Source organism: Ostrea edulis, chromosome 8 (assembly GCF_947568905.1).
Source record: "Ostrea edulis chromosome 8, xbOstEdul1.1, whole genome shotgun sequence".
In the NCBI taxonomy this organism is placed as follows: Eukaryota; Metazoa; Mollusca; class Bivalvia; order Ostreida; family Ostreidae; genus Ostrea; species Ostrea edulis.
The window spans coordinates 21,359,375-21,431,463 of NC_079171.1; the positions used below are offsets into that span (position 1 = coordinate 21,359,375).

At 35.5% G+C, this 72,089-nt stretch overlaps 1 protein-coding gene across 1 annotated transcript; it reads left to right on the top strand.

Annotated features, from left to right (window-relative positions):
* Positions 1-4,023: 4,023 nt before the first annotated feature.
* LOC130049624 (uncharacterized) lies at positions 4,024-41,317 on the top strand. The gene is made up of 11 exons (XM_056147487.1): positions 4,024-5,310; positions 19,297-19,417; positions 22,533-22,745; positions 23,035-23,298; positions 26,855-26,935; positions 27,182-27,568; positions 27,772-28,092; positions 31,301-31,438; positions 33,008-33,113; positions 33,843-33,913; positions 37,853-41,317. The coding sequence occupies exons 1-11, from the start codon at positions 4,024-4,026 to the stop codon at positions 38,161-38,163; spliced, it is 3,300 nt and encodes a 1,099-aa protein (XP_056003462.1). The 3' UTR covers positions 38,164-41,317.
* Positions 41,318-72,089: the final 30,772 nt, after the last annotated feature.

A 72,089-nucleotide genomic window follows, 5' to 3' on the forward strand; every position in this document is an offset into this window, starting at 1 on the left:
TAAAACTAGATCAAATGGCTTCCTGGACTTTTGTTCAACATAAATAGATATTGCACCAACATTTTGGCACAACCTCACTCTCAGTGAAAATTTAATTTTACATAATCAGTTCACATGTCAGATGGATTGGTACACCATGACCCACTTGAAGGCTTTTCTATTCAGAATGTGTGTTGTATCAATTCAGAATGCACAATGTGCTTCCAAGTTCAATTTCACTGTCCGACGGGTGTATATTGTACTGTTTGCGGTACTCTTGTTTATAGTATTCCCCCCTAACGTTAGTTATTAAACAATATCAAATAAGATCAAGTATAGTAGATGGTCACCATTAAAACCATCCTTTATTTGTCTGTTATTTTAAATTAATTTCTGACTCATCATCTTTGTATAAATAACTCTAAAGATTTCCAAACGTAAAGTTAGAAAAGCGTGCTTGCCAATCAGAACACCCAGGATAATACTAAAATGGGGTGACCCTGGGTTCTACTTGAGGGTACGAATTATCGTTCTGCCCCGTGGTATAAAACGGACAAATCGAGCTGTAGACCCACCTTTTGTTACAGTTTTCGGACATAAGAGGTAATGAATACAGTTATGCCATACATATGTAATTCTATTTGTAAAACCCACCTTCTTTTATTACAGGCAGCTCTATTTCAATATTTCATTATGTGTTGTAGGGGATCAGATTGCACAATCATACCTATGTGATACGTATGTTCTTGTATTTTTGTTTTCGATTCATTCTGACCCCCACTAGCTTATTATGTTATATAACTTCGTCATTTTCAAAATAAATGACATTTTATTTCAATTCACATCACTGTCCTGTTTTCACTGCCTTTATCAAGTAACAAGCAAAGGCTACCTGGCAAGTCATTAACTAAGGAACATAAATGGTTTTTTCAGATGAATTATCATACAAAAGGACGGTAGTAAATGCATTTGAATCGTTTATTCCCTGAACGCAATACTACATACACGAAAGTACTATGACGTCACAGTAAGTATTATAGAAAAGTAACGTCCAAGTTGATATTGCGCGAAAAACATTTGAAAAAGGTAAGAGTCTAATAATCCTAAAATATGAATATGCTACATAATACTGTTATTAGCACCCCGGTGCTAATAATATGTGACTTTTTTTTACGTAACGTCAGAAGAGTTTAACGTTGTAAATATATCAATATTTGATGATTCGTAATGAAATTTCTGTTTAAAATAAAATCCAGAGAAAATTCAAAATTTTATTTTTTATTCCTATTTGAAATAAATAATCATATCATACTAAAATGGCACGTTTTGGAATGTGCAAAACTAATTCGCAACGCGGTGCTAATAACAGGAGTATATATAGAGAGGACGAGAGAAAATCCTGAGGCACTTTAGGTTTAGATCAGTAACTACTAAAGAATTACGATAAGAAAACAAAAATGTCCACACTATTATCATCGACTAGGAATCAACCACCTACTGGACAAGCATAATCGAAAGTACCTTGACATGCTGCGGTACCAAGTATTCAGAAGCACAGTCTCTTTTCTCTGGAGCCATATTGAATAGGCCTAATAAATCTCAACAGCTTTGGGTAGCCGAGAGGTTAGAGCATTCGCCCCGCATGCGGAAGGCCGGTGTTCGAATCCCGATCGCAACAGACCTAAGTCGTTAAAACAAGTAGTGATAGTTCCATCGCCAAACGCTCGGCATAAGGTGTGAATGTCACGGGTCCTCAGTGATGACCTTAAAAACGGATGACCCGTGTCACAGTAGATGTGGCACGCTAAAGAACGCTCACTGCTCATAAGCCCGCATTTGAAGCCCTTCACCGGTCTTGGTGACGTCTCAATATGAGTGAAAATTCTCGAGCGAGACGTTAAGCAAGATACAATCAATCAATCAATCTTTACTTACTAGGCCTAAAGTACCTCAGTATAGACCTATCCAGTATTACGGCCGCCATATTTTTTGTAAGAGCTGCCTTTCCTATTCGGTTAAAAGGCACTTCCGGTTTCGTTTTCAAGCCATTTTATTATACGATAATTTTTCATGTTTTCCACTTACGTTGCTTACGCGAAGCAAATAAAAAATTGACACTGATACTTGTTGTAATGATGTCATGACAAGAACTTACTGACTTGCTTCTAGACACCTGAAAAGGTATTTTTCACTAGTTTTTACCCACACAATTTCTCGTATAAAATCCCCCTTTGAAGTCCTTGATCAGCTGATTAGTAGGCCTATTTAATTGTATTGTTACTGTACGAAGTCATAGTTGTTGTCAAACGCATAGACCATGATCAGACTGGGAGCAACTTCTGATTTTATAAAGACATAATACACAAATCATTAATCTATCGCTTGAATTTAAAAGAATTGATTCTGTTACAAATTAAAGCTTTTCTCAGTGTTTCTAGCTTTTAATTATATGAAATATTCTAAAAGGAAACCTTGCAACTGAATCGTATAAGGGATTAATAGGAGTTCATTCAATATAGCTGTCAGAGTAATAAAAAAGATTGCAGGGTTGGTTCTGTGCATTTTGTAACAAAAAATATGGTGAAACGGTCATGAGACTCCCCCCCCCCCTTCCCTTATGTAATTACAATAGTGCTATGAAACTGCTTCAACATTTATTCGTGAATAACAGTTATCTTATTCAATAAAGATATAATTATTTAGCAACTGGTCAAGAATAATGAACTTATTTATAAAAGTATCATTTGAATAAGGTAGATTATAGATATAAATTGAACTCACTGTTTACAATCAAATAATAGGTATAAATTGATTCATCACATTACATGTAATGAATAAGTTTAAGGAGAGTGTATTCAATATAGGTCATGTCTTTTACATTATCATATTTAGTTATATACAGAATAAAAAAATATTCAAACAATTACATGTAATAAGTTATGCAGTCACACTTACGTGAACATTTATTTAAATTTTACCTATTAAAGAAATAACACTGTTACATAAATTAAAATATTAATATTGAGCATCTTTTTTGCTTTTTAATCTGCAATATTTGAACCCTGTCATTCTCAACATTATGCGCTTTATCCTACCTAACCATCCCACACATAAATTACTATGTGATTTGATACAAACTGTCTGCATGCTGCTTATATATATCCTATCATATTCATTGCTTTACTACATGTAACAGTTGCCTTGAAGTAACAATTAGTTTAATTTAATTGCCATCCATAAACTCATAATCTGCAGTTAAGCTTACTTGTTTCCTCATCATAGTAACAATTATATACTAAAGATTCTTTTGATAACTATAAAGATGTAAATGTAGCTTATGTTTCAGTAGAATTTGTTTTAGCTGATATAATATTTTTCATCTATACTTTATGTGTCTGCACTCAATACCAGTATGCTTTATCATAAAGTGTCAGCTTCATCTAACATTATTCACAATTTGTTGCACAGTATAGTACTATATAAATATGAAATTGACCATTGTATATATATATATATATATATATATATATATATATATATATATATATTGGGATAAATCTCCGATATAATCTTCTAGAGTGCTCGACGTGGCCTCACGGAGCTACATAAATTGACGATCAGATGGAGTTCAATCACATAACATTTATTTCTCTACAGGCTGTTTCGTGAGGGGATGGTTTCCCCTCACTCGTCGGGAGAAAAATGACATCTAACGAAAAACATCCGCGTGGCTGAGAATATGTTACACAGAAACATACTGGATAGTTGCTAAGCATGATTACACACAGGATTGAGTAAATAGAAATTTATGGGAATGACGGCAAGTGCTGACAAGTTCTGAACGCTTATTCAATGAAGATTTTTCGGGATGACATATTATAAAGAATTTCTCTAGAATACAGAGGTTGCACTTTTTTGAAATGTTTGAGTATGATGATGTTTTTCCTAAAATTTCCCACTTGATTTTGTAGTCAATATTTTTGTCTTTCAATGTCCATATGAATTTGCTGAGCTCGGTGGTATTCTTTTTCGTGGAATTACGGAATGAATGAGTGTGGTTGGCGTATCTTAATTATAAAGAACGTCGAATTTGAAAACAAGACAAACGAGTTCCAGCGTAAATTGAATGAAGACAAGCGCAGGATCAAAGAGAACCCCAAACTAATTATTAAAGCCGACAAAACATCTAATTACTACGAGCTCACGAATGAAGAATACTCAACCCTCCGTGACAAAAACGTACATAAAACGTACAAGAAATCTACCGGTGGGAAAATAAACGAGATCAACTCTGAAGGGAAGCACATAGCTGAGCAGCTAGGTATCAGCGACAGAACCGAACGTATAGCCGAAAGAGAATGCTTTATAACACTGAAAGATCACAAAGAGAACTTTGAAAACGACCCGAAATGCCGTCTCATCAACCCGACGAAGTCCGAACTCGGAAAAATCAGTAAATCAAATCTACAACGTATTATACAAACAGTAGCGGCAGCCACTAGACACAAATTATGGCGAAAAACTTTATCCGTAGTGGAATGGTTCGACAGTATACCTGACAAGAGTTCATCTTCATTCATCTGTTTTGATATCGTGGACTTTTATCCCAGCATATCTGAGCAATTACTCCACAATGCTCTCAGTTACGCATCGAAGTTCCATCATATTTCCGATGCGGATAGTCACATCATTATGCACACAAAGAAGTCGTTATTACTATGTCAAAACGAACCGTGGGTCAAGAAAGAAGCCAAAGAAAATCTATTCGATATTACCATGGGCTCATACGATGGCGCTGAGTGTTGTGAATTAGTCGGCATCTACCTGCTGTCAGTGATCAAAGCCGAGTTCGGTAGTCTATTAAACGTAGGACTATACAGAGACGACGGACTAGGCGTTACGAAATGCAGCGCACGAGTCACAGAGAAGATAAAACAACGTCTGTGCAAGATATTTGAGGATCATGGTCTCCGTATCACTATAGATGCCAACAAGAAGGTGGTCAACTATTTGGACGTAACGTTGAACTTACATACAAGTAAACATTCCCCGTATTTGAAACCCGGCAACATTCCGCGTTACGTACACTCCGGCAGTAACCACCCGCCTTCCATACTTAAAGCTATACCATCAGGCATCAATCACCGATTGTCATCAATTTCATCGGACAAAGAGGAATTCGTCAAAGCCGCCGGCATATACCAAAAAGCACTTGATGAAAGCGGCTATAAATACAAGCTAACATACGACGAATCAGCCAAAACTAAACAGAACAGCAGAAGAAATCGTTCCCGTAACATCACATGGTTTAACCCCCCATATGATAGTAACGTAAAAACAAACTTGGGTAAACAGTTTCTCAAAATTATAGATGAGTGTTTCCCGATAGGCCACGTTCTACGCCCGATTATCAACAGAAACACTATTAAAATATCATACAGTTGTATGCCATCCATGCAAAATGTAATTGACTCGCATAACGCTTCAATTAAACAAGTGCGCCAGACCGGAGATACATGTAACAGGTGTAATTGCCGAAACAAAGACCAATGCCCGCTCAACGGTGAATGTCGCGCTCACGGAATTGTGTATTTAGCTAGAGTCAGAGCCGATAATGGACAAGAAGAGAGCTACGTGGGACTAGCAGACACCGAGTTCAAATTAAGATACGCCAACCACACTCATTCATTCCGTAATTCCACGAAAAAGAATACCACCGAGCTCAGCAAATTCATATGGACATTGAAAGACAAAAATATTGACTACAAAATCAAGTGGGAAATTTTAGGAAAAACATCATCATACTCAAACATTTCAAAAAAGTGCAACCTCTGTATTCTAGAGAAATTCTTTATAATATGTCATCCCGAAAAATCTTCATTGAATAAGCGTTCAGAACTTGTCAGCACTTGCCGTCATTCCCATAAATTTCTATTTACTCAATCCTGTGTGTAATCATGCTTAGCAACTATCCAGTATGTTTCTGTGTAACATATTCTCAGCCACGCGGATGTTTTTCGTTAGATGTCATTTTTCTCCCGACGAGTGAGGGGAAACCATCCCCTCACGAAACAGCCTGTAGAGAAATAAATGTTATGTGATTGAACTCCATCTGATCGTCAATTTATATATATATATATATATATATATATATATATATATATATATATATTTAAAAAATCTAATATAAAAAGAAATTCAGTATAATCTGGGTTGTTTGGGAAAATATCTTTGATTAATGTCTTTCCACTCTTTACATGATTACTGTCAACCTTGAGATCACATGATAATTATACTATGTGTGTGAATGTATATAATGAATGTTATTATCAGATACTAAAACCTGCAAATAAAAAACAAACAATATATATAATATACAGCTGTAGTCTGTATTTATGTTTACACTCAATTCGTGTATTTTCTTATAATTTTTTGTACTTGATAACAAATGGACAGTAGTGTTTAATATAATATGCTATGTAAGTAGTGGGTGTAAATTGAGAATTTGAAGAGTAAGATATGTGCTCTAACTGTTTTTTACAATCCGAATCCTCTACATTTGCCCTGCCATCAAGATTATTTACGTTTTCATCTGAGGATAATGCAATGGAACAACAGTGTTACTGGGTGAAAGCAGTCAATCATAAAAATCCAAATGATTCAATAAAATTCTGAACTCTGAAATCTGATTCAAGAATATGCTCAAGTTACATTTCATATATAACAAACTTACCAATAACAATCATTATTCCATTTTGCATTTTAGTCGCATTCATTCAGTGACATATCTCAAAGCAAATCCTTAAAAGAAAGGTAAATGATTCATCTCCCTACTCCCAGAAAAAAGTTAAAAATTAAACTTCCATAGAAATCCTATCTTTCCAGTTTCCAAACTGAAACTCATATAGTAATGCATTTATCACAACATACATGAAATTTTGCCCCCTCTTGTACAAAGCAAAATGGCTTAAAATAGTTTCACTAGCCTACATGTGTAAAAATGTTGTTACAGGTGATATGATCCCTTGTGTTCACTTCCCCTACAGAAATAATTACAGAAAGCCTGCCCTCTCTCGAGAAATTCCCCCATATATTGCTAGCTGTTAGCCATATTTTTTATTGCACTAAGATTTTTCTTGAAATTCTGCCATTTGAAACAGATACAAATGTAAATATCTATTGGCACAAACACAAAGACCCAACATATCAAGAATGTACATCAGCTTACTCAGTAATAATAATAATAATAATAATAAGACCTTTATTTAACCAGGATTACATATTTAGCGATAACGCTAGTTTTCAATATGGTCCTGCATATAACATACATACAGACAGATATTAGTAAAATAAACACAGATTAAAAGAAGTAGAATACATATAAACTTAAGAAATAATTATGAATGTAAGATAAATAGAATACAAAATGAAGCTTAAAAAGTATGGTGATAATCTCTAAGATAATTTCTCTTAAAACACGCAACACTCGTTGAGTTTCTTATGTTTTGACTCAAGGCATTCCACACTGTGCTCCCTGAAATGCTGAAAGATCTTCTATAATATTCTGTTTTTGCCCTGGGTATATACAAAATATTTGAATAAGAATTTCTAGTTTGCCTCTGACTGACTTCTGATACATATTTAAAAACATTTAAATAATCTGGCATTAAACCATGTAAAACTTTATACACTAAAATGACTTTTCTATAGACAAAGTAATCTGATAGAGGCAACCAGTTAAGTTCTGTAAACATGACATTAGATGGTGTTTCAAAATTTCTGATGTTAAGAATTACCCTTGCAGCTCGTTTTTGCAATATAAAAAGCTTATTCACATTTTCAGCATTTCTTGGATTGCTCCATATAGTACAACAATATGTAAAATGTGGAAAAATCATAGTATTAAAAATCTTCAGCAGCACATCGTTTGACATAAAATATCTTATTCTTCTTAAAATGCCAATTCTCTTGGAAATCTTGTTCATAAGTGATTCTATATGACTTTTCCAGGACAAAGTTTCATCAATAATAATACCAAGTAATTTTGACTCCTGAACACATTCTATGACATGGTTATTTATCACTAAATTTAATTTTCGATACTTTGATAATTTTTGTGCCGATCCAATAAGTATACATTGAGTTTTAGACAGGTTTAAGCTTAATTTATTTTCCTTAATCCACATTATACTGCGCTGAAGATCTTCATACATCTTTGACTCAATATTTTCCACTGACTTATCTGTTACATCTTGTGAAGTATCATCTGCATACATATTTACATGAGAATGTTTCAGTGCTTGTGGATAGTCATTAATATACAGGATAAAAAACAATGGGCCTAAAATAGAGCCTTGCGGAACTCCAATGGTTACATTTCTTTCCTCCGATAAATTGCCTTTCCAAATAACTCTCTGTGTACGATTTGTTAGATATGATTTAAACCATTCAAAAGTATCATTGCATATGCCAAATGACTTGAGTTTGTGTAATAAAACCTTGTGATTTATAGTGTCAAATGCTTTCCGTAAGTCTATAAAAATTACACCAGTAAGTTTACCTTCATCAATATTTTTAAGCCATCTATCTACTAGAGAAATAAGAGTACTTTCACATGAGTGTTTTGGCCTAAAACCAGACTGACAATCTGTAATTAGAGAATTTACTGACAAATACTCATAAAATGAATTAAAAACATGCCTTTCTAAAATTTTGCTCACACAAGGTAAAATGGATACAGGCCGATAATTATTAACTAGACATTCATCCCCTGATTTAAAAAGTGGTACAACTCGTGCCTTTTTCCAGTCATCTGCACAAGTACATGAAGATATAGAATAGTTGAAAATATATGCAAGAATATCACATACACTGTTTGATGAAAGTTTTAGAAGTTTGACAGAGATACCATCCAAACCTGTTGCCTTTGATGCAGACATACATTTTATCTCATTTTCAATAAATTCTGCAGTTATACCTGGTATTGTATAAGAATTTTTAGGCATTTGTTCTTCAACTGTAGGTAAAGTGTCATCAAAATGTTTTCCTAGCTCATGACCAATGTTACAAAAGTAATTATTAAAACATTCGGCAATATCCTTTGTATCTTTAAAAATTACGTTATTGTCCTTAAGAAATGTACAGTTTGTATTCGTTTTCTTAGATGGTAAGAATTGCCTAAGTTTGTCCCACATGTCCTTGGGCTTGTTTTCTGCCTGGGAAATTGCTTCCTCAACAAATGCATGTTTTGCCTCCCTGATCTTTTTCGTCACCCTGTTTCTTGATGCTCTGTATAGGTTCCACGCGTGATCATCATTACTCTGTGTCGCCTTTTTAAAGAGGTGTTCACGACAGTGCATTTCTGTAAGTATGTCATCGTTTATCCATTCTTCTGAACGTGAGTTAATTCTTCTTTCTTTTAGAGGAATGTGTTTATCCACCACTTCAAAAAATTTAGAATAAAAGAATTGCCACATAGTATCAATATCCACCATTTCATATATGGGACTCCAGTCAATAGTGTTTAGTTCTTCTTGAAAACTGCTCTCATTTAAGTTTTTAAAATTTCTATATTTAATATGAACGTGACTGTTTGCACCGGCTCTAATTTTACCATTTACAGCTTACAGTAATATGAATCACTGTAAAAAGTAATTAACAAGTATGGTTATATATAAAATGCATTAACATACACTTACATATGTATATTCTAAATATATTTTTGCATATCATTTCTAGTTAAAATGCATTTGTTGATGAATGAGTATGTTATCTTTTTCTCCCCCCAGTAATTTAATTGGGGATTTACTTTTAAAACAGGGCTCGACTTTTTGAATATTAGACAGAACTGATCTTTGAGAAAAAATTAACAAATGTCTTTTAAAAAATTCTCTATGGTGGTTGTATTTTTACATTTGAATAGAAACTGAAATTACTCTTTAATTGCTCCAGTGTTACATATATTACAAAATCATTCATGTGTTGGTATAGACATGTATGACAAGGTTGTGTGCGCTTAATCTTATTCTGCTAATAACTGACCTTTCTGCTTTTTTAATGAGTTATTATCATTATGCACAGCGTTTAGCGTTATCAAAAATAACATGATGAAATTTTAGTTTTTATGAAATATTTCAAATATTTGCAGATTCTTCTCGTAAACATTGATCTGTTATCCTTTGTTTTATACATACTTCCCAGAAATGGTTTTATTGAACTTTATTTTTAAATTATAAATAAAAATCCTAAATTGTTAATAATGGAGAGAAAAAAAAAATGTCCAAGAATTTGTGTGGACTGATACATATGGTTGCTAGTCTGAGAGTGATTACAAAAAACACTAAGGCTGAAAAGTACCTCGTTAGTATCACTCTTTTAGGAATGACAGATTTTGTGTCCAAAGTATGGGAATGGAAATGCAAAATTGAATGTTGGGAAAGTTTTTAATTTATTTGGTTTGATTTGGTGAGTTGTAAGGATTTGTAGTTCATATTTCAATATGATTTGTGCTTTTTAAAAAATTTAAACAATTGTAAAGTAATCTTTCTTTCCGGTTCATCTCTCTTTTTGAAAAACGAAGTGCATAAACTTTCTAAATTCGAAGAAAAAAATCCGATATTGACGAAATGGGGACATCGATGTCCACAAATTAAATACGAAAAAAATGTTATATGATAACGTACATCGGTACAGAAGTGTTGTAAATAGAATTCAAAAGTATACAAAGGGAACACCACACAAAAAGAGCCTCGAAAAGTACATCACTCTTAAGATATGGAGCGGAAAGCGAGGTCGTACAGTGTGTTTCCTACGACGCCCTGTCTATACCGGAAGTTATGTTTAACCGTGGTGCGTCGATCGTAACGCACGGGAGATCACTCGACAAGATAATACTGGATAGGTCTATTTTCTCTCGTCCTCAGATCCAAAGAAACCATGTAAATAAAATCCAAATGCACCAACACTTCTAATAACAATGCAATAAAATATTACTGCCATTGATCCTTGTTACATATGTTTATTTCAAAAAGACGATGACATCAAACTTTCATCAGAAGGTCGGGCCTATATTGTACGTCAAAAAATAAATACTCGGTCAATTGTTGTTACTTTGTTAAAACCATTATTAATCATAAACTGTAATCACTTCTAAAACAATTTTTCTCCATCGTTTCTTTTATAGAAATGCCTTTTGTACTGTATATGAATGGATTATAAGCGCACTATTTTTTTCCCACGTAAAGAAGACTGATGAACACGACGTCTGAGACACGGATTCAAAACAAATTCAATCAGCTGTTTCTACCATACCGTGGATCATCTCAAAATCAAGCGAAAAGAAGGCGTATGAGATAAATAGAACATCTGTATTGCGTATTTTGATATTTTGGTTTATCTAACTCGTTGATATGGTATATTTATTCGCTCGGTAAGCCTCGCGAATAAATACACCATATCAACTCGTTGGATAAACCAAATATAAAAACACGCAATATAGATATCTTCTATACATACAAGTCCAAAATATATATATTCAGTTAATCCAGAATTTCAGTTAGGGGGTGGGGCGTGGACAAATCTGAGACCTTTAGGTCCCCAGTTGTCCAGTACGAAGTCCCCAGAAGCTCGTGTGTTTTACTGTATTTTGATAATGAAATCTGGCGTATCTAAAAGAAAAATGAAAATAATAGTATTTTTAACACACATGCTGCAATCTAATTTGGGAACGAACAATAAGATTTTTTTTTAGCTTCATTCAATCATGTTTAATACTGCTGCAGATTACTATATATCAATTTTGCATGAATATACCCCCACCCCCACCCCCGATTTAGGATTATGTTTCAGAAAAGTACTACATATATAAAAGTATATTTCTTCTTCTCCCACTGCACCCCCCCTAACCCCTTGAAAACGATGTTGCATGCCACAATTTATAAAATATCGGGTATTGTCACATTTTTTAAAATAATCTCGCCTTAGCTTGTGTTCGCTAATACTTGAGAATGCGGTTACTGGAGTTCCGAAAGGGTATACTTCCTTTCCGATACACCACACGCACCCTGTCGTTATAATGAGGCATTAAAGATTGCAAGATATCGTAGGTAAACCATCAACAATATTGTGCTGAAAAAAGTTTTGCATGTCATTTAAATATATTTTAATTCCAGATGCAGAAATGAACGTGACAAATATATAAATTACAAAACTTTAATGAAAAACTAGAATATTACATTTTTGTGGCGATTATTTGTCACAATCCACTTATATAATGTATAAGTTCCTCAGGCGGAAACCGGAGAATCACCAAATTCCTCCGTCAACTGGCAAAAGGCGCACCCACGGGTGACCGTGATGAGCGAGACCTCGTGGTACCATAACAAGAGATAATACCACATGTGAATAGGAAATCAAGTTCTGGATCAGGTCCTTACTCTATCCCGCCTCCCCTGGTACCATATACAGGGAAAAGCCCAAAACTTGCCCTTGGTACCACAAGGGTCAAGCCGGCCCCTAAGGTAAACAAAGGTGACCCCCACATTCCCTTCAGTAATGAGGATGGAATACACAGAGTTTAGAGCCAGAAATTTAAGCGAGATCCTGATTCGTGGTAATCCCCGAGTTCTGCCAAATGGACTTGTCTACATACCAGTTCATTTAGTTTATTATCTTTATATAACTTTACCCAAAGAATAGATTCATGTTGTACCTTTTCCAACGATAAAAAAAATCATGTAACTCCTTTTTATAGATGAAAGTTAAACCTCCATCCTTACAAGATTTCCTTGGGAAACACTAGTAAAAATATTTTTCTCTGATTACACAATCATCGATATCAACAAGAAAACGATATCATATGAATTAAATAGTGAAACAAATGATGGAACATTTATTGTTTGATGGATTTGTCTATTAATGTTCCAGGAACATATTTTGAGAATATCCCCAGCGTTTTCCTATACTGAAGGCTGGTCACTCGCACTCGGTCGGTAAAGACGGTTGTTGATGTACAGCTTGTTGTAAACAAGTCTTACTTCGTTACCCTCATCGCGTTTTTTCTTCATTATCCTGGTGAGATCCTTGCGTTCGGCCACGATTTCTGGAGCGTTTGTTCGTTGATATAGAAGTTTGTTCCACGAAGGTTCTTAGCCACTCCCTTCACTAGTTGTCTCTGCTGGAACTTGTTCAATTTTGCGACTATAACTCGTGGTGCAAGTGACCCCTCGATTCTATGTACGCGATCAAACCTCAGACTTCCCACTTGCGCTGCATCCATTTTTAGGTTCAATCTCAAGAAATGTCGAAGAACACGCTCAGTTTCAACTGGAGTTTCATTCCGCCTTTCCGGGATGTTCGAAAATAGCAAATTATCTCATATCGATCTGGATTTTAAGTCCACTTTGTCATCCTTTAATCTTTTGTTCTCCAACTCCATGGCCCTCAACGACCCATCAAGTTTCCCCATGCCGAACTCTAAACCATCAATTTTGTCTTGGAGACAGCTGATTAACTTGTTCGTTTCCTCAAACTCCCTCCTCAAAATATGTGTAATTTCACCAATTGTTTTTTTCAAAAGTTGCGATTTTTTTCTCAACTAAATCTAGTTTCATCACTTGTTCTCTCACTAGAGATATGTTTTTGTCCAAGTAAGAGTTACGGGGCTGTCGGATATGACCTTAAAAACGGAGGTCCCATGCCACTGCAGGCTTTGGCACGTTAACGAACTCTCACTGCTACTGCCCTAAGTGTTACTCATAGATCAAAACATGTGACACTGCAAGTGGTGATGTCTCAACAAGAGTGAAGGATCACGAATGAACGTAAAAGAAACAAACATCCAATTGGCATATAAACCACGAATTTAAAAACATAAGACCACAAATCATTGAAATATCGAGAAAGAAATACAAAATTTATGCCATGCTTATAAGTACTGGTATATTATTTTAAGTCACTTGAATCACTCATCCGTTTTTTCCGTCTTGTAAACTTTTCACTTTTTCAACTTCTGCACCAAACTTGCCACAAAACATCCTTGGGTAAATGAAATTCAAGTTTATTGTCCCTTCTCTGTTAAGGGGTGATAATAAAAGAAAAATAATGTGGCGCCTTGAAAATAATTTCTTACAAAGAGGGATCGCAGCCATCTTGTTTGGCCACTTTCCCACTTATGATAATGTCAGCGTCTGATATAAGTATATACAATATTTTAGTAGAGCATTTAAAAAATCGCCTAAAGAGCTGACCCACAATGTACGAAGTAGTAATACGGTAATAGACTAAATTAATAAAATATCATTTGGAACAAGTTGACTATATTACTATATAAAAATTAAAAATTATGACTGAAAAAAAACCCAACCCCAAAACATAGAATCACGGAATCTAATACATGGGTTTAACACATAAGCAATTGGTTATGTCAGATAAAGGTCATATAGTTGAAAAGAACGATTATGCAAACACAGAATTGAAAAAAAGAACCAAATGTTAAAAAAGGTCATAGTACTACTGTTAGAGACATGATGAGACAGATAGGCCTAGATGAAGCTCATAATCTAGGAAGGGTTACATGTAAGCCCGTATTCATCCTGGCGAAGTCAGTAGGTTTGTTGATACCATGCAGTTCGAATGACTTCAACCTGTGCATCCAGAATTTTTCCTTCTGCTTTCTTTCGGTATCTGACCAACTTGGGTCATGATCAATAAACACTACTGTCATGTCCTCCCATCGGTGATTATTGCCATTGAAATGTGAGGCTACTGGTAAACCTTTCTCTGACAAAGGACCGATGGTTGTTGACCCGTCTGCGAAGGTCTGTTATTTCTCCTACATGTACGTACTGCTTTTGACAGACATAGCAACAGATGAGATAGTTGCAGTTATTAGTTTTGCAGGGATATTTTATAACTGCGACTTGTGACAGGATTGCTGAAACTCCCCGTATCTGAGCTATATTTGCATAATTGACATCTGAGGTCTGAGCATGTTTTCCTTTGAAAGGGTGGGGTGGATGACAACTAAATGAGAGTCGGTGCGTTTAGCGTGGCGATTACACTTAATTTCCCCGTTCATAAATATGGCTGTGGTATCCAAAAATGTGTTATTGAAGGTAGAAATGTCCACATTAAACTTGATGGAATTATGGTAAGAGTTTACCATCTGGTGGATGAATATTATATATATATCCAAATTGTGTTTTTAAAAAATTACAGTGTCCGATATAAAATATTAAAAGAAACAGAATGAACAGTACACAAAGTAAAAATTTTAACGCAAGTGCTTTCATTTTATAATCCTCAGACGTTAGAAAACTATTTTAAAATATAACGCCTGAAGATTATAAAATGAAAGCCCTTGCGTTAAAATTTTAACTTTGTGTACTATTTATTCTATTTCTTTTAATATATATATATATATATATATATATATATATATATATATATATATATATATATAAATTTTCAGTACCTAGTTGTGATTATTTAATGCTTTATATATTAATTAATTGATTATCACATGTATCGTTTAGATCCTAGGGGTAAACGTAAAGTTGGGTGTTATAATTGTTTGTTTGTGCTTTATATTAAATATTCTATACAATTGCATCGAGAGATCCACTCTCCTTATAAAATAGCTTAAACACTGAATGACACAGCGACTGTGTGAGATTGCATCAGTGTGTATAAGTAGCGCTTTAGGAGCATAACAAAACTTCCTTTATTAGGGGAAGGCGTTGTGGCCGAGTGGACTTACGCACTGGTTTGACAGTCTTGCTAGGCGGTGGGTGCCATTGGTCGCCGGTTCGACCTCTGGCTGGGGTGAACATTTTCAGTACCTAGTTGTGATTATTTAGTACTTTATATATTAATTAATTGATTATCACATGTATCGTTTAGATCCATGGGGTAAACGTAAGGTTGGGTGTTATAATTGTTTGTTTGTGCTTTATATTAAATATTATATACAATTGCATCGAGAGATCCACTCTCCTTATAAAATATCTTAAACACTGAATGCCACAGCGACTGTTTGAGATTGCATCGGGCTGGGGTGAAAATTCAGTACCTAGTTGTGATTATTTAGTGCTTTATATATATATATATATATATATATATATATGGAGATGGGCACTTGATACTCAGTTACCGTTAAGGCATGTGGGCCTACTGTTATTGACATGGTTACCTATTGCACAGAATATGTCTAGCACAATATATGTAAGATAAAAACAAGAAACATTGGTGCAAGCACCAAATTTATGCCGCAAAGACTATGGGAAATTTAAGAAATATTTTAAGAAAAGGTGTTCTAAAGCAGTCCTTAGTTTAAAAGCGCTTGAAAAATGGAACGCGAAGGCTGGGAAAATTGAGAGAAATTTCAAATCAACTAAGTGAAAGAATAGTTAATTATACGAAGTAACTATTTATTGATAGCTCAATAATGCAACTTATATCAATTTTTTTTTACTTAATTCGCAATACCAAAGTCAAAAGCAGACTATTCACAATTTGTGCTTGTCCAAGTGATTACAAAAATACGTTTGTCCGATCAATCGATATACTTTGCCTCGACTGAATATATTTTTCTTTTATGATCCTTAGCTCAAAAGCACTTGCCAAGTGGACTGAACTTGTTTTTTGTTGTTGCTCAAAACAGACAAATTAAAACAAGTTTGAGCATAGAAAATGTCATTTATTTAGTAAATGACGAAAAGTATATACATTACAAGGGGTCATTAAAACCAAGTATACACAAAATAAAAACATCAGATAGGGAGTCGTCTAACAAGAAGAAAGTTATATCGTATGGTTGACCTCCTATTGTATACACATATGTAAAAAGACTAGCATATAAATATGCCTGCCCACAAAAAAGGGTGGGTTGCAACAACAAATCAAGGTCATGAATCCTCACAAAAATAACGTTTGTCCGATCAATCGATTTACTTTGCCTCGATTAAATTTATTTTTCTTTCGCTGTGACGTTGCACGTGCAAATTTCTTATCTTTGCAGTTTCCGTAAAGTCACGTGGTAAAAATTCTTATACATTTATTTGAAAGTCTTCTAAATGGGAAATATTTTTCACAATGCAGCGCGAGTTAATTCCCCTTGAATACAAAGGCACACAACACATTGCGGTCCTCAATTCATAACGTCAATATAAGGATTTACTTTATCTTATTGTAATTAAGTGCCATTTAATTAAGGGATTTTTCTGTAATTAATGAAAATAAAATGACGCCAAAAAAAATTTAGCCCCTGATTTTATTTATGTGTCCATTGTGATTTTTTCCGCATGCAATGCGGGCTCGTGATTTAATATGTAAATATTAGTCCTTTACTCATTCAGATCAGGATCAAGATATCTTGAGCAGATCATCAATTCTTCATTATCAACTTTAATCAACATTTTGGACGTTCAAAAGACAATTAGATAGCAGAAATGATATGCGCAACCAACACCATGTACATTTTACTTTGACAGAATAAGGGGTACAGGCGTTGTAACAGACGTACATAACTTTGGTTTTAAAAAAGAGTGCAAGAGGAAGCTAGAGGGAAATGTATATCAGAATATAATATTTATGTTTTCCGGGAACATCGTTACTATATGGATTGCCGGATAAAAAAAAAGGGGGGGGGGCTCTGTAAGTTTATGTCATCCGTTATAAAAACCTTCGATTTACGGCGCACAAAAAGCTGCGCACGGTTGAGGCCTTATATCGTTGTATTCCTGAGTTGCTGTTTAATATCAAAAGATTCTTAACATATTTTCCTACTATACTTGTGTCCAAACATACCTTCAAATATTCAAATGGTATTCATTTGTCTGCACGCATCACTATTTTAGTACACTAACTTTGTAATCAGTCTAACTTCTTTGTTGTTCATTGAAATGGTTTGATTTTCATATCATAGGTAGGTATTAAGAACCCTTAACTGTTCTGTATGGTCAAAATTAACAATCTACACGTGCATGCACGTTGCGGATGTGACTGCAAAAACCGAGGTCCCGTGCCACGGCTGGTGTCCCTCCCTGTTCAATAGCTATAAGCGCCGAGCATAGACCTAAATTTTGCAGCCATTCACCTGCAGTGGTGACGTCTCCATATGAGTGAATTATTCTCAAGAGGGACGTAAAACAATATTCAATCAATCAATCATGTGTATCAAAGACAAAAAGACAGGAAATGTGAATATATTCTTATGAACATCCTTAACATAATGTGCGTCGCCTCTTTAAGTAACAACAATTATGTAGATAAGAGAAATGCCGGGTTCTCCTAAAACAATTGCTGTAGATTCCTAATTTTACGCGAGTACTTATTATCGCGAATTGATTCATGGCCGTCAAATCGCGAGAACTTAAATTCACGAGTGCTCTTTTGATCAAGAGTTTTTGCATGTAATTTGGCAATATAAAATTAAAAGCGAGTAGTTTAATTTCGCGAATGATGTTTCTCGCGAATTTACGCGATAATAAATTCCTTGCGTATATTTAGGAGTTTACAGTTTCTATTCTGATTTTATCAAATACATTTGCATTGCGATTTAACGCTACAGAAGATAAATGTATATCATTATTGAGACTGAGACCGCATAAAAATTAATTGCTTTCTGATTATGAATATGATTATATTTAGAGATGATAATCACGGGTTCCACGTTGCGACAGGCGTTGACAAGTTAAAGAACCCTCGCTGCTACCTGAGTGCTAAATTTGAACAATTATGAGTGGATTATTCTAGGCGAGATATAAAACAAACAACTATCTTTGAGTTGATGCTTCAATTGGAAATGAATAAATATATATAACAAATATCTTATGCGATCACATTCATGCTTGGAACAAATAAAACTTTACACACTTTAAATTTGATTCGCTCGCTACATGTACTTTATCATTATCCATGCATACCACTTCTTCGACTCATTGTATATCAATGGAAGATTGTACGATATTCAAGATGAAAAAAACCAAAACTACTTCTAGTTTATGTGCTTTGGAATAGTGACTCGTATATCTGTACATGCGTGGTTCCGCGGCTAAAAGTCACCCTCACTTACGAATACATGTATCTGTTTTGGAGATTTCATGAAATCATTTTTATTTCTAACGGATTGATCAGTTTATCATCCTTGTTTGCTTTTTGTCAAGTAATATATGAATAGGTTTATTAAAAATTTTGTCTGGTATTTACATGGAAGTTAAAACTTTGCTTACAGTCTACTTCAATCCGTGACAATTTTCCGGCATTTAAATCTTTATAACCGTGGATGTATTTTTAAATACATTGCCTGTTGGTAGTTAGTTAAAGGTTATATCAGATTCCATGTTCCCTATGCAGCCTGTATTTTACTTCCGTGTTCTAGCGATGGCTTCTATACAATGGACGTACATCCTGCTATTAACTGGACTGGGTCATTGCTATGGTATGTATACTATTGGTTACAATCTTGCTTCATATACTTCAGGTCTTTAACGTTATCTCTCTCATATAACAAAACAATCTGTTTTGGTACATGTAGCACTTTATGATTTTTATATCCTGTATATTAGATAGTAACTGATGTCGTGGCTATATTAATTGTATACATGTCCAAGATTTAATCCGATTTTGCTAACGTCGATATCGACAATACCAAATTGATATCTGATATCAAGTCGATATCGTCGTGCCTACTTACGATGTCGATATCGACATTAACCATTTTTGGGACAAGGTGAACAGAAATTATAAATTCCAGGACTCCTGCACCCCTGGGGGTCTCAGGGGTGGGGCAAACAATGCAAAAAATGTACCCTGAAAAATACATGTACATACACTGATGAAAAACTTAAGTTTACATAATATGATGTGTTTTAACATTAAACGTTATGATTAATTTGGACTCATCCTAGAGTCAAAATCCCAAGGTTGCAATATTCAGCATTTTTTTTGTGTGTGTATATCCTTTTCTGTTATTCCTAAATATACATTTCCATTTTATACGGTATCATCAAACTTAAAGAAGTCTTCAAATTCTGAAACTAAACCTCTGCCCACTAGGATCATGAAATTTACAATTTTGTAAAAGACTACTTACTCCTTCTAGATATCCATTTAGTTTCAATTTATTATCAATGACATTAAAGCAGATATAATTTAGATGTTTTGCACGTATGCAATATATATACCAAGTTTGACCCCACCCCGCAGTCAGAACGTTTACCCTATGGATCCTCAAAGTTACTATTTTGGCAGAGGCCTTCCTGTTCTATATCACTTTGTATTTAATTTTCTTAAAGTTTTCAAGTCATATACCCATATATAGAACTGTTTCTGAACATGAATCGAATATGAAGATGAACACGAATATGAAACGAATGCATCCCGATTCCGATGCTTAAAACACAAAAAATGTTTCATCCCTTAACATTGTAAATAAATGAATGAAATTCCAATTCTTAATTTAGCGATCTGCTTTTTAAATTTTGTTAGCTAATAGAGTAGTATGTACGTTACTGATATATCTTATAAATGTTCGTTATCCTAAAGTGGCGCTTTACATTGTATGTTAAGTACAGTTTATATATATTGTTCTTCGAACTGCCAAACAGGAACAAAGTCAAGACTGGATTAGACAGGGTCAGGATTTTCAGGCGACCTTGACCTAAAGCTACGTGGGACGGATGCGCTTGAAAAGTCTCTTTATGACCCGTATTTCTTCAAGGCATCGTGTGAAAATATTTAGAATCACCAAAAGACGATTTAAAAAGGACTCGAAAAAATATGTGTGTGGTGAGAGAGAGAGAGAGAGAGAGAGAGAGAGAGAGAGAGAGAGAGAGAGAGAGAGAGAATGAATACGTGCGTGGTGTATGTTTTGTGTGAGAGAGGATACACTGTATATGCGTGGTGTGTTAACGAGAGGATGTGTCCGTGGTGTTTGAGAGAGGGTGTGCAGGGGCGGGTCCAGGAATTGTGGTTACGGGGGGCACCACTTTATGAGGCAGGGGGTTTGGGGGCCGCCTTGAGGTCCCCAGTGGGTCCAGGGCGAAGTCCTGGTGGGGGCCGAGGTTACAGATTTCATTGGGCTTGAAATATGTCTCCTATCTAAGTCATTTGTACTATTTTCTATCATTTTTAATAAGGTAAACTTAGTAAAATGACGCAAATTTTAAGGGGTTTTGGAAAAAACAATAAGTTTTCCAATAAAGTAATTCAAGAAATCAAAAGATTTTGTCATTCATTTCTCCAGGAGTGGAAGAAATGATTGCTTCTTTTATCGTTTAGTGCATTTTTCTAAACAAGATACCACGATTTACCTTAGATTTGAAAATTTTAGGGGGAGGGGGCGACGGCTGCTCCCCCCTTCAATCCGCCACTGGTGTGTGTGAGAAAGGATGTCTGCGTGATGTGTGTTACTCCAGCATGCTATAGAGGTTCACGGCGAGATACTTTTGACTTGGCGCCGAGGTATATAAGGGGCGTGGGGACGTTAACCGAGGCTTTTACTTGTAGGAGTACTTGGTGTGTGTCTGAGAGAGGATGACTGCGTGCAGAGAGAGAGAGAGAGAGAGAGAGAGAGAGAGAGAGATAGAGAGAGAGAATGTCTGCTTGGTGTGTGTGAGAGGGGATGTCTGCGTGGTGTGTGAACGAGAGATGATGTCTGCGTGGTGTGTGAACGAAAAATGATGGCTGTGTGTGAGAGAGAGACAGAGGAGTGTGTGTGTGTGTGTGTGTGTGTGTGTGTGTGTGTGTGTGTGTGTGTGTGTGTGTGTGTGTGTGTGTGTGTGTGAGAGAGAGAGAGAGAGAGAGAGAAAGAGAGAGAGAGAGAGAGAGCGAGAGCGAGAGAGAGAAAGAGAGAGATGTCTGCGTGGTGTGTGAAAGTTCAATTTTATTGGATCTCATCACCATTGTGCAATGGTATACAGAGATATAAAGATAAAAAGTTATTATATATACATTTGGTAAATAATACATGTGTGTAATAAAGTATATTATCAATTTAGAAAATAAAACCGTGTTATTATTAATGTGAAGTATGGGCATTCTAAGTAGGGGAGCACATCTTATTTATTTTCTTAATGGCATACATGTAATTCTCTCTGAATGCTGATTACTTGGTTTATCCGCTGCATCAGAAACTTGTAATCCCACCCCGGTCCCGCGTTTAAACAAACGTTTACATGCACGCCACGGGATATGAATCGGACGTATTGTATTGTGTCACAATAAAATGCGTTTACCTTGATAAAGAAGTTAATGGAAAATGCAAGAGGCTTCCGAAAGGATGGGGTATGATTAGAAAATATGATGTTTTCGGGAAAATATGAAGTTGTAATATCCCATGCACGTACATTTGTATCTGTATAGACTGATCAGATACATGTGACATATTGTAAAGAATTAACCTATGCTATTATTGTTTATCAATGGTCGTACTTCTGCTATATGTTTGTACATTTTGTCCATATTTTACTTTAATGATGATAATGACACATGTATACTTTTCTATAATACTCATTTACTGAATATGATTTTGAATCTACTGATTATCTTCTCAGTAAGCCTAAGCAGAAAACAAGGAACAGTAGCTTCTCAAAGCTCCACACACGAGGGGGGATTTGAAGCGAGTTACGCCATTGACGGAGATAGAACCCAGACAGACTATCGAATCTGCTCACATACAGCTCTAGGACACAACATATCTTGGTTCCAAGTGGACCTTGGTAGCGAGTACAGTTTGGAATCTGTGAAAATATACTACAGAAATGATAGTAAGGCGGTCTAGATAGATTACTATGATGCAGTGTATTTTACATGTAAATTTTCACAATTCTTCTATTTCTACGATCTCGTACGTTGTTATATATGTTAAGTTAATACAACAGTGTAACTAATAATCAATTGAATGTTTATGTGTCTAGGTGGCTTAAAGAAATATCTGGTATTTGGGGATTTCTTTTAGAAAAAATATACAGGAACGATCGCGACTTGGACATGATTAACTAATGACTGTTTACTACATGATAAACATGAGATACAAAATATTTTTTTCTTACACAGCTAATTGGACTCCATACCGATTTCGCCAGTTCTACTTAGATGTATCAAACAGATCGGCGGACTCCACTACAACCTTAACGTCACAGAGAAAACGCTGTTACAAGGACAACACAACCGCCCCGGCCACGCCTCCAGCCGTGATTGACATTCCTTGTAAAGAGACGGCGAGATACGTCATCGTGGAGACCACGTATGATGCCCCCGAAGATAATATCTTGATAGAGACTGGAGCTGTGCTGGAGATTTGTGAGATAGAAATGTATGGTAATGTGAACTCTAAAAAAATTCAAATTGACATATATAGTTTAATAACACAGGCTCTCGACGTTTTAAACCTGTGCAATAAAAAATATCTTCCTGTAAAGAAACTATTCACAAGGTATACCACGCCGCCATCTTGGTTTTCTTTTCTACCTGCTGTGCACATCGCTTGCAAATTTCGATATTATATGATAATTAGGACACTACCGTTTAGAGCTCTCATCGTCATGGTGAATTGGAAATTATTATAAAGTCCATTCATCGGTTATAATTATCCGTTAAACATCGTTTACTTCTTCTCAAATGCGAAAAATCTGTAAAGGGAGGACGGAGGTCGACAATATCATGCAAATGAGACTTCCCTTGCTGATGTACCCTCAGAGCGGGGATTGCAAGATAGTGTTGCAGCCCTGCAAACAATAAAATTCGGGCACATTTGTGTGGTTTTGGTGCAGACTGGCACGGGGAAAGAAGAACGCACGTAACTCTGGATACCGCTATATTTTAACTCGTAACTCGTATATTAAAAAAAAAACTCTACAGTTATGCTAATGAGATTTTTTCAGTGCAAAGTAGACATTAAGAATTCATTAGTAATCGATTGTTAATTTTAATACTAGTGTTAATTGATTAATTGCCCCTAAATTACAACTCCTTCTGATTCGGGGTAGAAAATATGTTCTTTGAAATCAGGCTTTAAAACATCATATATTTTAAAACGCTTATTGATATAAATATATGACCATTTAATTCGTCAAATTATTGTACAATATTGAGTAAAAAAATATTAATCTTCATTTTTCATACCTTAACCTCATTTGCAATTGATCAAAGAATGAACATTTTCGCCGTGTTTTGATCTGTAAACACATGCTCTCACCGTGAAACAGCAAAGATTTTGGTGTAAATTTACTACATGACAATTTATAATAAGGAATTTGTGTTTCACGGGGGGGGGGGGGGAGGTATATTCCGTACAATACTTTTGTTCGAATTTCATTCGTAAATCCATGGTAATGCAAATGCTCATGACCCTTACCCCCTCCCCCATTTTGTCATTCTTTGCTACTACACTGAAAATTCACATAAGCAGGACATGCTATTTGGATGTATAAATGCCACTGTGAACGTTTGAGAGTATGGCACTGCGTACATTTGTGTGGGTGTCAATTGTGAACTTTTCTTATTTCGTGTGGCATTTTCTTTGAACTAATTTCAATAAAACAAATGCATGAATAAGTGAAGTTATCATGTTTAACGTTGTAAAAAATGAATAAAGTTTATACCAATATAATTCTTCAAGATCCATTACCTTGCTGTTCTATTCAAAATGCATTGCTTACTATAATATCTACTCTCTTTTTTTAACTTCGTCGACCATGAAACCCGTAAAATCTACAATAAGAAACAAATAAACATCAGAGTGTTATACACAAATCTAAACAGCAGTTGTTTTGTTAAACGAACCCCATAATAAATCACCTAAACCGATAATGATGACACAATGTTTACTCATACGATTAATACTGATTATAACATACTGTAGGGGCCGTAAAATATAACGGTCACGAAAAAGTATGACTGACAAACGAGAGTTGGCGCTAAAATGCCAGAATACGGAAACACATGAAATAAAAGACATAAATTTTGTAACCCGGATAAAAACGGGTCTGATAATAATGGAAGGTGTTCCTTCACAAGTGTCAGATTTGAAATAGTTTCTTTCAGTAAAAGTCCGACTCGATGTATATTTTGGCGCTAAAATTGATCCTCTCTGTCCGCATTCGGTGCACAGCCTCTATATCGTAATTACATGTAACTTCCGGTCTGATTCTGGGCACAGTATGTCCGACTTCCCACCAAGAAATCTCTTCAGATTTTCACCCCCGGTAAATCTCAGTATGTTTGTTATTCGATACAATTTCTATGCTGTTGTGATTCCGCTTTCATATACATATACATATGTTATTTTATGACCATGCTTTCATCCGGAAAGTCTCGTGGGGATCCGGTTAGAATAGGTCCTCAGTACCCCTTGCTTGTCGTACGAGGCGACTAAATGGGGCGGTCCTTCGGATGAGACCGTAAAACCCGAGGTCCTGTGTCACAGCAGGTGTGGCACGATAAAGATACCTCCCTGCTCAAAAGCCGTAACCGCCAAACACAGGCCTATATTATGCAGCCCTTCACCGGCAATGGTGACGTCTCCGTATGAGTGAAAGATTCTCGAGAGGGACGTTAAACAATATCTGATCAATCATCCAGAAATATGGTGTGTGTAGAAGGCTTCATCACGTGAAATCATATAGTGAAAGAGGGGGATCACTTTATAATATGTTCCCGTATTGGTACATGTGATAATTAGAAAATTATTTATTTTCAAAAATAATCAAATTTGAAAAGCATTCAGAAAAATCCGGATATTTTGCACAATGTTGCATTTATTAACATATTATCAAAATATTACTCCATAGATGTATTGTATCGAGTCACCAAAACGTGATATCTCCACTGTGATTTCATTAGGTGAATGTACGAAAAGATCTAGCTTTTAATTTTGATTGGACAATATCAACATGCAAGGTATAATTAGGTCAAGATGCGAAAGTGAAGATAATGAACAGCAATCAATCTCATAAATCCTCTAGACATATAAAAGGAGGGCAAACATCAGGGGCGGATCCAGGAATTGCGGTTACGAGTTCGCTACTTTATAAGGCGACCCCCAGTGGGTCCAGGGCGAAGCCCTGGTGGGGGTGGGGGGGGGGGGGCAGGTGGCGAAGCCACGGAAGCTCCTGTATTTAACATATTTTATAGGACTTAAAATATGTCTCCTATTTAGTCATTTGTACTATTTTCTATCATTTTTGATAAGGTGAAATTAATAAAATGATGCAAATTTTGAGGGTTTTTGAAAAAAAGTTCTTCCAATAAAGTAATTCTAGAAATCAACAGATTTTGTCATTTCCTTCTCCAGGAGTGGAAGAAATTATTGCTTTTATGATCGTTTAGAACATTTTTCTAAACAAGATACCACGATTTACTTTAGATTTGAGAATCTTATGGGGGGGGGGGGGCTTAAATCCGCCACTGAACATGGACCCTTGGGCATAACAGAGGTGGGATCGGAAGCCTAGGAGGATGTAATATATCTGCTGACCGGCCACAACTACCGTGAGCCTGTTATACTCATTAAGCAAACCAAGTAATACGCAGTTAAAATCATTAGTTAAAGGGACATGGGTACGATTTGAGCAGAACATTTTCAAATTTTATAAGTGAGATACAGCACTCACAATTCTTTGTTATATAAACAAGGCTCGTGCCATATGTTTTGTCCCCCACCGCTAAATGGAATTTGTTTATATTTTGTAGGATTGTTAGTCACCATGTAAAAATATAAACATTTCGAATCACTTATGAGAATAGTTCGGAAGCGTCCTTTTCCTCTTACACCAGCATATATATATATATTTTACAACATGCTAGTTATGCAATACGATATGAAGTTTCATTTTTAGAGTATTGGCAATATGATGAATTTCATTGTATTGTTTAGGCTGCAGTGTAGGGAGATATGGAGAATCATGTTTACCTTGTCAGGGTTGTTCAACATGTGACATCATTAGTGGGGCGTGTCGTAAGTATCTGAAATTTACATCATTTGTACTTGACCACTACACACAATGCATGACATTGAAGTAGATGTGCTAGTGCATCACTATAGACGGACAGAACGATTAACAAAAAAAACAAGATACAAGAAATGTAATATATCTAAACTCAACACAAATCAATAAATATAATGGTAGTAATATACATAGCACTCAAAGATAGATAAAGTAACAATTAATTCTTAATATGCATGACATTGGAATTTTGACAGCTTGTGATACCTGTGTAAATGCTGCATGCGATCCATTTAATGAATACTGCACCAATGGCTGTATCACGGGGTACTGGGGAAACACGTGCAAGTCACAGTGTAGCCAACACTGCTTAGGAAACACGTGTGAACAAGGAAACGGAACATGTACCACGGGGTGTGCTGACTTTCGTTATGGATACACATGTGAACACCAGTGTGGCCCACAGTGTAGTCCCCGGACTTGTGACATGGTCACTGGAGCGTGTAGTGACTGTAATGCTGGGTATCACGGTCTATTCTGTAACAGAGCATGTAGTCCTTACTGTAAGTCAGGAACATGTGATGCACACAACGGACACTGCACTGGGGGCTGTAAAACAAACTGGACAGGGGGTATATGTGACAGTAAGTAAACTTGTGAACATTCAAATAAACGTTGCCTATTTACATTATGTTGTAATTGACCTCCTTGCAGGTATTTAAGAAGGTGTATATATATATATATATATATATATATATATATATATATATATATATATATATACGTATCATTGATATTTACAGAATATGTCAAATTATATATACAGAATGTGTCATGCTATTTACAGAATGTGACGTATCTTTCTTTGGACCCAATTGCTCAAATGCATGTAGCGTATATTGTAAAGGGAACCTGTGTAATAATGTAACTGGTTCATGCACTGATGGTTGCGAAATTGGATATTACAAAGATACATGTAATAGGACATGCAATCCAAGCTGTAAAAACGGATGTAACAAGAATTCTGGGAGTTGCGATAATGGCTGTATCGATGGAAAATATGGAATCGAATGTTACGATGTTTGCAGCATTGGCTGTATTTCAAACTGTGAGCGCATAACAGGGAATTGTATGTGTAAAAGGGGATGGCAAGGAGAAAAATGTAGAGGTATGATTCATTGAAAACGTTTAGCTGGTACATCTCAGCTTCATGTTCCATGTACACTGTTTATTATGTATTTATGAACTGTAATATTAAATATCAAATAAGATTTCTAAATCTACTGATGTTCTGATTTTCTCATATGGAGCACTAACTGTCGTTGATACAGATAATTTTCTTTCTAAACAGCAATTAAAACCAAATTTAATTGAAATAATGAGAAAATCAATACTGTAAAACACAGTTATAGCGAACATGTTTATGATAAATTCACACCTACAGCGAAGTGATTTTCATTCCCTGCGGTTTTAAATCATGATGGATATATAGAGGAAATCTATATTGCGTGATTCTTTATATTTGCTTTATACGATGAGTTGATCTATTTTGAACAACGAGTTGGATATGGCAAATCATTACCCCGGGGAGGGGGATTAAAAGATATGCGTCACATGGTACAAGTAGTAAATGACGTCAAGTCACATTTATTTTGAATTGCGATTACATTTGAGAGGTGCCAAAGACTAAACATTTTTTTTTATCTCTGTCGGAGCGACTTTAAAGTCGATATTAAACCGGCAGCGAAATGTGCATTACAAGTGTAGCCTACTCATGTTTCTGTTATGAAGTTCGTAGCAATTTCCACCTTTTCGAATTTGATAATTATGAATAAATTACATGCGCTGTAGAACCAAGATGGCTATCTTCACAGTTCGATGCTTCATCAGTAGTTGCTAAGGGAATTCTTCCGCAGTGCAAATGATTTGTATTTATCAGTCTTCATGAACATTTTAATCTACGAAGACTTGTACTTTTGCTTGAAATTATAAGGAATGAACATGATTTTGGGGTATATTATGCGATATAATCTGGTTTTGGTCAGTTTACATTTATATATGTCTACATAATATTACTTCTGACAACAGGAACAGTTCCATCGCTAAACGCTCGGAATCAGATGTGAATATCACGTGTCCTCTTCGAGGACCCATGTCACAGTTGGTGTTGCACGCGAAAGAACTATAACTGCTCAATGACCGTAAGCGCCGAGGAAAGGCCTAAATTTGAAGCCCTTCACCGGTCTTAGTGACGTATCCACATGAGTTAAAAATTCTCGAGAGAAACTTTAAACAATATACAATCAACCAATTATTGACGTCCCGCTCGTGAAATAGCCGCGTCAAACCTAAGACTTGCATGTAAACATAGGTAAAACCCTCGGCATTTAGAAGTGAAAGTGACGGTTCTTTTTTTTTTATATGACCTTAAAACATTTTTGTTACGCAATTCTTTGTCTTTTTAGGCTTTTATATAGAAGAAAGTCCACTTATAGTGAAAAGATTACCTGTAGGTGCCCAATAAGTTGACAAATGCTGTCCAATATTTTAAAGAGAGGACAGGTACTGTCAGTAGTTGTACAGTGGACAGTAGTTGTCAACTTACTGGACAGTGCCAGGTAAACCAAATAACTTTTTAGACGTCTAAGGTAGGCTGAAAATAAGAGAAAGACAATACATTTGTCACAGAGATACAAATTTAAGTCGTTAAAAGAGTTAGTGACAGTTATATCGCCAAGCGCTCGGCATCAGGTGTGAATGTCACGGGTCCTCGGAGATGACCTTAAAACGGATGACCCGTGTCACAATAGGTGTGGCATGTTAAAGAACCCTCACTGCTCAATGACCGTAAGAGCCGAGCATAGGCTTAAATTTGAAGCCCTTCACCGGTCTTGGTGACGTTTCCATTTGAGTGAAAAATTCTCGAGCGAGACGTTAAGTAAGATACAATCAATCAATCATTTTCGCTTTCATGAATAATTTCATTTCATTTCACGAGATGGACGTATTGGGTTCTTTTGGCCTTTAGCATCCAAATATTCAAAAACACAATGCTTTTCAGATCAAATTTGGCTTAATAACTTGCTCACCCTCCAATAACTTTCTCACACTTATTATCCAGAATATAACATTCATTAAGATAATATTCGCAGTACTTTCATTAAAATCCTAAAATTTTGATTGTGCAATGAAAATGATCTCCCCATCAGAGGACGACATGTTGATATGGCTCAGTACTACAGAGTGAGTGAATAAAAAACCTACAAAACAAGATTACTTACCTGAAACTATCCAATAAGTGAACAAAAGAAACAGACCTCCACCCAAGACTGGTTATATTGTCAGACTATTTAAAAATAGCTTTATTCATGATATCATTGTCAATAGGTTTACCTGAGCCTGTCCATTCTTAGAATAAAAGATGTACTGTTTTAGGTAGGATATAAGCCCTACGGGCCTCGATCAGTTCTTTCTCTTACAGAATGGACAGTTTGAGGCTTATATCCTTTTCTTAGAAACGGAGGTCCTTTGTTGTGATAGGCGTTGGCATATTAAAGAACTATCACTACTACATCCTTGAACGATAAATATGGGTCTAAATTTGTGGTACTTTAAACAAACAAACTGAACCATTAGACAGGTGAATCGCAAATTAAGACCAGTAAATATTTTGAACAGGAACAATGTGGATGGAAATGGCTGCCCTGGAAATATTACAATTAACACAATGTTTCACTTGCTTCGTTTTCAATTTGTTTATCAAGAATGTACTCTACATTGTCATAATGGCTGACTTCCTTTTAAGACATGGGTGAAAATATAAATATCAGCAATCATTTAATAATTTCTCGCCCAACTGAGTAGCTCTGTCGGTTAGCGCGTAAACTAAAAAGAGAGAAAAAAGCACGTCGACTGCTGAACTGTAGATCGTGTGTTCGAGTCCAGCAGGGGTTTTAATTTTTTTTTCAGATTGCTTTCCAATAAAACTGCATTTTTTACTATATAATGTAAATCTGAAAATTTCAATTTCAAAGTATAGTTTTACAAATTCTCCACTTTTCATCCAAATCAAATTTCTCTGTTGTAGCATACCTCCTTAAGTACATGTGTACCCATGGATGAACCGTCTCACTGTGATCAAAGGCCTTACTCCTTACAAGAAATCTGTTCCCTGTTTGATGGAACAGTTACTTATTTTTACAACCTATTTTGTGTGTCATGGTGTAGAATGTTCATTTTACTACAACTTACTTAAAGTTAAATTATCCTAAGCTTCATCTTTTGAAACTTATATTCTGGGCCAGGACTGTATGTAATTGGACAAATTAAGGAGTAATATATACCATATTTTCAGACCAGTTCTTTTATTTTTAAAGAATGCAGTCCAACCTTCTACGGCCCGTCCTGTGAGGAGGAGTGTAGTCATCATTGTTATAACGGGACGTGTTACGTAAACAATGGGTCCTGTATTGACGGGTGTACTAGAGACTATACGGGCGACAAATGTACACAAGGTAAGAACAATACACAAACGTTACAGGCAACCTTACATACTAAAATATTTAATTAATGCTTCTCAAAACTTTATGAATTCTTCTTTCTTTTTCATCCGAGATGAGTTTGTACACGTCAATGTGCATTTTAGTAAATAACTATGTACTATTTATGGCGATGTAAGTTTTCTGTCCATTAATTAACTCAACCATCTGTTTGTCTTTTCTCCGACATATTTGACCCCGTGGGGATCAGGGTTAGAATAGTTCCTCAGTATCCCTTGCTTGTCGTAGGAAGCGACTAAATGGGGTGGTCCTTCGGATGAGACCGCATAAACAAAGCCACGTGTCACAGAAGGAGTTGCACAATGACTCTACCTACCTGTTGAAAAGCCGTAGGTGCCGCGCACATAACTAAATTTAACAGCCCTTCAACCGCAATGGTGACATCTCCATATGCCTGAAAGATCTTCGATAGTCCCTATCAGTTCAACTATAGTTCAACTATGTTGGCTGATTTGTGCCACTTTACAATTTGCTGTCTTTTCGAAGCGAAAGGACGACAAAAAGAAAAGACGACAAAACGATAATTAACGACTTTTCACCCGAAATAACGAAAAGACGACAAAACGAATGTCGAAAAGACGACAACATGTAGGCGAAAGGACGAAAAATAAAACTGTAATTTACTTTTAGAGATTTCCTTTTGGTAAATATAATTAATAATCACCGAAAACACAGCAAATTTCATATTGAATTCCTAAAAATCAGATAGCAAAATAACAGGACAATCTGTATTTTGTCTTTTCGTTATTTCGCGACGAAAAGTCACTAATTATCGTTTTGTCGACTTTTCGTTAAAGCGAAAAGACCACAAAGTAGGTTTGAGGGTTTTGTTTGTCGTCTTTTCGTGTGTAATTTGTCGTATTTATGACTTCTCGTTCTGTCGTCTTTTCGTTATTTCAGGGCGAAAAGTCGCTAATTATCGTTTTGTCGTCTTTTTGCTCTGTCGTTTTTTTTTTCGTCTCGAAAAGGTGACAAATTGTAAAGCGACACAAATCAGCCACCATATTAAACAATATACAGCCAACCGGAATGTTATTTTTCTATATTGTAACATTTCTGGAAATAGTAAACCTATGTTGCAATCTACGCTTCGTTTTCAATTTGCTGTCTGATTTTGTCATCGTGCAGTCCCATAACATATTGGTCTGGTACATGTAATTGTTATAACATGTATTGGACTGCTACAGGTAGACATTTAGACTGCAAGAACAAAGGTATGGCGTTTTATTATCGTTTCTTACATATATGAATCTGAAAAAATTGTACTTGTTTAGATGGAGTTATTATATAATTATGAAGAAAAGATTGGTATATATGTGTTTGATACATGTAGGAAAATACCTTGTTTTCAATCAAATTTTGAATACCCGGTATACATGTTTATACTATATATGCATATTTATGAAAGTGAAACTTATCCTTTACAAGAAACCGCAGATAATTTCCATGCAAGTTTTATATCACATGTTACATTGTGACTGTGAGTTACATGTACACCTGGACAATCTAAGATTTAAACTTCAGGTCTGTATGAGACTTCACCAGAAGATCACGGAACCGCCATTGGCGCCGGAGTGGGAACGAGCATCTTTGTTGTATTTGTAGTAGTTGTCGGAGTCGTTACACTCAGGTACGCATTTTAGATAAAGACGTGGGGTATCTCGCAAGTTCCCTAGTCTAAGGTGAAATGTTCTATTGTTCATTTTGTCGTTAATCAAATGTAATACACATATTACCGATGCAGATTATAGTGCTTGGATCGTTATCAGATAGATGCTTTTTGTCATGGGGTAAGGTATATATAATTTGTCATCTCTGTTTGTTCAAAGCTTTGCTAACAACTTGAATGGTGAGTTCCATATTTCATGTGTGCATTCCGTATGACTAGACCCTTCTTTTGTAGTTTTAACAAAAAGCTAACGTAGCAAATATCTCTTGAATTATTAAATGTGGGGCTTTCTTACTTTGTATATAGATTTCTTATGAAAAGAACTGTGATTTGATATCATGATTTTTTACTTTGACCTCGGAATTTGACCCCAATTTCAAACTTTTGACAAAAAAATTAAATTTGACCCCATCTTTAGAATGGTGAGTGATAGAGTTTTGATATTTCATATGTGTATTCCTTTTAACAAGACCCATTGATCTTGATTGTTGTTGGGTGGGTTTTGTCACAGGGGTAGGAGTGGGGGTGAGTGTTTCACAAACACATCTTGGGTATAAATCATAGTTGTACGTAATATGGTTTTTCCGCGCTTTTGGGTAAAGAGAGAATTGCCATACCCCTACGAAGAGATTGATGTACGTCTTACTCTGGATGTACATGTATACTATGTTTTAAACTTATACATTCAAGACTGAGAAGAAAAAGAAAGGACAGTTCCAAAGCACAAAAAGATGAAAGAAAAGAAAGCAAAATTACGTATGGTAAGATTTCACTTTGAACAGTTGGATAAATCATTGCTTATATTTACAATTTGAAAACAATTTTTAATATGTGCATTTTTATACGCCCGTCTTTAGACGGGACGTATTATGGTACAGCGATGTCTGTACGTCCGTCCGTCTGTCCGTCTGTTCGTTCGTCCGTCTTACCGTCCGTCTGTCCGTCCGTTCGGGGTTTTCTCTTTATAATTTCATTTCCCTTTCACATATCATGCTGAAACTTGTTGTGTAGCTTCTTTGTGGGTCACTCTCGATCATACTGCGATTTTGATTCATTTCGATCTTTTTTCCAGGAATGTTGCCCCTTTATTTGGAAATAATTATTATATGGAGGGTACATAATTTGTCTGCCCTACTCCTCCCACAGTTTTCAAGTGAGAGCCTTCTTTTTTTGTGGAGTGGTTGTATGGGTATTGAAGATGAGCATGTGGGATGGATTTTGATTTTCTACAATTGTTGAGAAAATTACAGGTTGTTGAACTTAGTCTATTTGGAAATTAATATTCTATAGAGGGTACATAATTTGTCCGCCCAACTCCTCCCACAGTTTTCATGTGAGGACCATCTTATTTTGTGGAGTGTTTGCATGGGTATTGAAGATGTGCATCTGGGGAAGGATTTTGATTTTCTTCCATTTTTGACAATAATTACAGGTTGTTGAACTTGGTCCATGTTGAGGAAATCTCGATTTTTAAGCTAAGACCCTTTTTTCATATGAAAGTTTGTCAAAGCCTCATGATGGCTGATACTACCTGAAGCAAAGTTATACAAATTATAGCACAAGAAAAACACCCTATGTAAGCAATTCACGGGCGTATTATGTACCGTTTGCGGTACTCTTGTTCATATATATCTCAAATTCTCCGCCTAAATTCTTGAGTAAGTAGCGATTAACGGAACAGCCATGGAAAGCAAAATGTTATGTCATAACGTAAAAGAAAAGAGTGCGCAATTCTGAAAAAATCCAATAGTCCAATGAGTTGATTTTCAATACATATCATAAAAATCAACTTAATAACAAATCATTCAATCTGAACTGGGTTTAAACAAATCAAATTTATCTAATTGTAAAGAGCACAGGTATAGACACTACAGGTGCTATTCGGGCATGTTGTCGTTTCAAGAAATTGAAAGTACAATTACTGAAAGAAGAATTGTTGAAAAATTCTGCACTTGGATTAATTTTTTGTGTTTGTTTGGTGATATTGACCACATATAAGAGGTAAGGTCAACTTATCTGGCATCGAATTAGATGGGAATGGACAACAAAGCTTTGTTTTTATTCGGCACACGTACATGGGGCCGAGTGCAGGAACTGTATGGTAATTTTATCTGTAATGATAATAGTTGGGGTCTTATATCATTCCCTAATAGCGAGCGAAGCTCGATCGCGTCGCAAAGCGACGCGACGAGCTCGCTCCAATGATTACACAATTGAGTAAAGTGATTTGCTCTTCATCAGATAAAAAATGATGGGGATTACCCATAATGCTTCGGGAAAATGTTACCGTCACTGCGGTATACTTCATTGACAACCCTGTAGATAAAACAAATAAATAGTTTGAAAATCACCACAAATGATTTTAAATTCCAGACAAGCTTTTCCATAAGTTCGTAGGTTTTGCTGTGGATAATTGCTTGAATTGAAAGAAAAACAATCGCAAACAATGATGATGTCACAAACCACTGTTTACAGCAACCGCGTTATATTTACCGCGTTAAATGAATTGGCTCATGGGTCATCGCTCGTCTCAACGGTCACACCGTAAACATATTAAAGGGTAATAATAATTGTATTAGTAAGTTGTATGGTATAAGACTCCTACTATTATTTTTATAAAATTACCGGTTGAAGCGTTCCTGTGGGCCTAAATGCAGATGACATGCTCGACAGTGGTCATACGCCTAACAGATTTATAGTGATTCGGTCTTTGCAGTTATAGGCAAATATCATTCAAAGTTCTCTATTGCATTTTATCACAGGATTAAATAGTAAGTGTAGATATATTGCAATGTCGAAAGACAAATTCAGAAAGCTATAACTTTTCAATTCCGAGTCTCGAATCTGTATGGATGATAATGTTTTCAAAATACAAGTAGATATCGTTCAGTCAAAATTTCCAGGTAGTGCAGTTTCACGTTTGCTCATCTTGTGAAGGTGGAGCCACAATAGGGAATCTTTTACGTGAATGAATAGGAAAAAAATTCTAGAACAGCAGAGCCATGGTTTCTGATATTGATATGCAAGCATCACCATGTACTGCATACTGAAGTTTGTTCGAATCATGGTCCCCTGGTAAAGGATTGGACTACACTAGGGGATCAAAGTTTTATATAGGAATATATAAGAAAAATATTTCTCTAAATAACAGTAAGAACATGATTACAACAAGAATTGAAAACGGTACAATATACGCCAGTCGGACAGTGAAATTCAACCTGGAGACAATTTGTGCTCCCTGAATCGATACAACACACATTCTGAATAGAAAAGACTTTAAGTGGGTCACGGTACACCAATATCTGTATCCGTAATGAGATAAAGTCCGAAAAGCTGTTTGACCTATTTTCGCCCAAATGTAGGTGAAGGAAGAACCAATCCAGCTGATTGATTAATTAATGTTTTTCGCCACACTAAACAATTTTTCAGCTATTTAGTGGCGCCCAGTTTTTATTGGTGGAAGAGAGAACCCAGATACAATGTACCCGGGAAGAGACCACCGACCTTCCGAAAGTAAACTGGAAAACTTTCTCACTTACCGGCGCTTGCGGGATTCGAACCCACGCCGACCAGAGGTGAGAGGCCATGTGATTTTGAGGGCGATGCTCTAATCACTCAGCCATGGAGGCCAAAACAGCTGAAATGTAAACCGAACTTGTATTCCTCCAAGCAGAATCCCATGACTAAATGTCAGTGCAATATCTATATTTGTAATGAAAAATGCCCGGAAAACTGTTTGACCCATTTTTTCCAAAAAGTAGGTCAATGATGGACCAATCCAACTGAAATGCAAACTGAACTTTTATTCCTCCGAAAGAAAGCCGTTGATTAAATATCAGTGCACTATCTGTATCAGTAATGAAAAAAAAGCCCGGAAAACTGTTTGGTCTATTTTAGCTTAAAAATAGGTCAAAGATGAACCAATCCAGCTAAAATGCAAACTGAACTTGTATTCCTTCAAGAGAAAGCATGTGATAACTGAATTATATGTCGTGTCACCAACATATTGTCCTTAAAATTGTTATACATATACCCACACGTGTATCTGTTATAGTGTCTGCAAATTTGTTTTTTCTCCCATTATCGTTTTTAGTAATAATTTCTATGGGTAGTAGAAATATGTAGAAAAATAATAGATTTGTGAGGAAAATTGGTGAGTTTAGTACTGGGTTATGTAATTGCAAATTATATATCTTTAAAGGGTTTAATTAAACCGGTAAGAGGAAACACATGCAGGGTTTATTTCCTTTTTTATTTACATAGAATAGTAAAAGTTGAAGATAACGAACAGTGACCAATCTCATAACTTTTATAAATAATACAAAATATAAAGATGGACAATCACGGGCCCCTGTCGAACAGTCCCCCAAAAGTGATAATCTCCCAATTTTTGATAATCCCACTTTTGGCGATTAGGATTAACCTGTTTCACGAGACATGGTTCGATAACTGAATATATAGTGTCTAACTAAAATACTTGGCCTGAATAAGTAGATTATGAAAGCTAAAATTTTGTAATTTCATTCATTGAACGGCCTGTAAGTATTCGTATCTGTTAGTTTCCGTCTGCTTGCACACAGCTGATGTGCATACTAACATTATATCATTGTACGTACTGCAATCAAAGCCTTTTATTTAAATTTGATAATTTTTGGCGTACAACGTGGGATATTGAAATGAGAAAGATGTTACTTTTGTAGAAAAAGAACGCACAAATGCAAATCGTCAAGACCATTCACTTCCGGGTAAAGACCATTCACTTCCGGATTCACATGTGCATTTAGGAAAAAGACCAGCAAACCTAGAGACACAGGAAATTGGATTATATGAAATCATGGACAGTGGTAATGAAGAAAACAACACATACGAGAATGATGTAAATGCAAAAAGTGTTGCCCCAGTCACAAATACCAGCAATGATGCATCAGAAGAAAATGGAAATGTGTATCTGGTAATCAATGAAAGCCAACTAAACACTTCTCATTATGATGAACTTCATGTTCAGAATTAAATTGTTAGGTCAGCTGAGCCGAATGTTCAGTTGAGCTTTTCTGATAAAAATCTGTCTGTTGTCTGTCGTTGGCGTCATCGTTGTAAACTTTTTATATCTTCATCTTCTCCAGAACCACTAGGTCATTTTTTTTCAATCAAACTTGGTACAGATTTTCCTTAGGTAAAGGATATTCAGGTTTGTTCAAATAAAGGGCGATGTCCCCTTCAAAGGGGGGATAATCACGAAAATGCAAAAATAAGATGGGACATTTGAAAATCTTCTCAAGAACCACTGGTCCAGCAGAGTTCAAATTTACATGAAAATTTCCTGACAAAGTGCAGATTGAAGTTTGTTGAAATCATATCCCGGGGATTTGGGTGGGGCCATTATAGGAGATCAAAGTTTTACATGTGAAAATATAGGATATTTTTTTTCTTCTCAAGAACCAATGGATCAAAAGACTTCAAATTTACATGGAAGCTTTTTGCCATAGGACAGATTCAGGTTTGTTAAAATCATAGCCCCCGAGAGTGGGGTGGGGCCGTAATAGGGGATCATAGTTTTACATTTAAGTATACTGAAGAAATCATTTAAAATCTCTCTCAAGAACCACAGGGGGAGAAAAAAAATCAAGTTTACATGATTGATTGTTTCATGTTTTCCACCACACTCAACAATTTTTCAGTTATCTGTTGGTGCCCAGTTTTTATTGGTGGAAGAGAGAACCCAGATATAATGTACTTGGGAAGAAACTACCGACCTTCCGAAAGTAAACTGGGAAACTTTCGCACTTACCGGCGCGAGTGGGATTCGAACCCGTGCCGACAGAGGTGAGAGGCCGTGTGATTTTGAGCGCGATGCTCTAACCACTCAGCCACGGGGCCCCCTAAGTTTACAAGAAAGCTTCTTGATTTACAGTAGTGTAAATTCAAGTTTATTAAAAGCATGGCTTCTGGGAGTAGGGTGGGGCCACAATAGAGGATAAAAGGGTAATACATAGGAAACATCTTTTTAAATATCCCTTGGACTATTTAAGTTAGGGCTGTATTATTCTGTATATGTATTCTTTACGGAACGATTTTCCATGTGATGCAGTGGTGTAAGATCTTGTGACATTGACCTGGAAGTTTGTCATTTTTAAAATAAACATCTGGTCTATTCAATATGCCCTGAACGATTAAAGAAGATCTTTCATATATTGTATCTTTATTTTTTATGACAAAACCTTTTAATTCATATAAACACCTTTTGACCTTGAATTTGGAAAAAACTCACCTATTCATTAACTATATATATTTCAAAATCTTTCATTTTATACTATGACCTTATGACGAAGTCTGATAAATATCTTTGTCCCAATATATTTATCAGGCTACGTCATAAGGTCAAAGGACATAGTATAAAATGAAAGGTTTTGAAATATATATGATCCTATCAAGGCAGGGCTTTCATTTTTGTATATAGATTTTTGATGACAAGACCTGATGATACAATTGTATTTGATTTGGTGACCTTGACCTACTTCTTAAAAAATTTGCCCTAATCAATATCTCCTGAACTATTTATAGTAAAGCTTTTATATTTTGTATATAGTTTTTTTATGGCAAAACCTTATACTTTGGTGTTTAGCCTTGTGAACTTGACTAGGATATTTGACCTACTTCTGATAAAAATCTGTTTTATTCAGTATCTCCTGAACTATTTAAGATAAAATTTTGTATACACATATAGATTTATTATGGCAAAATCTTTCATATCATACCATGACCTATGACCCTGTGACCTTGCTCTTATCCAGAACAGCAAGGTCATGTCAATCATATTCGTGTTGAGGCATCGATCTTTGTGTTAATTCATTTTCAGTTAGTTTGTAATCCTTTAGGGCTAGGTTGGGACAACAATGTAGGCTCAAAACTTTTTACTACCTTTCTTCAGATTACCAGCTCCCTGTATCAAATTGTATTTGTTTTTTATTCGTATTATTGTTGTTGTTAACCGTCTAAACACATGTACAAATAAGAATAGCAAACTCATATAGCGATACATACATTGTTAAGACAGAGAGAGAGAGAGAGAGAGAGAGAGAGAGAGAGAGAGAGAGAGAGATGGAATGATTACGTCTCATTTGTTCTATTGAGCATCAAAATTTTCATTATCACCATTTTTATGTTTCATAAAAGCTTCTAAATAGGATATTGCCAAACTAATGCTCAATGATTTCTCAGTACATCTTGCTGTATAAATATAGTATTTCAACCAAAGGAAAAGAGTATTTTGTATATGCATATAATATATTTTTGGTACAAATTGTTAAGAATCGATTCTATTTTCTAAGTGAAGTTGAAACTCATGAACAGCATCACGTGTCCACAGCATATATTCTATTGTTTATCCTATTTGTGACAAAAACTACACATCTTAGAACTTACATGTTTTTAATTTTGGATAGAAACGAGTTTGTTCTGTTAATGATTCTGTATTGAAACCAATAGTGTTTGCAGTTTGATTTCTTTTCACAGGTAATTTCTGGATATTTTCCATTCTCTGTTATTTACTGTATACAGGGTAATATTCGCCCCCGTTTTATTTTCGTCCGTTTCGCCCACGTTGTCACTGGGCAAATTTAAGCGTTGGCGAAACTGTTTTCTCTCATATCTCTTTTAACACAACTATGTCTGGGCGAATTTAAAATGGGGCGAAACTGCCTGCAGGTGTAGAAAGGCGAAATAACACGGGGCAAAAATAACCCTGAATACAGTATATCTAACAGCTCACTCCATCATATTGTATCTGTTGTCACTGAAGATTTCTTGTTTAAAAGATGCAAACGAAGTTTGTTTTTTTTTTTTTTTTTTTTTTTTTTTTTTTTTTTTTACATTTCAATACTTTGTATATTTTTCTTTAATAAATGGATTTGGTAAACTGTCAGAGTTACTGTCTGTCACTTACTTTTTAATCCAAGTCTTTACAGCATGAATGAGGACCTGAATCACTTATTTTAGAAAGGTCCCAAAGTCGAAGAACCTCGGGCTTTCAATTAGCGACAAACCTTCATCTCTATTATGAATTCTGTCAAAAGGTATGCCAGACGATGTGCTAAATATAGAAAGAAGAGCTTGATACCTTGTCAGGATGGATAAAGAGCGTAAGAGGAATATCAAAATCATGTATTTCACACATCAAAAAGCGCATACCATCTATCCTTCTGTGTTTAGTATATCAGAAGTGATACAAAAATCATATAAGGTACATGTATATGAGGAATATGTTTTGGTTCAAGTTAAGAAAGTTTGTAACGACATTCTCTTTGTTTGTAAGACTCGTTATTACAACCGTATTTTAAACGAATTTGGCATTAATTCCATTCCACATTTGGTAATCGTACTTATATTCCAACTGCCCTTTCAAGGAATGAAGTTCTTCAAAATCATGCTCAGTTTTAGACACATTTAATATCCCCGTCAGTGAGAGGAGTGAATATCAGTGACTGTACCTATACTGGATTCCTAATCTTCACAAAAACATAACAAAGATACATTGCTGGATCCAGTAAGTGTTCTACTAACCGCATATCTCCTTACGAAAATATTGACAACTGTGAAGGAGAAACTTCAAACGTACTGTGGGACTACACATGTCAGAAGTGGTGTAAATTAAATGTGGATTCTAAAGATTCTAAACACTTTTAGTATATTTGAAATCGCATTTTTCTTCTTAAATCAACAACATCAAAACGTTTGACTGTTTCAACACTCTACATGACCATTCCTTATTATAAATTAAAGACTACGCTTTTTGACAGCATAGATAGATGCTTTAACAAAAATAGAAAAAGGAAATAATCATATCTAGTGATAGTCATTCAAAGAATCTAAGAATCTAAACACCACTCTGATTATACGTACAAGTACTCTGCAGTTGATATTAAAAAGGTGACGGAGATCCTCATTTACAATATCTTCGTAGTCTTAGGATACCAGGTCTACCAACAATCTGTTGGAATTCCATGGGCACGAACTGTGCTATTTTGTAAACTGACTTTTTATATTCTTGTGAAGCAGACTTTCTTCTAACTGAGAGGCCTTCAACTCGACATTTAGATATATCGACATTTTATCTATGAGCAATAATCATTTTCATATGTCGATTCCATATATCCCAGTAAACTCAAAATGAAATACACCACAGAGTATTCCACATCTGCTTCATACATACATGTAGATATTTTATTGAACATAAATATGAACGGCAAACTAACAACTCAACAAACCGAATGACCAGCTTCTCCATCGTCAATTTATCCAGCAATATTCAAATGTCACTTGTATATGGTGTTTGTCTTTCAAATGATTCGATACACACGAGCTTGTTTTGCGTATGATTAATTTTTCAATCGAGACAGGATACTGATCAAAATTGTACGGTCGTTGTAACGATGTAGATTGCCTAAACAACTTGTCATTAGGTCAAATGCTGTCTGAGGTGTTTCATATCAGTGATAGTCCGTTCTTTACAAACCGATTTTGACTACGGATAAATCCATTTTCCTGATCAAGATATAGGGCTCACGGCGGGTGTGACCGGTCGACAGGGGATGTTTACTCCTCCTAGGCACCTGGCCCCACCTCTGGTGTATCCGTGTTTGCCCATCTCTTTAATTTGTATTGCTTGTAGGAGTTATGAGATTGATAACTGTTCGTTATCTTTACCTTTCATTCAAATATCTTTAGTTATCATTGAGCTTTCGTTTCGTAACTGGAAGGTCATGAGTTCGATCCCCGCTCGTGTCACGACCGCGTCAAACCTAAGACGTTAAAATAGGCAGTGATTGTTCGTTCACCAAACGCTCGGCATTTAGAAGTGAAAAGCATGGGTCTTTCGGATATGACCTTTAAAACGGAGGTCTCGTGTCGCGACAAGAGTTGGCACGATAAATAACCCTCACTGCTACGGTCCTGAGCACTAAGCATTTGTCTAAAAAAAATTGTACTTCACCTAAAGCTGGTGACGTCTTAATATGAGTGAAAAATTTTCAGCAGGACGTAAAAGAAAAACCAATCAATCTTATTGTAGACACTGACTTGATTATGATTTGGAGCATAATGGTGTTGAGAAAATGTAGAGTTGAAGGTTAGATCAAAACAGAACAAGGTTTGATTATGGTCTAAAAGGATATGGGGATTGGAGGAGGGTAGTTGTTTTTAATAATTAGTATCATTATTATGCACACTGTAGACAAGAAACATATATGTGTGTGATACATGCACAAGTGCTACTTGATGGCATGGTATTTGATTACTTATAGTATAAAGTTTTGATTCTTTTTATAAAGTACATGTACTCAAAGAAATAATAATATACTATTTCATTTTTTATGATCAAATTTGGATCTGAGCACATGAAAAGGCCGGATGAATTTTTTTGTTTATATAGAGTCACACCTTTTGAAAAACGAATGTTATGTGGAGCAGTGTCAATGGTTCTTTCATGGTTCTTTCGGATTTCCATGAAAACTTACCTCCCAAACCGTGGAACGCTCTGGGGATTTTAATCATATCTGTGCATTTGTAAGTCTTTCCACAACCGGCTTGGCCAGTTATATTGACAATATGGTATCTAAGGCCAGGTTCAACGCCTTTACTTGGTCTTCGTCCATGTTTATAATTAATCATTTTTTATGATATTATCTTGCCTTTTTTCGTGAAGCAAAGTGTTGATGGTATTTGCATGAAAGACCTTGTATCAGGGTAATTGGCTGCGACAATATATTTTCATCTATTTGAGTCGTAGAAATAATTAATTTCGTATTTCAAAATGTGATAAATTAATAAGTTTATATCAAAACTAAACTTTCAGTAGCTGATGCATATAGCTATCAAGTTTTTTTCATATCATTCAACGTGATGAACAGAATATCAAGAAATTCATTTTTTAACCCCCCCCCTTTTTTTTTGATTGAGCAATATTTAGCAACTTTAACTTTGACAAAATAATGGGTTCAACTTTGTGTATTAATAATGAAGATTATATTAATCGACAGAGAAGTGCATTTTGAATGTGAGTGCGATTAATCCTACACAATGAGTAATGTAAAAGTCTAAAAGAATTAATCAGATAACATGGAAAGTTGTTTTACCATTATCAATCTAACAGGCAGTAAAATCATTTAATCTATCTATTTAGCAAGGAAAACTAACTTGACATTTTATTCACTACATGTACCTATTTCCTAATTTCTATATTGTTACACACGAGGTACACGTCTATCAGGTGACGCTTGCTTGGTCGCGACCCAAGGAAAAATGTGTATTAAAAAGACCCGCAACTCTAAAATAATGATATTTGATTTCATTTACAACTGCAAGTTGGAAAAGCTTGAACTGCGTGACTGGTTGTTTTCATACTAAAATTAAGTTACTGTCGAGTTCAAAAAATTTATCATTAAAGTGGACAATGAATGCAGCCACTTTAACATTGAATGGATGGCGATTCACGATATTTAGGGTTCGCTTTAATTTGACGCTGTAACAAATCACTTGACGCTACTACTATTATTGCCAATAGTTTGATTTCCCGGTTGTGGACACGTAGGTACATGTATATTTATTTTTGAATTTGGAAGGTCCACGCAACTACTATAGAATACACAGAAACCGCACTTTCAAAGCCACCGACTTTTTTTTAGGCTCACGCTTTCATTCTGCGTGACACCGTGTTTTTGACCTGTATCGTATGTTATGATCAGTGATATACTGTATGCGTGTAGGAATTTTTGAATAGTGTGAAATATATTTGTTGACATTAGTTTGTATTTCTAGTGATATTTTGGGCGTTTTCTATTGTACATACTCCATTGTCCGACGGTAGAAAGGTCAATTTTACAGGAATTATGCATTTAAACGCGTAATATGTAAACATTCTACGAATTATTTGTTGCTAGCGCTGAACCTTACATCTGTTTGTAAAGAAGTGGTAAGGTCTACAGCACTTTGAGCCGAGTTACAAAATTTAGGTTGCACTAAAATGTATCTGGCAATGTCCAAGAAATCGGACCATTATTTACAATGTAGTGTTTTTTTGTATTTGTCTTTCAAATAGTGAATTGTGTTTATTGACTAGTGCGTTTGATGAGAAGAAAGTACGTGTAATCTTAATTATGCCCTTAATTTGTTGAACTGAACAGAAACTACCTTTAAATATACATTCGCAGTAAATCTGAAATTCTGAACAACCGTTTTTGGTCAACTATTCGGCATAACAATTGCACTTATAAAATCTTTGTTATCAAGATTCCGATGATAAGATTTGATCTAATTATTCATTTCTTCCCGTTGGGATCCGGGTTTGAATAGGTCCTCAGTACCTCTTGCTTGTCGTAAGAGGCGACTAAATGGGGCGGACCGCTCGGATGAGACCGCAAAAACCGAGGTCCCATGTCACAGCAGGTGTGGCAATATAAAGACCCCTCCCTGATCAAAGGCCGAAAGTGCCGATCATAGGTCTAAATTTTGCAGCTCTTCACTGCTAATAGTGACGTCTCCATATGAGTGAAATTTTCTCGAGAGGGACGTTAAACAATATACAATCAATCATTCGCTGATGCTGAAAATAGCAAAACATGTATTTGATTTTCTTAGACGGTATATTAGTAATTAATATGTCGAAAACGTCATCGTTGTACACAAACATCAGAAGTCATTGTACTTTGGGCGATTGGTATCTTTATGTTGGTGATTCAATTCTGGGTTTCTTTATTTCAGTGATTCATTTCTGAAATTCCTCCATGTAAATAATATCCAGATGAACATTCAGGATTTTGCTCAATATTGTCCAGGTGTATATACCTATATATATGGGAATTAGTGCTTTTGAAATTTGAATTAGAATACATATGCAAATTTCATCATCTGTTTGAGTTAGATTGGGCATTAATATTGTTGTTTGCAAAACTGGTTAGAATTTCTTTGATGTCATCCTTTGTTATCCAAGATTCATTATCCAGCTGTCAGTCAGCCATTAGTAACCCTCTGCTGTGTCCAGTAAGTCAAAATAATGGGACACCGTCCAATAAGTAATATATAAGTGCGGTACAATAGTGGGAATACTGCCTCTGTAGCAACAGAAGATTAACAGAAATGTCTTATAGGTTTTACTTTTAAGTGGCGTGTTGATTTGGGGTAGCGAAAATTGTTATAAACAGTTATCAAGTTTAATAAAATAAATCTTCAAAAATTTTGACTTAGAGAATGTTGGGATATATATTTAATAGTACAAAATGGAACAGTTGAACGCAGTATTTCGTTTCACAATAACCCACAATTACAGATAACTAATGCTAATGTAACGGTTCCATGCTTAGTGAGTCAGTATGTTTGGTTGATCCAATTATATTTTCAAAGTAATTATCATTATTCAATACAAGTAGAATCCATCATCTGAATAATAACCCGGTCTGTTACTCTATAAAGGGCTCATATGTCGATTTCTTTTAAACAGATCATCTTATTCTGAATCCGAATTTGTTCTCAATATTTTAAATTTTTACATGTGCGCCCAATACATAATTATGTTCACTCCTCATTAAGACGACGGGGTTGACAATGGTTTCTCGAGGGGTGAACATTTTCAATGTTACCCTCAACTACATACAATATTTGTTTTATTATACTGAATGTTATATAAACATCAAAGCAGAAAGACTTACGTCTGTTGACATTTGATCAATCACTGTCTTGCGATATTTTGTATATCGATGCGGGTATTCGTGTTTATTACAAACGCTCAAACGCCGTTGTCTAACAATCTACGGCGAACCATACGCGCATTAATTTGACGCATGTGATAACTTTTTATAATGTCAAGTACTGTTACCCATTGCAAGATACTATCACCCTGGGCCGCGTGTTTCTGTTTTCAGAGGGTAACAATATGTTGTTTTTTTTATATGCTTCTCGACTAATCAGATTCGAGTATTTTACATGAAAATATAATAAACTAAATTGTCATATCATATTATAACGTTTTTCCATTATGCGAAATTATCTGCTGTCTGCAGATCTTTGCATACTGATTTCAATTATGGATTGATCAAGATAAAAGGTTCACGGCACTACGTATAACTCCGTTTACCTGATATGGAACTCACTGCAAATGTAATCAGTCTATAGGGGATCCTTACTCCTCCTAAGCACCTGACACCACCTTTGGTATGTCCAGGAGTCTGTGTTTACTTGACTCTTAATTTTGTATTCTTTATAGGAGTTATGATTGATCACTGTTTGCTATCTTTATTTGTTGATTTATAATTTGTATATTGTGATTATCCGCGCTTGCGCGGTTGTTAACCTAGTAACTCACATAGATAATATTTCAATCTCTTCTGGGAAAATGCCATTGGATATGCAAATAGCCATATGTGTTTGTAAATAACAAGTACATTAGATGTAGCGAACCACCCGCAATACTACTGAGCATGATGACATAAATCATGTCTGGTTATATAAAGAAAACGAAGTATATTGTTAACTTTTATGCTCTCACCAGATTGAAAACTGTCTACAGCAACATCGATATATTCATTGCTATTGCAATGAACCTTATTACGTGTTTCTAAGCTTTCTAAGATACATTGGGTGTTTTTTCCAAAGATGAATAGAGAGTTTGTTATCAACAAGCCATTATACACACTGGTCTGAAACAGCGCTTATTATCTTTGATATTATAATTGTTTAAAGACATCTCTGATGCAATTTTGAAGTAGGGTACAATTTGCTTTTGTTCTGAAGCGACTTTCCGGTTTTTTCTGGATACACATATTGAAAGAGCAAACCTAACTTTCATTCCCATATTCCAGCAATGGCTTTCACACAGTGGACGTGCATTCTCTTATTGACTGGACTTGGTCATTGCTATAGTATGTATAACTATGATTTTCCTTCTTGTTTTCAATATTACTGAGCGTTCACTCACTATCTCTCTCTCTCTCTCTCTCTCTCTCTCTCTCTCTCTCTCTCTCTCTCTCCTCTCTCTCTCTCTCTCTCTCTTTCTCTCTCTATCTGTGTGTGTGTGTCTCTCTCTCTCTCTCTCTCTCTCTGTGTGTCTGTCTCTGTCTCTCTCTCTCTCTCTCTCTCTCTCTCTCTCTCTCTCTCTCTCTCTCTCTCTGTGTGTGTGTGTGTGTGTGTGTGTGTTTGTGTGTGTGTGTGTGTGTGTGTGTGTGTGTGTGTGTGTCAGGATTTGCGATATAGACTACTTCTTTTTCAGAACCCCTACCTCTGGCTATGTTATTGGTAATGAAACTTTAATCAAACATGGTTGTATTTTACCTTGAACATACATGATTTCGATACAAGTATGTTTTACATTAAGAATCAGGATTTTTCTCTACAGATACCCCAAAACTTACATTCTTGAACACTCAGATTTTACGATGAAATGCTCCGAAGTTTGTTTTAAAAGTATGTTTCAATTCCTCAGTGACAATATCACGGTATACTAAATATAATAATCAGGCTAAGCTTTATTTTTGCCGTACCGTTTCAGTAGGGATCTTTCTCTTTTGATCCCCGACTGTGAACTGTCGAAATATCGCTTATCACCGCCCTATATACTGATGTGCACCCAAACTAACCTCGGGCGCTTTCGTAATGTACATCAATAAAGCCCGGTTTACGTAATTTAGGTAGACACTTTCCGAGCCCGACTTTTCCGAGGCTGACCGATAATTATCACAGCACACATAGAGCTATTGTTTTCTCTATCTACCTCTTTTCAGTTTAGGGGTAGTTGGTTACATCAAACTTTTATTTAATGGCTCGTTAAAGCACCTCAAATCAAGTATGACTCATTATATTAGAGACCTGGTATCACTCTTTCTATAGTGAAACCAGTCATCATAAGAGATGTTTTATAGCTATTAAATAAACTATTAGTGTAATAAACAGCCTAAAGCTTAGACCCTTTATTCATACGACGTAAAACATGGTGTATCACAGCTTGATGACGGCTGATAATACCTTAGTAAACTGTCACTGTTCATGGTGTTTTTTATCTTGTTTTCAAATAGAAAACTAACTCCTCAAAAGAAACATCCTGCATACATTTTGATGGATGTATTATGTACAGTTTCCTGTAGCTTTGGTTACCATTGTTTACATCTGATTTACAGTTATATGTAGGTACCAGTTGCTTTTGTTCTGAAGCGTCTTTATATTTTATTCCGGATACACATATTGAAAGACCAAACCTTAATTTCACTTCCGTGTTCTAGTAATGACTTTTACACAGTGAACGTGCATTCTACTATTGTATGGACTGGGGCATTGCTATACATATATATAACTATGAATTCCCATTTTGTTTTCAATATTACCTAGTGTTTTTTCTCTGTGTCTGAATTTGTGATGGACACTGTGATCCTATTTCCCAACACCTCTAGCCTCTAGTTATGTTAATGATAATCAAACGTTGGTTCCTAACTTTAATCAAACATGTATATAATTTATATTGAGCAAATACGATTTCGACACAAGTATGTACTGAATTAAAATTCAAAATTGATACTCAGATATCCCCAAAATTCCTTTGTTCAACGCCACCGAGATTTTACGCTGAAGTACATGGGTGCATTTTACAAGGAATTTAATTCACATTAATTCCCTTTGATATTTGGAGAAAACAATTACAGATTGTCGAATTAAGTCAATATTGGGGAAATATTTTAGACACAGAGCTCTGTTTTTGTCTATATAATTGCTGTAATAGTTTTTAAGCTATAGCCTTTATTCACACGTTGCAAAAGTAAGTATGAGGCAGCTTGATGTTAACTGATACTATGTAAGTGAATTTCGACAACGCGTGGATTGTTGTCATGTTTGCTAATCAATAACATAGAAAACAAACGCCTCAAACCACTTTAATACGATTTTTACGGGCGTATTATGTACCGTTCCTTTTAGCTCTTTTTACCCTTGTTTACAACTGATTCATAGTTATTTTAATGACATTTTGTCAAATCTCTGTAAATCTGTTTGTGGTACACTGTCTTTACTTTCGTTCTGAAGCGTATTACATCTTCTTCTTTCATATCGGATACGCATATTTAAAGTGCAAAACTGAAATGTACTTCTGTGTTATAGCAATGGCTTTCACATATTCTATTAGAAACCTCTCCTTACTACCCCTTTGCTGCACTGCAATTATCCAGATACTTTACAGCTAACAAAATACGGAGGGAGAAATATGCGTCTCTTCATTTTTCAAGCATATCGAGTTTTTCAATGCACTTGCCCTGTACAGTGTGTAGATGATGTACACAAAAAGTGTTCACCTTTGTACTTGACTAAGGAGAGATGCACAATTTGTTGTTCGGTGTAGACAAATCAAGCGCGCCCATTGCTGTAGGAATATCCTTTTCGTATTCATAATCACAAAACAACGTATCGTAAAACTCATTTGAACTTGACATTGTGAGTACATATATGGATAAGGATTTAAGATGTTAACTAACAGATATTTAATTCATTCGAGCGAATGTACTGCAATATATGTTGAACATTTTGTTGCTGTAACTTTTTATTGTTTTTTTTTAAACCTCCATCCACCTAAAACAAGAGGTACTGTGAGCAATGCACACTAAGAATACCAACCACAATCTATCAAAGGGTGTTATTAATAGGTATAAATTACCTCGTTCCTGAGTGTAAAAAAGAAAGGGCATGAGAAAACATTGGATGGTCTCTTCTCTAGGATTGCGTTTGGGTTTTTTTATCCCAAAGTCGACAGGGAACATCTTCGTCCCATTTGTATGATATGGTGACTGTAGGTGGAAAGAATAACGCCTTAGAACCCGGAGTCAACAATGGACAACCCAATTTCAGTATACCCCCCCCCCCCCAACTTATAAAAAGCATGCATGTTGAAGAAAGAATAAGGCAACAACAATATGTGCCGTCATGCAGACGCGATTCAATACACACTTCCTTAGTCGATCGATATTTTAATACTCCACTCGTGCAATGTATTGTTTGTTGTGAATGCATTTTGTAAAGGGGCTCTGCATAAGGTTTAAGAATTTGTTCATGTCGTTCTCTAAAGCTGTCAAAATCTGATACAATCTTCAGGAGTTATGGAATTTTAAACGAAATAAGATACAGGTGTAGGTAATTCAAGGGGGCAAAACAAATTCTTTCTATTATTCATGGCTATTGAAAATATCCAGAACACTGACATTGTTTCTGAAAATTGTGTTTGATGTATTGAAGTTGTACGTTTCATACAATTACAAGAGTAGTATCGTAAGGAGATTGTTTTTGTTTTCTCCAACAATGAAGGATTACAATGTATCCTAAAAATAAGATTCAAAAACTTCTACGTGAGAAGAAAAAATCTCTCGCTGTGACCTTCAATTCGACTTTTAGATATATCGATGACGTTTTGTCTATTAACAATGATAGCTTTCATTCATATGTCGATTTAATATATCCCTGTGAGCTCGAAATAAAGGATACCACAGGGTCGTCCACTTCGTGTCACACCTGCTGTAAAAACAGGGTCTCAGTTTTTTGTGGTTGTTTGTGGTCCAATCTAAAAGACCGCCCCATATAGTCGCCTCTTACTACAAGCAATGGGTACTGAGGACCTTTAAAAGTTTCGAATATACATTTCTAGCTTAACATTCTAGGGAAAAATACATTGCGTAACAACATTTACAGTCATTGGCGTTCTTTTAGGGCATGACAACCGGTTTGCGTTAAACCGTACATGTAAATATCAAAATTTAAGAAAAATGCGTGGGTGTATTCTATAGTGTTGATGTAGAAGAGTAGGAAGTTTACAAAAGTAGAATTCATCAATTTTTATTGTGAGTAAATGCAACACGACATTTTCTGCAATTGATCAACCATTACTTACTGTCAACAATATAACATATGGTCAGCATCGTTGAAACAACTTTTGTCAATCTACAAGCAATAGTTTTGATTTTAATTCGTTATCGGAAATCCGGTTGATTGATTTGAATGTTATCGGAATCTCCGGTTTTGGTTATCGATAATTAGGTTGATATTAATGTAAAGGATAGTAAAAATCACACGAATTACTCAGTATTGGCCATATAATGAGTTGTATATGAAATAACATAAGGTGGAAAAGACTTCTCCTCTAATAAAAAGTGTAATTAATTGCCTTTTTTGCTTTTATAAACAAGTTGTATGATCTCTTCATCGGGCTTTGTTCATTTTCTATGAATATTACATTAAAGTTAGATTAAAAATCATAATAGAGACATAGACTACTCTGCATGCGCGTAGCTGCCTATAAGCAAGTACGCAACTGCGTTCACAACATTTTAGAAGAGAGACATACTTTGCCGTTAAAATAGTTATGCCTGAAAATAACTGCATTATATAACCCCGGTTTATGATTCAATCAGCATCATAATGTCCATTCAATCAATTTCAAATCATTAACATCATGCTGAATATCATTTTAATGTATATCTTACAGTTATATACATGTAGTAGACGATTAAGATATTCTTTGTTCTTGGCACACTGACTTTAACTTCAGATAACTCCGTTTACCTGTTTAAGATATAGGACTCACGGCGGATGTGACCGGTCGATAGGGGATGTTTACTCCTCCTATCTATAGGCACCTGATCAGGCCTCTGGTATATCAAATGGTCTGTGTTTATCCAAATCTTAATTTTGTATTCATTATAGGAGTTATGAAATTGATCACTGTTCATTATCTTCGCCTTTTCATGAATAATGCTTGCATATTCTAAGAAGTCAATCCTCACACTTTCTCAGAAGTCAATCTTTACACTTGGATAAGTAGCAATAAATTCCCCATAAGTGAAAAAGGTACCATCTTCCTCAATAATATAATTAATATGTCTGATGTTACTGTCGAATAAATGTGTATTAAAGAATATTTCCCCACTAATATGGATCATAAGGTTGTATACCAAAGGTGAATTTGCAGTAACATCAGAATGTGTACAAGTGCTCTGTTTGTTTAATGCATACCTGGAACACATCCATACAGAATTTGTTTTAATGACGATCAATGTATACTAGTGTATTCAATCCCACAGGATGTGAATTATTTATTTGGGTTAAAATTTGATGCGAAATGCCTCAACCCCTTATTTAAGGAGATAAGATGTCTTACCCCAAACAATTTCATTGAAACTATAAATCATTTCAGATTCATTATTTTTAGACCGCCATCCTAATATTTCTTGACAAGTACATCCTTCCATGTTTAATCTGTGAGTTGAGCAACCTCACATAACTGACAAATGGGTTTTCGAATGATTCAGTGGTGCAAAATGTGCTTTGTAATTAGATGAAAGTATAGTTTATATTGCGAATATCTTCACCGAACTTCCCAATTAGGTTATTCTGAAACTCCAATGTGTAATATTTGTTCATATCGACATCAGGCTGAAGAACATTAGTAATTCAATGCAATAGAAAAATATATACATTGTAAAGACAAGGAATGATATAAAATTGGTATATTAGGTACAAAAATTGTGTTGGCAGTGAGTATTTCAGAAGATGGACCCCATTGGGGGAAATACAAGAAACAAAAAACGTATGACTTACTTTTCAATAACCTTGCCTATATCGTATTAATTGAAGGGGTGGATCTTTAATATTTCACATATACATAATGTAAATGTCTCTTGACCAGGCGTTTCAGTTACCTCAACTTTTGAACAAGTGATCATGTACTTTGAATAACGTTTAGAAAACTGTAACCTTTCGAACCAAAGGGGATTGGTTACGTAGAGTCACGCTTACTTGCGAGCTATGTTGTCTTCTGACAACTCATGTTTAATCGAAAAACAGAGATTGTAATTGGCATGTCAAACGTTGCAATATTTGATCTTTTCCATCTGCATTGCATAATTTTCCATTTGTATTCTATATTTTTCCATTTGTATTGTAAAATTTTTCATTTGTGTTGTATATTTTCTATTCATATTGTATAATGTCCTATTTGTATTCTATACTGTCCATTTTAATTATATAATTTTTCATTTGTATTCTATAATTTCCATTTGTATTGTAAACATTTTTCATTGGTATTGTATCCGAGGGATTGTCTATTTTGTCTACAAAGGATTCGCTAGTCACCTTTGAGGATTTTTCACTCATCTTTAAATTGTATTTTAATAAAGGACATATATCGACTTTGAAAAATTGGGGGAGGGGTTCATCAATATATCTTGAATTTATCGACAGTATGTGTATTAAGACAAACTATCTTGTAAGACATAAAGGGTGGATCTTTCAGATGTATGGATCCCGTGGGGATCGGGGTTAGAGTAGGTCCTCAGTACCCCTTGCTTGTCGTAAGAGGCGACTAAACCGGGCGGTCCTTCGGGTGGGACCGCAAAAACCGAGGTCCCGTGTCGCAGCAGGTGTGGCACTATAAAGATCCCTCCCTGCTCAAGGGTCATAAGCAACGAGCTTAGGCCTAAATTTTGCAGCCCTTCACTGGCAGTGATGACGTCTTCGTATGAGTGAAATATTCAATCAATCAATCAGATGTATGATGTCCCACATGCCTTGCCTACTTCAAATTTTACTTCCTGTTGTTGACAATGGCTTTACCGCGGTGGATTAGCGTCTGTCTAATAATCAAATTAGGCTATTGTTATGGTAAGCAAAAAAGCGTTTCTTTTCTTGTTTCAAAGGGGACTGGTTCACGATTTATGATCAAAATATTTGTCATTTTTGATGTTAAACATTAAAAATATAACTCATTTAATGTCGACAGCCAAAACTTTGACCTTCTGAATGCAAGAATGAAAGCAATATTTTAGCCTTAAATCTATGTTATGCAAACAAAGACTCTAGTATTTTTATGTAACCAAACAAGTGAAATATTAATTTTGTAATATAATTCATCTTAATTTTACACAGTCACAAATTTTAACTTTTAGAGACATATTTTACTTCCAAAATGCTTGAAATGTGAAAGATATAATAAACTTAGATCGATATACATTTCTTTTGAAAATTTCGTAAACAATAGCATACCGCAATCTTTGTTTACAAAACAAATACTAAACTCTCTAAAATGAGCTTCTGTGATGATGTGTAACCTTAATTTTCATTTAAAATCTTTCAAACACATTAGACAGTAGATTTTGATCATTGAAAGTGAAAAACAATGTTGGGTAAAATCGTGTATCAGTCCCTTTAAATACTTTTAAAAACATTGTTCATGGCATTGAAACTTGCATCCATGTATTGATGCTTCCGTTAATGAAAACTGTAAATTTGCCCAGAATCATTAGCTTATTTTGGAATAAATATCCTTATTGATCGCATATATAAAAAATAATATAAATGACGTTTGGATTCTAAATGTTTTGAAGACGTATTTTCTTAAGCTTCCTGTTAAGTTGTCTAAATAGTTTACGAAAACGTGTACATTACTCAAGTGACATAAACATTTCTAAAACGACAAGTGATGTGCAAATGTTGACCCACTTCTTTATCTAAACAGGCATTATATTACTATAGAAATTCTATTTCTGTAATTGTGTATTTGTAATTACGCAATGCGTCATTCATTCAATGACATAAATTTAAATGTTAATATAGAAATGTTAAATACGTATTATTAGTGCAAATTCACTCCAGTGAGTTGGAATTGTTGTTGCGCATTGCATTATATCCGTTGAATGTTTATATATAGGATTGCGTATTCGAAGCGTGTGTAATTTATTTTTCACAAGTTTAAATGCATCAGTTGTTTTGTGGTACAGATATATGCAAGACGAATCCATCGTTCTCCTACCTAAACTCTAACTTCAAATGAAAACACAAACACAGTTTGTAAAGTGGATAGAAGAAATGTTTACATGCAAAACATACTTAATTGTATACAAAAATGACACCCATGTCCAGTCCTATCATAACATTGCAATGAAAATTTGATCTGGCCGCCATTGTTACACGAAATTTTGAGTTACAAAAAATTCTAAATTTACGTGTGAAAACCTAGGCTGTGTCGAGCTGAATGAGCGAGTTCGTGCAGAACGAACAAAAAATCCATCAAAAGCAGCGACACCTTTTGGAGAAGCGAATAACTAGGAGAAAACAATTCATGCTAATGTAAAACTTATACGGTACCAATTTTGATGCACCAGATGCGCATTTCGACAAATAATGTCTCTTCAGTGATGATCAACCGAAATGTTTGAAATCCGAAATAACTATGAAGTTTTAGAGCTAAATATAGCCAAAAACAGCGTGCCAAAAAAGTGGAGCCAAATTCGTCCAAGGATAAGAGCTATACATGAGGGAGATAATCCTTAATTTTGAAATGAGTTTCTAAATTTTATAACAGCAATTAAATATACATCCGTATTTTCAAGCTAGTAACGAAGTACTTAGCTACTGGGCTGTAGAGTCCCTCGAACAGTCCACCAGCAGAGACCTCGACCCAGGGGTCATAATGTAAAACTTATACGGTACCAATGTTGATGCACCAGATGCGCATTTCGACAAATAATGTCTCTTCAGTGATGCTCAACCGAAATGTTTGAAATCCGAAATAACTGTGAAGTTTTAGAGCTAAATATAGCCAAAAACAGCGTGCAAGGGGAGCCAAATGTGTTACACTTAAACGCGTGAAATTTTATTTCTCCTACCTAAACTCTAACTCCAAATGAAAACACAAACCATAGGCGTAGCTTGGGTTCGAATATTACCGAGGCTATCGACATTTTAACAACGTAAAAGGTGTTTTTTTTGTACCGAGGCAGCTGCCTCGGTTGCCTCAATGGAAGCTACGCCACTACAAACACAGCTTATAAAGTGGATAGCAGGACTTGCCTGGTGTTTAACTGAGACCCAAAGAAAGTTTTTGTAAATGTATGTTTAAGATTGGTTAAATGTAAACAATAATAGCAGGACTGGACGAATCACACTCATTGCATAAACTTGTCAAACATATTGCAACTGACAGGGCCTTAACCGATAAACATCGGATATAGGTAAATCATGTGTTGAAGCCCATCTTTTCCACCTTAAGAAACTGTACATGTAGTAATAATTTCTGGTTGTAGAATCTGCTTTGCAAGTGACCAAAATGTCGGGAATTAGACAAATTTTACTCGCTAAGTTGTCTGTTAGTTTCAGCATATCATCATGATAGATCTGGAAGAAAAGTATACGTATAATACAAAGATAAGTACATATATTGTACGAAATATAAAAGGATTATTAATATTTTATACGAATGCAGGATAATAAATATCCAGAAAATAAAAACTAAAACAATTAAAAACTTTGTTTCTGATTAAGCTGCAGAGTAGGTCCAGACAATGCCCACTTTCATCTAAACAATGTGCAATAATAAAGTTAAGTGCAATTGTTATGAGAAATCCAAAACGCTATCTACTAAAGCAGTCCAGATAAACCTGTTACTTCAAATTATAAATAGAAATATCGCGAATAGGTCCAGACGCTACCTATTCAATAAAAAACATGTAAATATAGCGCATTAATTTCAATAAATCCAGACGCTACTATTCTATACAAATAATAGTGAAATAATTTGAATAGGTCCAGACGCTACCTACTCAATAAATAGACATGTGAATATAGTGCATTAATTTGAATAAATCCAGACACTATATATTCAATAGAAATAATAGTGAAATAATTTGAAATTTGAAATAGAAAGGATGTAATTATAGCGCATTAATTTGCATAGGTCCAGACGCTACCTATTCATCACAAATGATAGTGCATTAAATGAATAGATCCAGACGCTACCTATGCAATACAAAGGCGTGTAATTATAATGAATTAATTTGCATAGGTCAAGACGCTACCTCTATTCAATATAAATACATATAATGGAATAGGTCCGGACGCTACCTATTCAATATAAATAATTGTATATTACTTTGAATAGGTCCAGACGCTACCTATTCGTATTTCTCAAAGTTGTTTTAAATATGAAATAAATTTGTGTTTTAGAATTATAATAGTAATGTCATATGAAATCCACTGCAAAAAAACATGAAACTTCCATTACCGCTGTCTGAAGTCAATGCGCAGTACAAACATTCGAAATGGGAGGTATTTTTACTGTTCCCTCTACTACATGTCATGAGCGACATAATTAGGACAATGAACAATGTAACCGCCGTACCCAGAATTACTAGCGTCGCTATACACGATCTTTTGAACAGACATGTCCGTGCAGAATGGACGAGAATTAAATTTTGGAATGTTTACCTTTCAAAATGATAGTTGATCTATAGTCAGGAATTCGCTAAAGTAATATAATACTGAGGGACTTGGTCATGATACATGCTACACTGCAATTACATAAGACATGGAAATAATTAGACCGACTAGATAAGCGACTTTTCTTACATATAGCGGTGTATAGCGTAATGCTTTGCTATAGTTAATTTCTATGTAGAAAATAAAATCTGATATAATCGTACGCGCCTGTTTTTCAAACGTGAATGTTTTTCTTGAGTCTACTCTTTACAAAGATATCACAATCGCCCAATTATATAAATAAAATTAGTTTGTAAGTGTCAATTAACCCAAAGTATAGTTACTTTCATTGATCAAATATTCAGTACTATCGAAGTACTTATCTTTGATCATTTCACTCAGGAGTTTTGAAGCAGTCGATCTGTTGACTGGGCACTGTTGTCTGAAGTACTTCTTTGATCGGAACGTAAAACATGCTCCCGGAGAATAAACAAACCTGTTTGTCTGGTCCCAGAAACCAGGAAAGGTCTTTTTTGTGTGAAAATAGTGTTTTATTGTAGTGTTGGGGGACAAAAAGTAAAGGAACTCCGTTGACATGATCGGTAAAGGATTTTGTCCTACGGAATTTTGACTTGGACGGATCTTCTTTTCCTTTTCTTTTTCTACTTGCGCGATTTTCGGCTCCAACAATTCCTTTATCATCATCAGAAACGCTGGCTACCGGGTTATTCTTGTCGTTCGAATCTTGCACGGATTCCAACCTTCGACAGAAGTGTCGGGCATCTTTATTAGTCTATTTATTTTTCTGATCTTTTCTTTTGTTTCTGCAAGTGCAATGCCGTCTCTGCAATAGTCTAATTTGTCATGTTCTATAGCCCATAAAATTATCAACTTTCCTGGAAAATTCGGAATTGAAATCACATTGCTGTCTATTGGCCTCTGACTTTGATTTATGTTAACTCTCCTCTCTTTCCTTTTAAGTTCTGAAGAAAAAGTAGTTAAGAGCTTTGAAATTCTTTCAAATGTTCAAATTTTGTTCTCCTGCACATTTATGACGCGCTCAATGTTTCTCTTCTTGTTCTTAATGGCTTGAACGACTTCATTCAAAGGAACATTCTCGGGAGTTTCGTCTTCTCCTGCTATGAAATTTACATGTGAACACCTAGGCTGTGTCGCGCTGGGTGAGCGAGTTCGTTCAGAACGAACACAAAATCCATCAAAAACAGCGACACCTTTTGGAGAAGCGAATAAATAGGAGAAAACAATTTCATGCTAATGCATTACACTTAAACGCGAGAAATTTTATTTTTATTAACCTTTAAAATTTGAATTCCCTTGTTTGTAATCAATCTTTACCGAATTCGACAAGTGCCGCATATAACACGTCAATTCATCATTCATTTGATGTACATGTAAATTCAACATTTGTAGGTTGCAGTGCCCAATTGTAACGACAGAAGGTGTGTGACATATCAGAAAAGTACTAAGGCAACGCGCACACCATCCCATGATTTAGGATTTTAAAGATGTGTTTGCTTCTCAAGGATGCTTTTGTTGTCAAGATTTTGACAAACTAACTTCCAGTTATTATTCCGGCTGCCCCTACTGATACACACACTTTATAAAACGACAATACGTTCCCATGTACAATAGCAAAAAAAAAAAAAAGCTTGAAAACATTTACTTCGATTTTTAATTAAGCTCAAGCCTAATGTGATTTTTTTTCATGGTAGACATTAAGATAATAATGACATATGACTTACTGTAAATACGTAAATGCAAATTCGTTAGTATGAAACATATTTCTGCCAGTTGCATGTTTCATGCAGATCTATGGAAAGTAAGTGGATATACAGATCAACGATTATTTGAAAGTATGCAAAGAAAAAAAAAGGAAAAAAAAAAAAAACAAGAGCAAAGGAATTTTGTAATAATGTGTTATTGACTTTGTGGTATTTATTGATGCGACAAGTACCTATTGTTACATTGAAGACTTATGAAACCCATCATAAAAGCAAGAATGCTACAAGCACGAATGGTGGATCCAGGGTTTCGAGAGTGGGGGAGGGGGCATGTAAAAGTCGAGTATTAGCAAAAATACACAGATACTACCCCCTTTCCAATTTTTTTTTGGTTTGTGGCGATAATTTCTCCGAAATATGTGGATTCCCTGTCAGTCCCATCCCAATTTCGGTTAATGTAATCGTTTCACGTTTTTGTAAGCTGTAGAGATTGACCTTCTACATGTTTTATCATTAGGTAGAAAGTAAATCTCTGAAGCTTACAAAAAGTGTGAAACGATTACATAAATCGACATTAACACGGGGTAGACAGGAAATCCACATATTTTGGAGAAATAATCCCCGAGAAAAAAGCCAAGAAGGGGTATTGGGTAGTAGTGTTCATACTTCAGATACCTGTATTTGACTTCTTCAAGATCTAGACCATCCGTTATTCGCTTGCCGTACATCATTCCTGACTGGTTTAAACAATATACAATGATTTCATGACTACTCGGGAAACAGTCAAAACTATTGTCTCGTGCTTGTGGCGAAGAGCTGGGAAACGGTTGTCATAGGCCAAGGACAACAATTTCCCGGGTCTTCTCTGCTACCTCGGGGCAAATAGTTTTGACTGTTTCTATTGTAGGCACGAAATAATTGTTTCATTACCTAATCTGCTAATCGGGCAATAGTTCCTCACATGACAGGGAAACAGTGTCACATGACCGGGTAATAGTAGGTCACATGCTGTTCTGTCTCACCCCTGCTCATTTTGTGTACCTTTCTCTGCTGATTAAAGATGGAAAAAAGAAAAAAAGTGATATCAATTAATATAGTAGATCGGGTAACAATTATGACTGAAACACAAAATCGCACAGTTTGTCAGAAAACAGAATTTCGTCCATATCCATCAATGAGAAATTTCGTGACACAAAACGGTGTGCAGTTATACACTATTTTCATTGCGTTGTTGTGACATTACTAACACACAAAATCAAGAACGATAAACGGGTAACATATTCATTCTACATGCATGGACAAGTTTACAGCTTTATTTCTTATCAATGCAAAGACAACTTACTTTTTTATTAAACACTATTTAACTTTCATTCATAACAATCTTCATGTTTGTAAAGTAAAACAACACTGTTAGAAATCGTTTCATATGACCTTTAACGACCAAAAAAATGTTTAATGTTAAGTTTTTATGTTATGTTTTACTTCCTTGCATCTTAGAAACATCGATCATTTTATTTCATGGTGTTTTGAAAGATTGCGAGTTTTTGTTGTTTTTGTTTGATGTAATAATACACATATCTGTATAGATTATGACACGCCCCCTTACTGGAGCCTTAACTGTGCTGTGTAAAATTTATAATTATATATATGCAGGTCGGCACATAATACAGAAGTGGCCGTTAAGGCCCACGCGCCTCTTGTATCAATATGAGTATACACTACAAACAAGAGGCCCATGGGCCACATCGCTCATCTGAGTCACCTTTGCCCATATCTGAAGACTTTCCATATATGTTTGCATGCAAAACGTTAGTCCCTATTATGGCCCAACCTACCTGGAGGCCATGATTTTTGCAAACTTGAATCTACACAATGTCGGAAAGCTTTCATGTAAATATCAGCTCTTCTGGCTCAGTGGTTATTGAGAACAAGATTTTTAAAGATTTTCCCTATATATTTGTATGTAAAACTTTGATCCCCCCTAGTGGCCCCATCCTACCCCAGGAGCCATTATTTGAACAAACTTGTATTTACACTATGTCAGAAAACTTTCATATAAATATAAGTTTTTCTGGTTCAGTGGTTCTTGAAAAGACGATTTTTAAAGAATGTCCCTATATATGTGTATGTAAAATTTTGATCTCCCCTTGTGGCCCCATCCTATCCCGGGGGCCATGATTTGAAGAAACTTGAATTTACACTATGTCAGGAAGCTTTCATGTAAATATTAGCTTTCCTGGCTTAGTGGTTCTTAAGAAAAAGGTTTTTCCTATATATTTGTATGTAAAAGTTTGATCCCCTATTGTGGCCCCATCCTACTCCCGGGGGCCATGATTTGATCAAACTTGAATTTGCAGTATGTCAGGAAACTTTCATGTAAATATCAGCTTTTCTGGCCTAGTGGTTCTTGAGAGGAATCTTTTTAAATGACCCAACCCTATTTTTACATTTTTGTGATTATCTCCCCTTTGAAGAGGATATGGTCCTTTATTTGAACAAAGATGAAATCCCTTTACCCAGTGATGCGATTGGCTAAGTTTGGTTGAAATTGGCTCAGTGGTTCTGGGGAAGAAGTCGAAAATGTGAAAAGTTTACAGACGGACAGACAGACGGACGACGGACAAAATGTGATTAGAAAAGCTCACTTGAACCTTCGGTTCAGGTGAGCTAAAAACTTATATAGCAATTTATATTTATATATATATTTTTTAAAAACTTACAGACCTACGCAGTAAAAAAACAAAGCAAACATCTTTCTTTAAGATATTTGAAATAGTCAGTAAAAATTATCATGACAACCTAAAACAGTATATTTAAAAATTTGTTAATTTCTTTCAATTTTTGTCAACAATTGATTCATTGTGCTTTCAGTAAACTTAAGCAGGAAACAGGGTACAACGGTTTCTCAAAGTTCCAATTATTATGGAAATCATCCAGCGACGTTTGCAAATGACGGGAATAGAACCCAGACAGATTTCAGAATATGCTCAAATACAGCTCTGGGACAGACCATAGCGTGGTATCAAGTAGACCTTGGAGACGAATATAGTTTGAAATCTGTGATAATATACTACAGAAATCAGAGTAAGACTTTTTATATAGATAACTTTGGCAAACTGCAAAATTAGATTATAAGGTTATTGGGGATTTTCCAGAAAAAAGTTTGTTTTTACAAAAAAAGCATTCTTCTTTAAATTACTTAACATATGTAAATAAGTCAATCAGAAAAACAATCGTAAGGTGACAGAGGCTACAGATCGCCAAGTGTTGCTGTGGTATGAAGTATCAAAATGGTAAGATGTATTTTATTTGCCTTAGTTAATATCACTTGACAAGTAGCCTTTGCTTGTTACTTGAAAAAGGCAGTGAAAACATGACAGTGATGTGAATTAAAAAAATGTAATTTATTTTGAAAATGACGAAGTTATATAACATAATAGCTAGTGGGGGTCAGAATGAGTCGAAAACAAAAATACAAGAACAGATGTATCACATAGGTATGATTATGCAATCTGACCCCCTACAACACATAATGAAATTTCGAAATCTGCAATCAAATAAGGTGGGTTTTACAAAATAAAACAGCTCACATATACTAGTATCAAAGGGGCATTACTTAGGAGGATTTGGAGGGTGGATGGTGGGTATCAAATAAATTTTCTTTGTGTACACAAATACTTGAACAGTCTTTGCACTTCAAGCAAGTAAAGAGGAATGGCAAAAGCGTCCTAACGGCGAACTGTGATTGGTCATCCATGTAATATGCTAAGTACGGGGCCCTAAAACAAAACGTTACATCATCTTCAGTTTGCCTGATCGGAAATTTCCACCCAAGACAACGATGATAATAAACATACCAATATAAGGCATCCCAAAAAGGAGGGGCCTCAAACAGAAAAGAGTGTGTTGCACAGAAGCGGAAATTTTTCCTAATCGGAGCTTCGTGCCAACATTCATGACGTAGAACTGACCTTCATTCATATTTATACTCATTGTGCAATTTGCCATTTAAATACCTGAAGGATTCCCCAGTACTAGGGAGAAGCCTAATACATTTTATATGTCAATATATTATACATTTAGTCTAAACATAATTTTTGAAATCATGAAAATTAAATTGTCTTCTTTTTTCCTGAGTATCAGATACAATGTATACGGTTACATGTTACGAGTGTATAAAATATTTCATATTCTATACTACTACAGTCCAAAAGCTCTTATACTCGTATGTTTTATTTTCTACAACCAACAATTGGCAACTGTACATGACTCTGGCCACAAAACAATATATGGTAAGTTTAATACGCATTAATAAACTTCAACATTATTCAAAATACCTGCACCTGTAAAATTTGATTCAGCATAGCAATTTGCTAATGGAATACATATAAACTCAAACTGTTTAATGGTTATTTACCTCGTTTGGCCTTAAAGTTTTTCTTCCAAAGCTTTGCAAACTTCACAAAGATTTTTCGCAAACGGCACCATGCCTTTGTCAACAACTTTCATTCAGAAAAACATATAAGTTCTCGTTAGCAGCCTTGACTATCAAAATACAGGTATTGCATGCTGTAATTGGCGTGTTTGTTGCGAGTCTTATTCACGAATTAAATAGTGTCCAGGTCGGAAGCTTATTTCAAACTCGGAACATGGTAATAAACATTGATCTGACATGAAACATTTATAAAAACTAGAAACGTGTTTCAATTAAGACAAAAAAATCTAGATGGAAAAGGAATATGAAAAAAAAATGTTCGTGAGGGAGTCGAACCCGGTCGTTTTAAAAAAGAAAACATATTTACATTTGAGAGTCGACGACCTTTCTTTCTTTCTTTTCCTCTCTTTTCGACGACCCTACCCAATGGACCACGTAGTAGACCATACATTACTGAGGAAAATTAACGTACAGGTGAAGTTGAAAATAATACTAGTGAAGTCGTTTCGTTTTTTAAATTTACAAAAAATATGCCCTCGTGAAACAAAATTTTCAAGCTAGTAACGAAGTACTTAGCTACTGGGTTGTAGAGACCCTCGGGGACTAACAGCTTAGAACTGGTATTAAACTGATGTACATAACTGCATATGGCGGAAGAAGAAACGGGTAATTTTTCAATTTAGATTATATCTTATCCTATCAACTATTCAGTGATATTAATTTAGTCAAGTTTCTGTATTTCTTTACGCTTTATCGTTCAGGATGGTAAAATCCGTTTGTTTCTCCTGAATGGACGAGTTAAACTCCTGTGTAAAACCACACGTAATGTACGTGACTCATTAAAATATTTTTGGTAATTTTCCTATATGATGTACGTAACTGTGCAATTCACTCGTAGTTCGACAAACTCTAAAGCTTGCTTTCAAAGCAGCTAAACAAGCAGAGAAGTAATGCACACACTTTGTGGCAGAGAAATAATGTCATTAGCCATAAAAACCCATTCTATATCCTCTTGAGATATTTGATACGAACAGATGCTGCACACAGGGAAGGGGGGGGGGTATTACTCCAAATGTTGTACCATTTAAAGAACATGCCTATTCTTGGGAGGACATATTTTGAATGTTGGTGTCTTTTGGAGGTCCAACAAAACCGTAGCATTTCTGTCGGGGGAGGGGGGGGGGGTAAAATGGATGTTTTGGGGTTGGTTTTCTTGGTATTTTGAAGGGGTTAAAAATGTAAAGGAGACATTTACATCATTAATCATTAGCTTATGATGCATGAATGTTTCACAAGCTTAGAAGATCTTGATATTAAGATGTTTTATATTTGTCAGGTTATGTAGATTTTCAGTAATTCTTTATTATTATTTTTTGGCGGCGGGGGGGGGGGGGGGGTAAAAATGTGCATAGATATTTGGGGGATGTTTTTACCAGGTATTTCTTTAGGATACGTTGAAAAACATGATTTGTCTGGTATTCGTTTGCTGCAATACTACGTAGACTCAATTACTCTACTGTAATTAACTCTGATCTGATTTGGACTTGAAGAGACCGTTGTGCAGTTGTAACACATAAAGTCTGAAAATTCAATTTTTTAACCAATGTATATATATAAATTTTCTTTTTTGCTACATGTATATCTGGATCAAAGAAAGCAAAAAGAATAGCCATATTAACAAAGTATCAATCATAGAAAAGATAAAGTGGACAAACCGATCATGCTATTACATTCATTTTATTTATCTGTTATTTTCGGTGTGTAAAAATACTTTTTGTTCATTTTGCCTAGGGACCAACCATGTAACTTGCAGAAAGGGGATATGTTTTTTTTTTGTTGCTGACAGAAAAAAAATTCGCGCAGAAAAAATACATTTTTTTTTTATCTGAAGCAAGGATTTGCACTAATAGTAGTCCCAGATAAAAGTAATGCAAAATTAAACTGGAAAAAATTGTTGCGAAGCGTAAGTTAATAAACAAAAATTGTCGGCCGCTGAGTGCGGAAAATATTATGTCGCGAACCCCCCAACCAACCAACCAACCAACCAAGTTAAATGACCGGTCCCTTATCCCTTATCCTTTTGTTACAAAAACATGGTCGACGCTGTACTTGCTCATACATTAACGAGTTCGGTTACCGTTGAAGAATATTTGTGGCCTACTTTGAACGAAGTTTATCAGTGATTATGCCATTTTTTGATTAATTGCTCTTTAACTTATATCATTATAGGTACTACATCATAGATATGAAAGAACGTTCCTAAATCTTCTTAAAAGAGCTTAAATTGAAAGTTTGATTTGATGGCATGTTGGTAGCATTATTTAACATGTGATTTTTATTGTTGAAGGCATTCTATCGGGCTTGAATGAACAAATGAATAAAAGTTTAATGGAGATCTTTTGAGCTACTTACATCTTTTATGTGCAAATCGGAAAGTTACGTACATCATATTGTGAAAGTTACGTACATCAATCTACGTATTTCAAATACCGATTGCAGCATATTCGGGACAGTATCATGAAGACTTTGGGTAAAATTGTGAACTATTGATATAAATAGACATCCTCTTTCGTGAAGTGTATTTCACTTTGTTTTTAAAAGACAAAAACATCGCTATTCTATTTTACCTGTTTCTTCTTCCGCCATCGTGGGATGTACGTAACTGCAGTTACGTACATCTGTTTAATACCAGTGATCTCAGGAGCTAACTTCTTTAAGTGAAATATTGTTTGTTTGTTTTGCTGTTTTTCGCCACATTCAACAATTTTTCAGTTATATGGTGGTGCCCAGTTTTTATTGGTGAAAGAGAGAATCCAGATACAATGTACCTGGGAAGAGATCAACGACCTTTCGAAAGTAAACTGGGAAACGTTCTCACTTACCAGCGCGAGCGAATTTCGAACTCGCGCCGACCAGAGGTGAGAGGCCGTGTGTTTTTGAGCGCGATGCTCTAACCACTCGGTCATGGAGGTTCCTTAAGTTAAATAAAACATTGTTTTATTTTGAAAGAGTTGGGGGTATGATTTTTTTCTAATAAATCACAAATTTCCACATCGGTATCTTTTAATAATGATGACAATTTAAAATAAACGTTTTGTGAAGTAAAATGATAGTGAATTATCCTTCAGCCCCTTCACACATTCACGGATGACACGCCGGATCATCAATCTGTGATGGTTCGTGATAATCCGTCATTACCGTGTTCGAAACCATTTATGCATCCAACGGCACCCGGGACCATCTGGCTTGGTCAATCCAACCGGAAAAAATAAACATGTTTAATTTTTACCAGGATCGTTCAGGGAAAAAAAACATCCGTATTGATCCGTGTACCTCAGTGAACATATCAACCGAGAAGACTGTGTAGCCACCGAAGTAAAGTCCCTTCTACACTTTCACGGATCAGGAGCCGGTCGACGCCGGATGCAAAATTGTAGTCATCCGGGGTGATCCTATGTTTTGGGGTTCTTTGACGTCGTAATGCCTTTGTCAACACGGCCTTATCGCGATGCAGACACGGAAAACGCCGGTTTCTCTACGGATAAGCACAGCTACCCGTATGTCCCGGGGGATCGTTTATCGTGTCTGTCCGTGTAGTTACCGGGAACAATCCATGTACAGGCCGTAAACATTCGTGTTCTTTAGCAAAAAGGTGTCGTACACGGATGACTATGAACTTTATGCAGTTACTTCGGTGGCTACACAAACTTATCGGTTGATATACGGACCTCTCAGTTGATACACGGTGGTACACTGTACCTACATGGACCAATGCGGATAATTTTCTACCGTGACGATCCGGGATAACAGTTAAACAAGACTTGCTTAATTTTTCCCCGGTTTGACTTGGCTAAGTCGGATTGTCCCGGACGACGCCGAATGCACAAGGACCATCACGGATTGACATTTCGGAATAATCCGGCGTCTCATCCGTGAATTTGTGAATAGGGCTTTGCAGTGTAGAGTCCGGGGTCATCCGTGTACGAAACTTTTCTGCTGAAGAACACGGATGACTACGGTTTGTTCCCGGTAGCTACACGGACAGTCACAATAAACGCAGGGGAGAAATACCGTGATAATCCGAGGACATACAGAAGAAACGGTAATATTCCTTACCCTCCGTAATCACGCCGGCATCGACCGTGATTTTTTCCGAGGAGCTACCGTTCTTATCCGTAAGAAAACCGGATTTTCCGTGTTTGCATCGTGATAAAACCGTGTTAATACCGGCATTACGACGTCACAGAACCCAAAGACGCCGGATTACCCCGGATGACTAGAATTTTACATCCGGCGTCGACCGGCTCCTGATCCATGAATGTGTGAAAGGGGCTTAGCTATAGCCCTTAATGTCCCACATTTTGTTGCAAAATAGCCACTTATGCCTATCATAATTGTAGTCACCTGTTATATTATAATAGCTGCACACAATGTATGTAAAAATCCTTAAGAAAATTAATTCAAAATACGGCGCTTGCAATCTATGCAAAGGAAATTCTAATCTGGCTATACTATTTCGGAATCTGGACTGGATTTAGGCACATAGAATCGAGAGGACTGCCTCTTTTTTGACATTTTCATATCTACATAAAGATATATTGGGTGACTAACCTTCCACTTGTTTTGATAGTAGACGTGGATGAGAAGAATGCAAGCTTGAAAGATATGAATTGAACAAAGACTGATCCTAAATTTGTTCCCCTCCTCCGAAATTTAAAAAAGAAATTCGAATGCTGAGGGTTGGAAGAGGTTTCCATTTAGGAGTTTAAAGATTGAGTAAAATTCTTTCAAATTTATTTTGAAAATGACGAAGTTGTATAACAGAATAGCTAGTGGGGGTCAGAATGAGTCGAAAATACAAGAACATATGTATCATATAGGTACATTGTATGATTATGCAATCTGACCCCCCTACAACACATAATGAAATTTCGAAATAGAGCTGCCTGCAATCAAATAAGGTGGGTTTTACAAAAAAAAACAAAAAAACAGGCCAGCCCACACATATCAAAGTAACATAACAAAGAAGATTGTGGAGGGTGGGTATCAAATAAATTTTTTGTGTGTACACAAATACTTGAGCAGTCTTTACACTCCAAACAAACAAAGAGGAATGACCAAACCGTCCTAAAGGCGAGCTGTGTTATCCATGTAATAGGCTAAGTACGGGGCCCTAAAACAAAACATTACATTATTTTAACTTTGCCTGATCGGAAATTTCCACCCAAGGCAGCGACGATAAAAAACATACCAATATGAGGCTACCCAAAAAGGGGGGCCTCAAACAGAAAAATGTCCATACCCAACATCCATCAAACGTGAAAGAAACAGAGAGGGTGTTGCACCGAAGCGGGAATTTTCCCTAATCGGAGCTCCGTGCCAGCACTCGTGACGTAGAACTGACCTTCATTCATATTTATACGCATTGCGTATTTGCCATTTAAATACCCGAAGGATTCCCCAGTACTAGGGACAAGCCTAATACATTTTATGTGTCAATACATTATGCATGTAGTTTAAAAAGAATTTCTGAAATCGTGAAAATTAAATTGTCTTCTTTTTTTCTGAATATCAGATACAATGTATACGGTTACATGTTACAAGTGTATAGAATATTTGATATTCTATACTACTACAGTCCAAAAGCTCTTATACTCGTATGTATTATTTTCTACAACCAACAATTAGAAACTGTACATGACCCTGACCACGAAACAAAAGATGGGAAGTTTAATACGCATTAATAAAGTTCAACATTATTCGAAGTACAAGCACCTGTAAAATTGATTCAACATAGCAATTTGCTACTGGAATACATATAAACTCAAACTGTTTAACGGTTATTTACCTTCTTTGGCCTTAAAGTTTTTCTTCCAAAGTTTTGCAAAGTTCACAACGGTTTTTCGTAATAGACATCATGCCGTTGTCAACAACTTTCATTCAGAAAAACACACAAGTTCTCGTAATCAGCCTTGACTATTAAAACACAGTTTTGCATGCTGTATTCGGCGGTTTTTTGTTGTTGAGAATCCTATTCACAAGCTAAACAGTGTCCAGGTTGAAAGTTTATTTCAAACTCGGCGCACGGTAATAAAAAGACATTTGACATGATACATTTATAAAAACTAGAAGCGTGTTTCAATTAAGATAAAAACAAAATCTAGATGGAAAACGTAATATGAACCAAAAACAAAAAATAAAAAAGGTGTTCATGAGGGAGTCGAACCCGGTCGTTTTAAAAATTGAAACACTGTTACATATAAGAGTCGAAGACCTTATCCACTGAACCATACAGTAGACCATATAATACTAAGGAAAATTAACGTACAGGTGCAGTTGAAAATGATACCAGTGAAGTCGTTTCGATTTTTTTAAATTTTCAATCAAAAAAATGCCGTTCTGAAACAAAATTTCAAAGCGACAGTTTTTAGAGGAAAACTCGAAGAATATGTTCATGCTAAATTTATTTTGTTACACGGAGGCAGTTTTTCCTGAAATTCGGGGATATCCCTCCATTTTAACGCTAAAAATCATATAAATCGCTTATTGCTTGATTTAAACTCGAAATATTTTGCCAAATGAAAAAAAAAGTGAGGAAGCTCAGATACCCCACGTTCCAACGTTGCTTAATAATGCCTCACATAATAATTGGTAATGTTATGCATTACTGATGGGCAATCAGACGAAAATCATAATAAAATATCATTCACAAATGAAACTGGATGGTTACACATAACTGGTCAGTTTTTAAATCGAAGCAGGCTACTGACAAACAAGTTGATGATGCAGAAGTTCCAACAGAGACTGTTTAAAGTCAGCATTTCGCAAATTCTATGGTCATTATAACGATCTAGTTTGCCAATACAATCTATCAAACTATTTATAGAACCAGAGTGGCGTTTAACAAAGTAATGTTTTGGATGGCTGATCACTAAATAGGAATATTTGCGTTTTCCATTTTTGTTAACGAAACAGCTGCCTATAATGTCAAAATGTCTAGTCTTTAATTTATCGTGAGGAATGGTCGTGTTGTTGATTTGAGAAAGGTTTAGCAATTTCAAGTTTACTAACAGTTCCTCTAGAATTTTTCAAAATCCACATTTGATTTACACAACTTCAATTTGAGCTTAAGGAACTGGCGGCATGATTTGGAAGAAATATCATCCATGACCCGTGGTTATCGAAAGAGCCTGTGATTGGCAACATCATAATCATAGAGTTCAGTCTATATTCAGGTGTTGAAAATCCAAGTATAGACTAGTTGTGGCTTCTTGAAATATCGTATATAAAACTATGGAACAGGGTAAAGTTTTGTGCGAATATAATGTGGACTTAATTGTCTGTTGGCGTATAAGGTAAAAGTGAATCAATGTGACATCATTTATACTTGATCTTTTATATGAACGATGTCCATGAATGCGTTTCCGTCTAAGGAGGATAACTATGGAGCGCCAAATTAACATACATGTAGATTAAGATAATTGAAGATATCTTTAATTA

Bases quoted from the DNA above. Each gene is read 5' to 3' on its own strand.
- LOC130049624 (XM_056147487.1), top strand. From the start codon at position 4,024: ATGAATGAGTGTGGTTGGCGTATCTTAATTATAAAGAACGTCGAATTT. The intron at 19,418-22,532 runs GTATGTATACTA...TTATCTTCTCAG, and splicing joins TGGACTGGGTCATTGCTATG to TAAGCCTAAGCAGAAAACAA. The intron at 23,299-26,854 runs GTAATGTGAACT...TGTATTGTTTAG, and splicing joins TTGTGAGATAGAAATGTATG to GCTGCAGTGTAGGGAGATAT.